At 38.2% G+C, this 72,089-nt stretch overlaps 3 protein-coding genes and 1 pseudogene across 3 annotated transcripts; 2 read left to right on the top strand and 2 right to left on the bottom strand.

Annotated features, from left to right (window-relative positions):
* Positions 1 to 4,344: 4,344 nt before the first annotated feature.
* Positions 4,345 to 9,874, bottom strand: LOC107812502 (poly(ADP-ribose) glycohydrolase 1-like; annotated as a pseudogene).
* A 2,569-nt stretch (positions 9,875 to 12,443) lies between these two features.
* Positions 12,444 to 19,827, top strand: LOC107812499 (6,7-dimethyl-8-ribityllumazine synthase, chloroplastic). The gene is made up of 8 exons (XM_016637624.2): positions 12,444 to 12,638; positions 12,724 to 12,836; positions 13,855 to 13,950; positions 15,090 to 15,185; positions 15,951 to 16,029; positions 16,919 to 16,965; positions 18,408 to 18,467; positions 19,289 to 19,827. Exons 1-8 carry the CDS (start codon positions 12,485 to 12,487, stop codon positions 19,328 to 19,330), a joined length of 687 nt encoding a protein of 228 aa, XP_016493110.1. The 5' UTR covers positions 12,444 to 12,484; the 3' UTR covers positions 19,331 to 19,827.
* A 511-nt stretch (positions 19,828 to 20,338) lies between these two features.
* On the bottom strand, positions 20,339 to 26,580 carry LOC107812500 (potassium transporter 4-like). Its single transcript, XM_075247116.1, has 10 exons — positions 26,302 to 26,580; positions 25,100 to 25,255; positions 24,529 to 24,769; positions 24,196 to 24,441; positions 23,905 to 23,955; positions 23,540 to 23,800; positions 23,344 to 23,396; positions 22,634 to 22,748; positions 22,293 to 22,544; positions 20,339 to 21,628 (listed from the first exon to the last, which is right to left on the bottom strand). Exons 2-10 carry the CDS (start codon positions 25,253 to 25,255, stop codon positions 20,544 to 20,546), a joined length of 2,460 nt encoding a protein of 819 aa, XP_075103217.1. The 5' UTR covers positions 26,302 to 26,580; the 3' UTR covers positions 20,339 to 20,543.
* Positions 26,581 to 49,645: 23,065 nt separating this feature from the next.
* Positions 49,646 to 50,284, top strand: LOC107773171 (uncharacterized; the record flags this gene model as incomplete). The annotated part of the gene is made up of 1 exon (XM_016592625.2): positions 49,646 to 50,284. A coding segment is annotated over one exon (426 nt), but the record flags the coding sequence as incomplete, so codon positions are not given.
* Between the last annotated feature and the right edge of the window lie 21,805 nt (positions 50,285 to 72,089).

The following is a 72,089-nucleotide window of genomic DNA, read 5'->3' on the forward strand; positions in this document are numbered from 1 at the left end:
ATTCTAAAAATATGCACCAATCTTTTCCATTAAACAAAGTTTCTATCTTGCATAAGATATAAGATTTGAAGATTTGCACATGATATTTTTTCCATTAGACAAATTTCAAAAACTATTTAGATAAAAAATTTAACCGTTAAGCTCTTAGACTTTCTTCAAGGGAAAGCTATTGGATACCTTTCTGCTGAAAATTTGAGCACGAATCTTCGCCAATTCAAGCGTTATATCGCTAGTAAGAGAATAAAATCTATGAAACAAGCTACAATTATAAAGTTCTTCCATCAATTTTGAATTTTTTTTAGGTAGCTTTAAAATGTTTGTCTTAGAGTTTAAATCTTTATGCTTTTAGATATGAATTTATAATAATGTATTAGTTTTATTCAATATTTAACTAGTGAAATTTGCATATCTTTTGAGATTTTAAATTTGAATAATTGTCTTATTTTTTATATGTAACATTAAAAAAGGAAAAATAATTGATTTCTACGTGATTTTTATAAAATATTAACCTCAAATGCTATTATATATGTATAATAGTCATTTATTATAAAAACCAAAAAATATCGAAACAAAAGATGTTATTACAGAAATGTTGACTGTACGTTGCAAAGCTGCCGAAGGTATTTTAAATCTCAAGCTAAAATGACGTTAGCTACGGAATTTTGTAAATTAACTACGACTGTTGTCCCTACCTAAACTCATCTGTTGTAAATATAATACTTACTGGTTACTAGCACTGGCACTCAGAGGAGGATGTAGCGGTAATGGTTAGGACTCAATTGGACTCATAATTTTTGATACGGAGTAAAAATTTATGTGCAAAAATTCATTAAAATTACAAAAATAATATATATGAACCTATAACTTTAAAAATATAATGGGTTTAATGTTAAAAATCTTAAAATTGAATACATAAAATTTAAATCCTGGATCCGCCTATGCAAGCACTATATAACATATTCAGGCAAAGGTTATCAAACCAGCATATGCACTAGTGGCGGAGCCACCTTGTAGGAACGGGTGTCAAACGGTACCCATTCATAGGAAAAATACATTGTGTAAATAAGTAAAAAGAAAATTATATATATATATATACTATGTATTGACTCCCCTTAATTTTTTGATATGTTTACTTTTATATATTTTAACACCCCTTAATGAAAATTCGGGCTCCGCCAACTTATGCACTACGTGAAACAATGAAGATTCCAATCCTTTGGCGACAAACCTAAGACAAGGACTACATAAAATAATTTCGATATATTCCAAAGTTCCAACCGAGGACTTTGATCACAGAAAAAGTAGCACATTCGGTATTGAATCACGATCTATACCTCTATTCCTCTCTGTATATAGCACTCTACTACTTGTAGTTTTCAAGCAAAAACATTCTTCAATGGCTTCTCTTCCTCTACCCAAAGTTTGTTTCTTTCTTTTACTCATAACCTTATCTTTCTACACTTCTCCTTGGATTGGATTTGATCGAAACACATTGGTCTCTGCGTGCTGTGGAGGTGGCGGAAAATACAATGCTAATTTAACAGCTTGGGAAATTCGAGTGTACTATCTAGTTATTGAGTTTTAAGATTTTTCTTTGTTTGTTACTTTACTTAGATGTTTTTTTTTTCATTGGTATTTGGGTGTTTTGACTATGATGAGATGTGTGTTTTCTTCTCTTCGTCAATTGGTGGAAAAGAAAATAAATACGGTTGTTGCAAATAATGGTTAAACTCTATCCACTATAAGGTTAAAGTCATAGAACTAATCTTTATCACAATAAAACAGTTGAACTTAATCCACTTTTAACAGTAAATCACAAATATTAGTTGGCAAAACCACTTATCAAATATGAGTTGCATCTGCTGTTCAAAATGTTCACAATAGTTTATTAAGGTTGACTGGTGTGTTTTATTCCCTAGTGGACGGAGGAGCATAACAACAACAACATCCCGGGTCTGAGGAGGGTAGTGTGTACTACTCTAGAATAGAGAGGCTGTTTCCGATAAACCATCGGCTCCCTCCCTCCAAGAACTCTCAATCTTGGATTTTTCCTTGTGATTTTTCCCTCCAATGCAAGTATGGAAAAGTATTCTTGGTTTACCTCGAATTTACATGCAACTGGAAAATAATCTTTACCTTCCAACAAAATGTTGATTACTAAAACTTGTTATTAGGTTGATGCAGTTGCATTTTAAATATACCTATTGCTTAAAATGGTATCATGCCAAGTTGGTTTTAATTATTTAAAAAAAAACACTAGCTAGAAACGAGTTGAAGTTTTCGTGTAGAAGCAGATCCAAAATTAAGAAGATGAGAATTGTAGATGATGGAGTCAAAATGTAGTAGATCTGTTAACATCACTGTTTTAACACTAAATCTATTCATTTCTAGTTAGTGGGTCTCAAAAAGATACCGAAAATGATGAACTTTATCCATATTAACTTTCTCCTAAAAAGAATATATTTCAAATTCCTTACAGAGCATTGAGCTAAGATTGTTTATGGCATGAGAAATTTGGCTGAACTAAATAATCTTTGTTGAAGAGAAGAAAATTAGGAAGTAAAAGAACAGCAGCTTTACTCCTAGTCCTACTTGGTATTAAGATTACAGGGGCCTTAAATGAAACTGCAACTATTTTATTAGAAGAACCACTACCTTTTTACTGAGATATAAGACATAAAATTGGAAAAGAATAATAAGATATAGTATAAAAGAGAAGCTTAAAAGCAGACATAAAATATAGGATTAGGATATAAGTGAAAAGGCTTTTTATAATAAATATCCAGCACTAATTGTAATGAACCAGATAATCAAGGCATTAATGTGAAGTGATGAAGATGTTTGTTGATGTTCATCTAACCATAGGATAATGGGTGCAAAAACTATGCAGAATGATGAATAGATGACCATCAACAAACAAATTCATAACTACAGAAGTTCAGAATATGTCTATACAATGCCTTGAATAATATTGTAAGAAAAACTTAAGAAAATAGAAAGGCAGTTTACAAGGATATTTGTAAGTTGTAAGGCTGATATAATATATTCTCAGAATATCCTATATGCCTTGGGAATATACCTTACTTGTCGTCTATAAATTTTGGTGGGTGTGAATTTTGAGATTTGTTTTCATATTCACATTTTCAATGATGAAAACGAAAGGGAGGAAGATAAATTTTGAACCTGAAGCAGCCCTAAGGTACGGAGTCATCCTATACATACTATGGTAACAAATATTCAATAGAATATCGAGTTATGCGAAAACTGACCCAAACATCACCCGTTATAAAAATTTCAAACTTGTAATTTCCAACCAAATAAAATTACCGTATGCTTCTTGGGAACTTGGAAGCACAGTTTGGGTACTCTAGGCTCAGTGAAATTGCATCCCAACAAGAAGAACTTGTATGTAGCTAAGATAGGGATCCTTAGGCCTAAATATAAATCAATTTATAATAATTTCTCCAACTTTATTGCTTCTCACCAAACCAAAACAAAAGCCAATTGGGTAAATCAGAATGTTTCTCATATCGTAGGAAGTACGGATATGCTCTTCTATTCTCCTCCAACAAGATTTGAACATCTGACACATGCTGTATTCTTATCAATAAATCAAAACCGTATTCCATGAAAGCTATTATATTATTCAAAGTAGCACATTTTCGAATAGCTTCATTGATATGAGACAGAAAGAGAGAAGGCAGCTATTCTGCTAGGACCGAATTCCAAGATAATATGTGGAATTACTCCTGCCTTCCTTTATACAGATTCATTCATTCCAACCAATCCAATACTAATAGCCTGTTTGTTAAGCTTCTTTGAGAAGTGCTTTTAAATCGATTTGTGTTTGGCTAATTAATTTGAAAAGCACTTTTGAGTAATAATTAGTATTTGACCTAATTTTTAAAAACTGCTTCTAAGTGTATTTTTCTCAAAAGTACTTCTCAGAAAAGTGCTTTTGGATAGAAGCTACATTTTTCTACTTCTCAAAATATGCTTCTGCTTCTCCTCGAAAGCACTTTTTTTTCTTTCTAAAAGTCGGGCCAAACACCTTAATTTTTGGCCCAAAGCACTTTTGGCCCAAACAATGTTGGCCAAACAGGCTATAAATCATTTTTCTGTAGGGATTCTCTGAATCTCACTTGTTACAATACTAATATAAACTTGACTATAAGTAACAATAAGTAAAACTTCATTTAACCAACAAGTGAGCTTCGCATGGCCATCCCCAAGTTCGAATAAAGCAGGAAATTTGCAGCAGTAGGTTGACAGCCAGCACAAAGATATAACCATGATGACACCTCTCACCCTCTAATACAATACAAAGAAGTGGCTAATACAAGGACCGTGTTACATTATTTAACATAAAATGCCCGGAAAAGTTGAATCATCATAGGAATTGTTGAGGATGGCATCACGAGAACACAATGATGGAAGGATCCAATTGAAGAAGCCTACTCTAGTTTCTCCCCTCGATCTCTGAGATGAATATTCCACCAACACATTCCAAAGCTCCCCCACAGTCCACTGATGTGAAACAATCCATTGAGTCACCTAGACCAGGTTTTCGACGAAAGAAATGTCACACGGATATAAGCTTCCAAGACTTGCAGGTTTGAGTTGTATGTTTTGGATAAATGCAAATGCATTCTATGCATGAACAGGAGATGTTTCTGCTCTGTAATAATAAACTAGTGTCCTGAAGCCAGGGTAAGATAGCTTTTCATGAAAACTAAACTGAAGTTAATGGTAAATTTTAACAACAAAATCCATGCATTTACCAATTCCATTCAACAGGGTGAATTTTTACCCTTCAGAAATGTCGGTAATACCAAAATTTCCCCTCACAACCAAAAATGCTTAGGAAAAGGTCAGGAGGGAAAGGTGAATGCATGATATACATGAGTTGATCAAGAAACACTAGGAGAAATTAAAAAAGTACCCAAGTAAATGTAGCAACGAAAAGAGGCACCCTCTTTTCTCTTTTCCCTTTTAGTAATTCATGTCAGCAAGCTTTCAGATTTCTTAGATAATAAACATTTTGCTTTAATCCTCAAGAGCAAACCAAATACATTTACTTTCAGACACTATAACAAAGATAAGGATCTTGCAGAATAATTAACAGATGACAGTACCTGGTCCAGCATCTGCAATGCCTCCAGACCAAATGTGTAATACAAGATGAAAGGTCTCAATGCCTGTAAGAGATGCAAGGAGACAATTGATTTCTTTTTACGAGAAAGGAAGATAAGACAGAAAAGAAGATGCTCAAAGTGAAAAGAACAAGGGAAAGCAGTTTTAAAGGGAAAAGTTGCATATCGTATCCAAAAGAAGACTATTTGAATTTTAACATCTTAGCACTTCCGAAAGCAATAAAACATAGACCATTACAAGTATCAAGAATCCAAAGATTATTCAACTCTAGTTAAAAACTACAATGCATACTAAAAGGGGGAGAGAAAGAGAATGCACCCAGACATTGAAAAGAAAGCACCAGATACGTTCATCCCCATGAGCCAATAATTCCCATGTAAAAATGCAGACAAATGCCGAAGGAGAAAGAACAACCTGAGATGCAGCAATCCATTGAAGCATAGCTTTAAGTTGAGGATCTCCCCCAAAAGCACCACAACCCCAATTTCCAGTCACAACCCCAATTTCCTGCTGATTGTCTAAATGTTGATGACTGTGTCCCTCTCTGATTAACTGGTTTTCCGATGTTTCCTCAGTTTCTTGAGATGAAGTTGAAGTATGACCAAGCGACTATTGGAGACAAGATCACGAAGAAACAAAAGAGCACGTCAAATAAGAAAAGCTAATTGAGATACCTATAGAGATATAGGAAAAGGTAGAAAAGGAAATAATAGGAGGGAGATTTAAGAACTTGACAAACTGGATATCCCACCAGAAGATTAACAATGGACCTTCCACCGGAGTCTTTAACATTTTGATCATGTTGAAGTCCCAGGAGGCCATCATCTTTGAGAAACTGTTGATACTGATGACACTTGAACTGATCCATGAAGCCACAAAATGCTTTGTTAATCTCCCTGTACAATACATTCAACTTATCATCATTCAAGCATACAACAACTAAATACTAATCCTTTGTAGCTGGACAAGAATCCATTTTAATGCATTCAACTTCTAGTCACCAGAAACTTAAAACCATAACTCAGTCAACTCATTCCCCAGTAATTAGCAGATATTCTTACAAAGTCACTCTATGGCTCCAAAATTGAGTATATCTTGCGGCAAATAAGGAGCATCCGACATGTACACTCCAACTTAAGAGGGAGCATTAAGAATTAGTAAAGGGAAAAGAAAATCAATTCCTTGTAAATATGGGAAAGGTTTAGAATCTCTTTAATTAGGAGTAGGAATTGCCTTCTTTTTCTTTTTGGATAGCTTGTAAACCCTATTTAAATCCTATTTAAACCCCAACATGCTTGGGGAATAATCAAGCTATTCTATTCCCAAAGTATCTGATTTTACTTCTTCTCTTTCTATACACTTCCTGAATGTCCACATTGCTATAATCAGCCAATGTACATCAACTCCGAACATAAGCTCATCGACTTTTGTTTCGCTCTCCTATTTGATCATGCCAGACCTCTAAACAAATTCCTTAACAGACAAAATAGAACCTAATTGTACCTAAAGGATAATCTAATACTTACAGGGTTCCGTGTCATATGTTTAAGGACCCAACAGACCTCATGAAAGAATTATACTCCATTTAAGCATCTCCAAAGAATAAGAAAAACTTCTGTACCTTAGAAGGCATTCAAGTCTGTACTGGCTCTTTCCCGGGCTGCACAGTGCATCTATTGCAACTATCCTAGTCTTACGCCTTCCAAGAACGTCCATATCCTTTTTGTCCACATAGTCACCATTAAATCGGAATGAAGAGGCATATCTTCACCAATTGAAAGACGTGAAATAGTGGAATTACAGTTAAAGGTCCAAAATGACAGCAAAAGATTGCCAGGTATAACTTGAAAACCTTCCAAGTACGCAATTGATTGTCAATCTAAACTTACCCGGTATAACTTGAAAATCTTTCCATACCAACAATTTCTACTGCTTCATTGTCTGCCATGCACGGCAGGAAAAGCATGCCAGCGATCAACTCTGGATTGATCATAAACCGAATTTCTTCCTAAACAGAAAACTACCTATTAGATATGGTAAGTTCACCTATAGGAATTATTCAAAAATCTCCAACTTAAAAAGTATGATGCACTGTGACAAATGAGGGACAAAAGCAACTCGTTTAATAAATTACTTTTGGCAAATTATTAATATTGGATAATATTTGGTTTACTGCTAGATTCAGAAATATGAAAAAGAAAATAATGTCCAGGAAAGAACCTGCACACAGCCCCTAACGAGAGCGCCACCTCCTAAATACATGTTAGCAAAATCAACTTCAATAGCTTCACGTGATTGATCTTCAATTAAGCCTGAAACGGTAATCTAGAAAGAAACAGAATATCAAAGTGTTAAAAATGAAACTTATAATCACCGGATGAGAATACGGTTTCACTTCTTACCTCAATATGGCAAAGGGAAATGTTGGACTGGCTCCAAACTTTTTCTTTTGGATAGGGAATACAAGATGGAGTACATTCTAGAGAAAGAACTTTGCGCTCAAAAGACACATAGCCCAGGGGCATAGATGAACATATCCTCCCAAAATAGTGAACAATGCACTTCAATTTATTTTCAACTTCTTCATAATGATCATGTAGACACCTGAAAAACATGTACGCCAACACATGAACTCCGTAAATTCGAAAAGAGAATCTGAGATATTTAAAGAAGATAGTGCAACTATGAAAGAGCACAAAATAATAGATCTCGGCGTACTACATCCATTAGAAGTGAAGGATTGATTAGACCTTAGTTGGAGAAGTGATTCAATTTTCAGATTACAACTCCTCATATTGAGAAATTTGGAAGCTGAGAGTAGATTGTTTCAGCTAAAACTATTGTCTACAAGATATTTAGACTTTAACATCAGAGGGAATTGTAGATAAAATAAGAAACAATTCATAAAGATGACCAAAGAAAATAACAAAATGGAGGAGTTCATGATAATTAATCTAGCGCGGAGCACCTACAACTTTTCATTACACTGTTTCCAATCAACCATTGTTTTAATCATTTAAAATACAACTGAGCATAGATGCAATAATAATAAGAGACAGTTGATGAAACATACGCAAATAAGTGATCAAAGTTGATCATTGGGAGACGTTTGGCACCTCTATTGCTGGTAGGAAATAGACAAAACAACGCGCATGCAAGGAGAGCGGCAATTAATTCCTGGAAAATAGATTCAAAATCATGATCATCCATGCTACATATACTTGTCACAGCATTGAATAATCAAATTCTGCTACAGAAATGACTACCTGACTAAGGAAGATAATGCCACTGTTGTGATTCCAACAACCGAAGACTGGTTTTCACTCCTCTCAAAACTCCACCATCTGCACTCTCATAGTGAGTTTCTAATAAAGAAGGCAATTTCAAAAGCAAATTAGCCAAGTACGGAACCACCTCTCCGAACCATTTTGCAGCTTCAGCCCTCGGAAGCAACTGCATAAACAATCCAGCATTTTGAAGACAACTAAATCAGTTACAATAACATCGGATAATTCTCCAATATATTTTTCCCGGGATAACAACACTTTTGGTCCCTCAATTATTGGTAAATTTTATCTTTTGCCATTGTGATAATATGACTAAGCACATTTAACCTTCAATTAATTAAAATATGCATTTTTTATCCCTTTATATAAGAAATATGTTATATAGAGATTATTTTTAGAACTACATTATCCTCAAATATGGAGTAACAATACAAACTTAACATAATACATGAGTAATTTTCCTTTTTTAAAATCATGAACTATATTATCCTCAAATATGGAGTAACAATATAAACTTGACATAATACGTGAGTAATTTTCTTTTTTAAAAATCATGGTGTCCAGGCCAGCTTGCGTGCACCTCGACTACACCAGGTACGTGCTACCTCACCAGTTCAGGTATCAGATAACTCTGTCTACCAAGGCTTGGACAGATGGGAAGAAATCAACTAGTATTTTCCCCTCTAGGATTTGAACCTAGACCTCATGGTTGTCAACTTACTCCATTGACCACTAGGACACATCCATAGTCACAAATGCATGGGTAGTTAATAGTATGTAATTCATTAAATTTGTTAAGATTATCAAAATTGTTCATTTCAAATTAAAGTTAAATGTGTTTATCCAAATATTACAAGAACCAAATTTTAAAATTTGTCAATTTTTAAGAGACTAAAAATGCAGATTTCTCCTCTTTCATTAAAGACGCTAATTTTAAGTTATATGCACTGTTGGTTCTAAATTCTTATGAATATCGACTACAACAAAGCCTCCTTAAGAATGTGAGAACTGTAATCTTGAATATAAGACTACAACAGGTAAAAGTATAAAAATTGGTACTCATACTAATTTATATATGTGAATGGACAAGAGAAGTTTACATCGTCAAAGAAGAGGGCAAAACCGTGAGAAGCAGAGTAAGCAATGGAAGAATTAGGGAGGGAAGAGAGCTTCGAATATCGGATATGGCGATGAAAAGGATTTCGCCTGAGTCAACGTTGCTGTGAAGAGGGCCTTGTGAGAGGGAATTGAGGGCTTCAACTACTGGAGGTGGCCAAAAAAGCGAAGATGATCGGAGTTTAACTGGCAAAAAGGGAAGGATTGACTTCAACTCTTCTCTCTTCTCCATTAGAAGAAGAGCTTTTTTCTCTGCTCCTCCTACACAGTTCGCTGAATGCATACACCCCATTTGCTTTCATTTCCCTTTTCCCTTTGCTTAAAAACTCATTGAATTATTGGAAATTATTTTTATCAAAATATAAATTCTCTTTCTTTTGTATCAAAAGGTCCGGAAAATAATATATTCACACAAGGACGAAACCGACAAAATGCACTAAATCAATAATCCGAGTCAAATCGAAGAAAAAAAACCGACTATAGTTTGATTTGATTTGATTTGGTATTACAAAAAAAAAATGACCATAATTAGTTTGGTTTGGTTTTAACTAAAAAATGTCAAATCGAAATCAAACCAACCCGACATTATATGTATACAAATTTTAAAAATATTTTATGTATAAAAATAATTATTGTAGTGTAATTTATAAATATTTCTTAAATTTTTTTATAGTTTTCTTTTTTAATATATTATTTCAAGCCTTGACTTAGTATTTTTGGATGGTCAAATATATTTTATAGCCCATAAAAGTTAATAGCTCAAATAAAGCACAAAGCTAATTCATATCAATACTAATGCTAACAAAAGAAATTCAATTCAATATTAGGAATGACAATTACGTTGGATATCTATTTTTTTAGTTGTGCATTGTTTTAGATACTGAAAATGCAAAATTTATTTTTTTATTATTAGTCGTGTAATTAAAACTTAGTACTTATTATTAGTCGTACTTATTTTAGCATAATTTAGTATTTTTATATTATGGCTTATTAATTAACAATATTTTTTATGCGATTTGTTGAGTATTTTAATATAATATCATGATTCATCTCACATTATTCTGTATTATTTTCTTGAATAACATCTTATATAGTTTTATCCTACTATGACCAAAAAAATATTAGAGTTCAAGTTATATATTTTATGCTATGAATATTTTACCCGAAAAATCAGAGAAAAAACGAGATTAAAAAATTCAACTTTATTGATTTGGTTTGGTTTATAGATTTAAAAATTTGAGATAATTAATTTGGTTTGGTAATTGAAAAACTCAAACCAACCCTCCCTATGTACACCTCAGACATCCTTTTAATTTAATATGCTTTAACCAAAACCCTCCTATACGATCCAATGACTGCATCGTATTATATTGTTTAATGAATACAATGTTTGGATAGTTGGTGTTCGTTGTTTCATAACATGTTACTTATATGTTGTATTATAATATATTATTATGTGAATATAATATTTGAATAGATTGTATTGTTCGATATAATTTAATAATATTTTTTATTATATGGTACAATTGTATCATATTGTACATGCAATAACTAATAAGTTTAAATACCTTTCAGCTTGTTTGGATTGTTGTTACATGTCGTTTTATAATGCATCGTATTATATTGTTTAATGAATACAATGTTTGGATAGTTGGTGTTCGTTGTTTCATAACATGTTACTTATATGTTGTATTATAATATATTATTATGTGAATATAATATTTGAATAGATTGTATTGTTCGATATAATTTAATAATATTTTTTATTATATGGTACAATTGTATCATATTGTACATGCAATAACTAATAAGTTTAAATACCCTTCAGCTTTTTTGGGTTGTTGTTACATGTCGTTTTATAATGTATTATATTACATTGTTTAATGAATACAATGTTTTGATAGATTGTATCGTCTGTCGTCATGATCTCACGCACTAACAATATGAAGAATAAACTTGCAACATCTAAGAAAAAATAGGATACATAGTAGAATTATTATATCAAAAGTAGGGTAAATGTTAAAATATGATTATTTAATAATAAGGAAGGGCAAAATGAAAGAAAAAAATAAGGAAAGAGCGCCATCACACCAAATTTGTCATTCCATAAAGTGTCACTTTTCGTTGTTACGTAACGATGGATTTAATGATACGATACAATAAAATTTAAGTAACAATCAAACCTAAATATTGTATTTAAAGTAACAATACGATATGATACAATAGGTAACGACCATCCAAACACGTTGTATTGTTGTAAACATTTGATTTATCAATAACTACTAGAAAAATAATTTATTTCCTAATTTGTCACCAATAAATGCCTTCTAAATAGTCTAAGCTATTATACTAATGTAGCTCCAAGTGAAATTGATTAAAACCAAAATCAACAAAAGAAGTCCTAGCATAAAAATAAAAATAGAACGTAGATGGAGACCGATAAAAGGGATAGAAAGATAAAAATAGCGGCAAACTAACAACAAATTTGAAATGGAGATGTCCAATAGGGTGAAGTTAAGTGGACAAATAAGATAAAAGAGAAAAATAAGATTTTGAAATAATATATTCACACAAAATAACTGTACCATACTAAATTGGTTGTTACACAAGATGACTTTTTTCATTCTTATATTATAATAAATTTAATAATACAGTATAATAAAATTTAAATAATAATTAAAATAAATATTTTATTTTAAGTAATATTATGCTAAATAAATATGCTTAGTTTTATAACATATGCAAAAAAAAAATAAAAATTTGAATATCGTAAAGGCATGGGACGGGCCGAGCAATTTTGGCGTGAATATTGCTCTTAGCCCAAACGGCCGTTCCAAGCCCAACTAATTTTTATTTTATATAAATATAAAGAAAGAAAATCAAAGTAATCAAATTCACATTTATCCCTAGTCCTAAGAGAGTAAATAATGGCGACTTCCGCTTTCGGACAGTGCAATCTTCTACCTCGTACAACAACTGTAAATCCCACACAACTGCACTCTCCTCTTTACTCTTTGTCTTTGCCTTTCCACAGACAAAGCATAACCTCTTCACCTGCACTATCATTCACCCAATCTCAAGGTCAAACGCTAATCTTCACCTATTTATTTAAAAAATTAATTTAATGTTCTTTGGTTTTTATTTAAGATTCTTTGAATTTAATTAGGTTTAGGGTCTGCAATTGAGAGACATTGCGACCGGTCGGATCTGTTTCAAACATGTGCTGTTCGTCAGTTGACTGGTTCTGTTACCTCTGCCAAAGGCCATCGCTTTGCTGTTGTCAGTGTTTCTCCTGTTTTACCCTTTCCTCTGCATTTCATTTTATGTGGTATTGCTTGGTTAGACGCTTAATTTAAGCTATGGCTGGCCTTAAATTATACTCCCTCCTTCCCGATTTATCTGGTGTTTGACTGGGCAAGTAGTTTAAGAATAAAAAATGACTTTGAAATTTGTGGTTTAAAACAAGCGAGAGCAATTTTTGTGGCTATAATTCATCTCATTAAGGGTAAAATGAGAATACGTGTCATTCTTTTTGCGATTGAAGGAGTATACACTAATAGTGTAAACAGTAAAAGAAAATACTCCATCTGTCCTATTTTAAATGGAAGTCTTTCTTTTTAGTCTGTCTAAACAGATTGATACCTTTGGTTTCTAGAGGTTGCCTAATCTTTAACATCTCGAATTTTCCATGGTCTTATGACATGACTTGTTTGAACCTCACTTAATATAAAAGCTAGTTTTTTTAATACAGGAGAGAAAGATGAAGGAACATGTGATAGTTTTACTCTCTCTTGTATAATTATTAGTCTCATTTAATTATTAGCAGTAAGGAAAGTTTTGGTATATATATAAGGTCTTTCGTTGTTTTTAAACTTTATGTCTAGTCAAATATTGTCACATAAAATGGGACGGAGGAAATGAAACATAAAAGTAACTTAGTATTTGCTGATCTTCATGCTATGTTAATCATTAAGGGCAAATTGAAATGTTAAAGAAAAAAAAAAGAGTATTCAAAAGTAGAAGTATGTCAATCATATTGGAATAGATTAAAAAAGGAAAGAGTGCCATGTAAAATGGAAAAGAGGGAATAGTAGTTTAAAGTAATGATTTTTCAATTGCAAGAATTAACGGTTTCATTTGAAAAAATAGTGAAAGTCAATTGATACAATTTGGGTTTGGTTTATAGTTTCGTTATGATTTTGGTTTTACTTGAAGTCATGTAGCAGTTGTCATTTTCATCAGCAATTTCCCTTATTGTGTGCTATTGGAAATGACTGGTCATCCGTTGGTTTTAAAGGTGGTTGCACGTTTCAATGATCTTATCACCAAGAAGCTTTTGGAGGGAGCTTTGGACACTTTCAAAAATTACTCTGTTAGAGAGGAAGATATTGATGTACGTTTTCGACATCTAATCCTCCCCTCCCCAAACCGCTTTTATTTCCTTAACTTCTTTTGTCAACTGCTACTTATCAAATAGAAAACAACCTTAGTTATTCCAAATTTGAAATACATTGGCTCCTAATAACATAGATTTGAATAGTAATATGGTGCAAACTTGGCTGATATTTTATGCACTTCTACTGTGCTTGGTAACACAGGATTTAAAATATTCAATGGTTATGCGGCTAGCTCCCCACTTGAGGGATTATATTGGGTATGTTGTTGTTCTAATAGTTATGCGGCTAGCAGACTAGACGTCCAACTTAATGTATTATGTCTATTTACTAAATAAGTTTTGTTGTTTTACAAGAACGTGGTATTTATTCTCCAAATGGTTTCATCCTAGTGTGGAGTCGATGAATACTAAGTGTACTCCCATTCTCCTCTTTCTCTCAATATATTTCCATATCCGACTGCTGCGTCATCGCTCAACAGAAGCATTCCCTAATGTTTTTTTCTTCAAGTATTGACTTGATGAGTAGCTGATGGATATGACAACCAGGCTGGCCTTCTGTGTTCCAGTGAAGCACTTTTAAATAGTTTAGATATAAATCCATCAATTAGAAAGATTTTTTTTTCTTTTTGGATCTATTTCTCTAAATGATTAAGATACGTGCCAACGAGGTGGATGCAGATCCCCTTCAGTGTGAATATACAGGGAGAAGATGATTGGCTCACATTCGAGATAAATGAGACGATCACAATCAGAAGTAGGTTAAATCCAAATGAATGGGAATTAAAAATAATGGTCACATGATTATGCTGCTCAGTTGGGTGCATTTATATAAGCACCACTTTAGTTAAAATAAATGAAGAAGTAAAGCAAGACAAGTTTGCATGGCTCCAAGAACTTGCTGTAATTTCCAGAAAGGGTCCGCTTTGCATGATAAATCTGAATGAGAGATTGATTGCTCCATAAAACCCCTCTATGGCATGCTATACTAGAGCTTAACGATTTACTTTGGGTTAATGGCACTTTTATGTTTTGGAAGATGTTGTATCAGAAGATCGAAAACAGAATAAGGCATGGTAAAAAGTTGTCTCTTCCATTTCATGGCATCATCTAGTTTTGAATTTGACCTCATAATGCAGGTCGTGTGGGTTCCTGGCTGTTTTGAAATCGGTGTGGTTGCGCAACAGCTTGGAAAGTCGCAGAAATATCAAGCAATACTCTGTATTGGGGCTGTGGTAAGGTCGCTTCAGAAGTTCAGGTCACCTTGTTTTTTTTCCTCCTATGTTACTTGCTTACTCCGAGTCTGTTTCATTTGATGGTCTTTTTGTAGATTGTTTATGGAAATATGGATGATTAAAGTTAGATGTTTTAGTTACCCTTTCGGTTTATTATGCTTTGGCTGTGTGTTATATGTTCATCGATTTTTCTTTGGTTCGCATCATTGTATAAGTGAGCTGATCTTTAGAGTTCCAAAAGGGGAAGCAGCTTAGAGTTTGATGAGAATAAGGTTAGCAGAGAGATTGAAAAGGCTCTTTTGACAAATCGACAAAATTATTAGATGCAGAAAGCTATTGAGCTTTAGATTCCGGACTGAAGATATGCTTGAATTCATTAAATGGGGCAATATTTTTAATCATTTTCGTAGATGTGAGGGAAGGAAAATCTTAGGATTCAGGTCAGTGTCTTCTAAATTTTTCTTTGTTGGATTTGTAATCTTTCTGATCAAAAGCTTAGATGTTTTAATTGAAAATAGTTGGGGAGGCATCTGTGAATTCAGTGCCTTATGCTGAAGTAAACTCATCCCAACATACTCATAAGCGTCTGCCAGACAAGAGACAAGAGATTGAAGCGCCTTCTGTTTCACTACTTATTTCTGTAAATCAAATGGGCATCTTTCTGCTTTTCTCGTTTGTCCGAATCATCATCTGGTCTTTCCTCTTTTCTTGCTTGCAATGTGAATCATTGTCTTTAATTTTTCTTTTGTGTTTTGTGGCTAGTAGATTAGAGGTGATACGTCTCACTATGATGCCGTCGTTAATGCTGCCACATCCGGAGTACTTTCAGCAGGTCTAAATTCTGGTGAGATAACATACTCCATTGTAGTCCACATGAGCAATAATCATTCTGCTAATGTTTAATCTTTCTGCAACTCTTCCGAAGTACAATTGATAATAAGATTTTGGAACATAGTTTGAGCTTCCAATGTAATATCTGGAATTAAATATGATGGTTGAATTAGAGGAGTGTCACATGAGTATTGTCCGACAAAGTGAAAGGCAAGCTCTATAGAACGGTTGTGAGATTAACAATGTTATATGGGATTGTTGGGCTTCTAATGTGCAACATATCCACAAGATGAATGTGTTAATGTGGATATTCAGACATACAAGATTGATAAGATTAGAAAAGATAATCGGCAAAGGTGTAAGTACACATGAAAGTAGGCTGTCTTTGGTCCTCAAAGGGATGACTGAGTGGTTGAGGCATAGTAGAACAACTTGAAAATCCTATGTTTGAATCCTAGTTAAGAACTATGTGTGAGTTCATTTGCTCTACTCTTGGTGTCATATTTACTCGGTAGTTGTGCTTCTGAGCGGTATAATAGGCTGCCCGATGAATTAATCGAGGTGCAAGGTGGTTTGGATACCTCCATTATTTATTTTAAAAAGGTACAAAAATGGTTGACATAAACCTCCATATATACCCGTTCATAGATGTGACAGTATAATGATAAAGGTGATAAACCTGAAATAACATGGAGTAAGATAAAATTGGTTCTTGGTTGAGAATTATATATGCTGGAGCCTTTTGGAAAAAGTAGTATATATGCTGGAGCAAAATCTACATCTTCCGTCAATTTTCCCAATAACTTTAGTTCTTTAGAATTTATATACCCTTCAACTATTGCAATTTTCATTTTTTCGTTTGGCTGATCAAACTAAAATCTCCCTTATGTAATGAGTTGCAGGTACTCCTTGCATATTTGGTGTTTTGACATGTGATACCTTGGAGCAGGTAAGCAATCGTCGTTATACACGAGCATATTAATACTGGTGTATTGGTCAGACACTTGAAGTGTCGTTTTTTTTACTTTGGATCCATCTTAGTGTCATCTCTTATCAAATAGCAGCCTGGAAATGAGGTTTTCTATGAATTGTATGCTTCCAAAGTAAGTTCTAACTATTTTTAGAGGTCAATTATCATTATTGTCCTAAATAAGTCTTTTCTCTGCTTTGTGGAGGGCAATCCTGAATCTTTTTGGTGTTCAATGGGTGATGCCAAGCACTGTAAAGGAAATGTTACATAGCTGGGGCGGTTTTCGTAGAAGAAGAAAGCAGAAGGCGTGGAAGTTCGCCCCGTTAGCTCTCATGTGGGTAGTATGGGGGGAGAGAAATAGGAGAGCTTTTGAGGAGATTGAGTCTCCTTTTTCACATCTTAAGAATAGTCTTTTATCTTTGATCGCTTTTTGGTGCACTCATTTAGCCCCTACTTGTATAGAAGATTGGGCGTTTTTTGTAGAGAATCATGTTCTGATGTAAATTCTCTACGTCTTTGGTATACTTCGTGTATACGGGAGTTCTCTCCCTTTTGATTAATACAATTTACCTTATCAAAAAAAATGTTAATAAACTGCCCCTGTTCTTCAAGATATCTCTAATGCTATATATATTAGTAATGAACAATGTCCAAGCGCCATCTTAAAATATGGCATCAGACTACTCAGTTCTGGCAGCGAGATTGTTTTTTCTTTAACAGGCCAACTGCAGTTCCTAATACTGCAGGAGAACTTCTAGAAAAGAAATTGGAAACACTATTCAATGAGGTGTTTTAGCTTCTTTGTCCATTGTATAAACTGTGGTTGGAGTAAGGAATTCACTAACAGAATGATCTAGCTGAGAGGTTATAGCTTGTAGCCTTGTACAGCGAGATAAAGGAGTTCGAATTTGGAGAGCTCATTGTTGTTCCCTTTACTTTATTAGAGAGAGAGCGTACAACTACCAATATTGGATGTGATGCTTTAATAGCTTTACTATACTTTAGTTTTGGTCCCAAACACTTCTTTATACAATTTTCTACCTTCACTTGTACAAAGAAATACTAGTATAAGCCTTAAGGTTCTTTTGCTTTACTTCATTTTTGGTGTTCTTTGCTATTCTGAGTACCTTGCTAGTTTGCTTGTTTCAGCTATAATTTATTCTTGTTTATCAAATATGCTAGGAAAAAATAAAAGTTCTTCAAAGTAGGATAAACCCAAAGTTATGCTCCTATATTCAACATTTTTTTATGTCATAGTTAGATTTGATAGTGGCTGTTCATTTTTAAGGATTTGTATTAACATATACTCCATGTAGTATACTCTCCATGGAACTAAATCTACAAATATTCTTCTTGGCTGTGTGAATCTATCTTTCTCATGTTGCGTCATGTATTCAGAGAAACCCTGTAATTAAATGCAGGCTTTCAATCGTGTCGGTGGGAAGGCTGGGAATAAAGGTGCCGAAACAGCGTTGACAGCTGTAAGTTGCCTGTGATTGTGTGATGATTATATTTTATCTTCAAAACTAGTTAAACCATGTCTGATTCTGCTCAAATTTGCCTGCCTTATTATGTGATAAAAGGTTCTAGACCAATAAAATTTATGCAAAAGGGAACTTATTGTCATTAATTATTGAAACTTAAACATCACTTTTGATACTTTCGAAGTTAAAGAAAGAACAGTCTTCGAATTTAAGACATGTTAAAATTTTGGTCCAAAGTTCAAGAACCTTAGATGTTCCAACTATGTTGCTTGGATCCTCCAAAAGTGCGGCTATATCGGTGTCGGATCCGACTGGTTCGGCTGGCATTGTTGGAGGATCCAAGCAAACATGGTGTTTCGAAAAATCTAAATGTAAGACACCTTATTAAGAAATTTTATGGGGGATTTTGTTAGAGGGAGGAAATTGATTTATCAGATGGATTCAATATAAAAAAAATATTTGTTACCCTCAAGTGACTGGTTAAAGGCCAGAAATTCAGGGAGAAGGGGAGGAGGTAAGACTTTTACCCTCTTAGTGAACTTTTGGACTGTAATACACTTGCATATGCAAAGTTAAATCTTCAAGATCTTTGAAACTGTGACAATATTTGGTTCGAAATGAAGAGTGAGCTCAGTTTCAGCCATGTACCACTCCTTAGTTTGAAGTGGAAGTCAGATTAAGGTGGGTAAAGAAAGTGAAGAAAATAGAGTTAAAATTGTGGTTGACATTCAAAACTGTTTGGTTCATCTAGGAGTCTAGGTTCTATTTGCACTTAATGACTGATATTGGATACTTATGTTGCGCGCTTTATGTTCCAGATTGAGATGGCGTCTTTGTTTGAACACCACTTAAAGGCTTAAGAGGTGGAGAAGGCCCTTCTTACGAGTTCACTGTTTCACCGCAAGAATGTTGTTGTGATTCTTACCTTTAAAAAGAAACTTGTTCCCGTCACCATTTGAAGTAGCTGCTCAGACTAATAAGGTCAGACATCTGGTTTGATTGAACCAAGCTATTTTGCAGAAAAATAAAGAAAAAGAAGATTCCTCCTCTACTTCTCTGCTTCCTTCCTCGCCTACTCTTTGCCGCTGGCTGTAATCCCTCTAAAAGTTTGTGGAGAAAACAATCTTGGACAAAGCTGCACTTGTTTCAAATTTTGTATTTTTGAACAATAGTACCATTTCTTTGTGCTGAATTTATAGACGTCAAATTGGTTCTGTGTGAATTGGAACTTCCGAATTGATTTGATCTCTCCCACCTCCTACGCAGAAATAGGAGAAAAAAAAGGTAATGAACAAAATGGGACAGTGGACATGTTTTTCCGTTTTGTTATTATTAAAATTTCGATATCTTTTTATGGTATGCTACTATACTGTTGTATGTTGATTATGACGATCTTCCTGTAGCGTATAGTAAAACTTAATTAGTTGTAAAAGATTTTCTAAACGGACAGTAAAAATCAGCTCATCCTCTGAATGAAGTAGGAACAAAGTGCATTGAAATAAGAATTTTGACATTTTTCTCGTAGAAGTTAACTCACCCTTTGATTCATTTCTCCACTGTTGGTTTATTCGTATGAATCACTGCTGCTCCTGTAAATGCCAATCCTTAGAGGGAACGAACGGTTCAAAATTGAAAATTTGCATATCGGATTAGTATTATTTATGACAATTAGTTTTCTTTGCAATCACGAACCAAGTTACTCATAATTCAAAAAATGTAAATATCCATTGCATTTGGAAACTTGAGGTGTAAATTATAATTTGCCTGGTCCTAATCATTGTGCCCGTTAATGATAGTAAATAAACTGAAAGCATGGAAAAAGAAAGATGCAAAATCTTTGGCAATAAAAGGTTAGATAGCAATTCCAATGATAAACCTTAAATCATGAATGAATACTATAATTCCTTCCTTCCTTTTTTTTTCTTCTGTTGGTGTATATTGAAAAAAATTCGATGAGACATTATTGATAGTCCATAAATTCAGATGTATAAGGTGTGACAAAAATTTTGCAGGCAACTCCACAAAGGGGTGACAGTGACACAAGACAATTGTCCCAAGCAGACCAACTTCGCTCTAGACATAGTATATCATGCCAACTTCAATAAGACTAATGTGAGGAATGTTAAGTGCCACAGCAGTACCCCTGCAGTTCTTGCGCAGAAATGTGTATCCAACGTCAACAGCAAGTTTCTTCCAGAAAGAGGACGATCTCCTTGCCTTCACATACGAGTGCCCCATTATATATGCAACCCCTGCCTCCTTTGCTTGAACCAAATCTAGAAGCTCATCCCTAACTTCAGGATCCATGCCAGGATTCTCTGCCAAGTTAAACCTGACTCGTCGTCTCCTGACTTCTGGGTTCTCATCTTCATAGGAAGATCTTAGACTCTGAAGTGTCTGCGACTTGCTGCTTTGAATGGAGCTACACGTAACAAAATCCTCGTCTGAGATGATTAATGGTGAGCTTGACTGTAGAGTTCTCGTGCTTATAACTGCCATCCTCCCATCAAGAGATGGACTCTCGGAGCTCGACAATTGTGGTTCCACAGCTTCCATTTGGATGAACTCTGCTAGACTTTGGATGAGAAGGTCCTCAAAGTTCCCATCATCTTGCTGTGCATCCTTGTAACCATATCGAACAATGCAACGATACATATGATATGCTCTTGGACCAACGCGACCAATGAGGAAGCGTTCATCAGATGAGACATGGGGTACAGGAACAGATTTGACACACACAAACACCAGCACATTGTGAAATGCAGGGAGATTTGTTACAAAGTGAGAGAAGATAGGTGGAACTCCTGTTACCAATTCAGAGTATATTAGCCCTATCCCAGGGACACGGACAATACCAAGGCTGGGACCCAAGCCAAGGAGCCATTTCAATGGAACTTTGTTGTGCAGGTCATACTTGTACTTCTTCCGAGTTCCATAGTGCCAGACAAGCATGACAGCTAAGAGGACAAGAGAGAACAAAAGGGAGACCCATCCTCCCTGTGGAGCCTTAATGACTGCAGAAGACAGATAGAAACCTTCGATGAACCAGAAGAAGAGGAGAAAGGAAGTGGCAAATACTATGTTTCTTTGCCAGACAAAGATTATGACAAGCGTCATGAGGAATGTCGTGATAAACATAACTGTCATGCAAGCTAGCCCTGAAAGGAAAAAAAAAGTTATAAGAAAATCTAAATTAAGAGTTATAGGAAGGCTTGAATTTAAAAAAAATTAATTTGACTATAAAAGGCAAGCTGGACTTCTTTCCACAAGGGGATACCCTCTATACTGTGTCTGAGGAAAATAGATTTTTCTTCTCCATGTCATCAAATTAGAGATTCCTCCTTGTTCACCATTTATCCTTTCAGTTCAATCGTTCTTTTCTCTTTGCAAGAAAACTTCTTCCCTGGATGTATGTAAATCCTCCAGCATAGGGTTTAAAGAAAGATGGGTAGGCGCTAGGGAAAAGGAGCATAATTTGGAAGGACAGAATTATGTAAACCAATCTGGTTCTATAGAGAAAAATTGGTAGAGAGAGTTGCTTGATAATTTCAGATCCAGCACAATGAAGGGCTGAAACAATGAATTGTCCATGGTATTCTTTTTAACAGGGGATTCCAAGCATACTACTTTAAAGGTTAATGATGGACATGAAAGATTCAGCTGCTTTAGTAGGCAAATAGTTGAGGAGAAGACATTAAGGAGATTGTAGCTCTATTTTCTATCTGAATGAAATGTTTTTCTTCTAGGACAAAAAAAAACTAAAAGTCTCATATAGGGATATTTAGAGCAAATAAGACATCTTTAGCACACAAGAAGGTTTACCATATGCATTTCCAATTAAAGTTGTATCTTGGAACCCAATAGCCACAACTAAAGTAAGAATCATCAGGATCCAATTTATTTCTGGTACATAGATCTGCCCTTTATGCTTTGAGGTATGGACAATCTTGACCCGTGGGAAGCAACCTAGTGCATTACATTGCTTGACAATTGAGAATGTGGCTGTGATGATAGATTGGCTGCCAACAATGGCTGCAAGGGTTGCAATAACAAAAACGGGCCAGTATACTTTATCTGCATGGATAGAATAGGCCAGCAGTTAGGATTGATTTGATTTCACCAATAATCCTGGAACATTAAGCTTTAAAAAGAAAAGAACTAACCAGGTATTGAACTATAGAAGCTGTTTGGAAGGGAATCTATGTTTTTGGACAGAAAAGCAGCTTGACCCATGTACTGTATCACCAAGCATGGATACACGACAAATGCAAATGTAATCTGTGCAGGACCGGAAAAAATTCAGATAGACATGGTGTAAGTTCCAGGAATCCCCAACCAGTTTACTAGTCTGTTCAACAATATGATGCAGAAAAAATGAAAACCATGGGTAATATAGTCTGCCACCCACCAGGAAGCTCAGGTTATAGACACATTCCATTAAATAAGAACTTTTGGGCTGCATTTGCGTATGCTGTTTCCTAAGACTTTGCTAAATACAAGTTTAAACTCTTACACTAGAAGTTACCTCCAGTGGATTTCAAACTCAATTCAGATGTGTTATTTGAATCACCTCCTGTGATTAAGAAGATGAAATAAAACAAAAATGTTACCCTTGATCCCTGTAAAAACTGTTTGTTTCAGACTGGAGTTTCAAAATTTGAAGTTGCAAATTGTTGTGGGGACGTACAATCCATTAAATGCAACCTAGAGCACATTCTCACCCCACTACTTCCCCCATACAACTCGTTCAAATCCAGGTACTCAGGATTTTCCAGGAAAGGCATATATGGTGGCCTAAATAGAGAGTAAGAGCATAAAGTTTCCATGAACCACAGCTTAATCTAGTGCCGCTGCAGAAAACAGTTTGACTTACCCTCATGGAGAAGGCAGAGAAATGACCAAGATCTGCATACATTGCTTCAGTACCTGATGATTGAAAATGATTAGAATCAGATCCAAGTTCTAGTACTAGATTTTTATCTCAGCCTCATTCAGCAAAAAATGTCTTCACAAACAACTTTTTCTTGTATAAAGAATTACTGAGTTAACAGATAATACATTACATATACCTGCAACAGAGAGGAGGACACCTCCGAGAGAAATCCAACCATCTTTTCCCGTCTCCCTGAAAAACTTGATGATATAATAGGGTGAAAGAGCAGCCACAACTTTGGGGTTCCAAACAACGGTGTTGTACAACCCAATGATCATAATTGATATCAACCAGATGAGCACTATTGGTGCAAACAAAAACCCAACCCTGTGGGTTCCAGAATGCTGTAAAGCAAACAGGCCAACCAATATAATGCAAGAAAGAAACAGCACTCCATCTACAATAAGAGATAGTTTGATAGTCAATGCCATTGCTGAAGTCTCATGTTGACTGATTGAAGTCATCAAAAATTAACAAATGGGTAAATCACGACAAAGTTACCATGAGATAGGTGTTCTGCAGCAGCCTTTATTCCTGACATTGATGATATAACTGCCACATTGAAAAAGTACCCTAATTAAAAAATATACTTAAATCGGCTGGACGTTACAGGACTTCAAGCATCTAATTGGCCACATCAACACTGACACCATATTCATAATTTGTTATCTATAATTGTCCCATTGAGCAAGAAATCAACTCATTGAGAAAAAATTATAGCTTGTAAATAATATAGTCACACAAGCTAATACCACATAAAATGATACTAGTAGCTACAATTAAAATTTCTACCTGACATTGCAGGTGTCAGAACACCGTCACCTATGACCATACACGCCCCCAATAGTACGATAATAAGCAGTACTGTACGTGACTTTTTATGCTTCTCAAGAAATCTCTTCAACTGTAAACATGATGTCGACTGCCCGGAGTAGCCATATCTGTAAGCAGATAGCTCCTCATCAGCTGCTTGTTGGTTGGGAAGGAGACTAAACTTTGCATGTCTACAGAGCAGAGAGTAAAGAGCAAATGAACCACCTGGATGTATGTAAGTGTATTTGTTATAGACAATCAGTTATACGAGTTCTTCCGTAAGCATTGACTTAGAGTCTATTTTTAACATACCTTCACCATTATCATCTGCACTCAATACGAAAAATACATATTTAAGCAAAGGAATGAGTGTTATTGTCCAGAAGATCAATGAAAATGCACCAAATATTGCTTCCGGAGTCTGATAATCTTGCAACTTCCCGTCAAATATGCTCCTATAGACATAAAGTGGTGAAGTGCTCAAATCTCCATATACCACCCCAAGACTTTGGTATGCCAATACTAGATTCCTGGAAATATTCAGCAAAGGATACTGCAAGGCAGAATATAAGACGTGAGCTAGTTACACAATCAGTAGTCAACTAGCCACACAAATTTGAGTTAGTTAATGCTTCTCTCCCATATGTTCTTTCCTACTCATTGTTCCCGCACCACTCCTATTTGTTAATCTTCATTTTAATAACTATCTTGAAGCCCAAGTCACTTCAATCCTTGATTGACAAAAAAATAGCACATAACCCACCATTGAAGTCAATGACACAAACAAACTCAGTATTAAAGACTGTTAAGATAAAAGCCTCAGAAAGTTATTTTTTTTAATTAAAAAAAGAGATTTTCCACGGAAAAAGGAGAGACTATCCACCTTTGACGGCAACTTCCTTTTTCTCCTTTCCTGTAGAGTTTGTCCACTTTGCCCCTCTTTTCCAACCGTATCAGTTGATTCCTGGCGCCCACCTGCAGCAGACGAAGGCGGATGCTCCAAACTATCTTCCTCATGATTGATACCAACTTGATACATCTATTACAACAAACTTTGTCAAACTCTTTTGTTTTGCAAATAGAGAAAAGAAACAAGACAACTTGGTTGTTACAAAAATAAAGTGCAAAAAACGCAAAGAACCAGAGGAGTAGGTCAGCATCTGACAGAATTAGGATGTAAACGCTTTGAGTTAAAGAAAAAACATATTTAATCATATTACATACACTTGTTTTCTTAATACATATCTAGAGTTCAAGTAGAAACCCATGCGTTCAATCAGCTAGTGGTCAGAACCAGGAAAAGATATTATATCTAGGATGTCAATAATTTGTAAGTTTAGTAATTACAATTAAATACGAGAGACAACGGGATTTGATGAAAGATTAAGCTATTAGCAAAGCGCATTGACTGAAGGATTTGTCCAGAAGCTCAGATACAATGCAATTTTGATTGAAAGCCTCTACAACAACAACAATAACAACAACAAACCCAGTATAATACCACAAGTGGGGTCTATGGAGGGTAGTGTGTACGCATACCTTACCCCTACCTTGTAAAGGTAGAGAGGCTATTTCCGATAGACCCTCGACTCAAGGAACGATTGAAAGCCTCTAATGGCAACAAAATTAACAAACTTTTATCAAGTGCAACAAGCATATTTTGTCTTCTCTTTTATAACACGTATTTAGCAAGACACGGAGTTTACCTTAGTGGAATAATCTAGGTGGGCGCAAGCTCGCCCGATACCACCGTCATAAAAAATAAATTATGTATAAGGTATCATGAGAAGTTGTTTAACAATGAAAACATCATACTATAAAAATTAAAAAGTTGATCAAATTTTACAAGTTTGAATTCTGGAAAGCTGAAAATTGTATAGAAATGAAACAATGTGGATTCTTTTTGGAACGCCTAAATGTTAAACAATGTCTATAAACAGAAACAAAGATATTAATAACGAAAAAACAATCAGCAATTGATAAAAGAACAACATTACAAAATAAAGTAACAAAATTCAAACTCAATTAAAAAAATCAAGATTTAAGTAAAAGCGCGCAAGGTGTGAGATAGGAGGAAAAACGAACTTTTGGCGGATGACGACGACGGAGAAGGACTCGGTGTGGAGGAGAACAGCGGCGTTGGCGGTGATGTTTACCTCTGTATTTTTACGTTTCCTATTGGATATTATATTATATATGTATATATAGGAAACGTGATAAATGAAAATGATGTGAGGAAGAAGAAAGGAGAAGGAGAAGATTGCAGAAATCTTCTGCCCAAGCGGATCTTCTTCTTCCTCTTTCATCTGGAATTTCCTTCAGCCAAATTACATTATATTATATTACTCTATGTAGAAATGACTCGAACCATTTGTTCTTCCGACGTTTTTTGGAAAAAATTGTGCAAAAAAATAAAATGTGTTTAACATAACCTGTTAATTTACCATAATGTAATAAAATAATGGGAGAAATTAAAAAATAGCCACATTTATAAGTGGTAATTGAAAAATAGCCATAGTTTCTAAAATAATCGAAATTTAGCCATTTTTCATGTGAAGATAAATCTGAACGAAAACACTGTTCAAATCCGAAAAATATTCCAGCATATTATACTGGAGTTCTAGTATAATATACCGGTCCAACATAATATGTTGGAAGTTCATACACAGGTACTCTCCAGTGCAATATGTTGAAAGTTCATACACAAGTGCTCCAATCTCCAGCATATTATGCTAGAACTTTCCGCGTGTTGGAGTTCCAGCATAATATGCTGGAAGTTCATATATAGGAGCACCAATCTCCAGTATATTATGCTGGACCGGTCCGTGTTGCAGCAAAATAATGGCTATTTTTTAATGACTTTGCAAACGCTGGCTATTTTTGAATTACCAATCCGAAAACTGGTTAGCCAGTGCTATTTTTACTAAAATAATCAACCATAAGAAACACAATATAATATGTTTTGTTTTATATTAAGTGACATTATTGTTTTTTTAGTCGATTTAATAATATACATCTATATATATAAAATTCTCATGTCCAATCAAGTACCAGAAATATAAAATAGTAACACAAATGAAGTAATTAATTATAATTAAGTAATTAATATTATCCAGAAAACACATATCATTGACATTGTTGTCTTGGTATATGCATTTGAAACAATAATGTGTGCACTTTATGATACTTTGTACTCTTCTAAATTTAAGGTTAATTAAATAGACAAGTGATGTATGGCTATAATTCCATAGTTTCGTACATTATGTGCCTTACATTTTACATGCTTTAATGATAAATTATACTTTATTTGTGCATAATGGAGTATATTTTATGTGTAGGTGAATTGGAGATGAAAGTAAAGCAAAAGGGGTACTTAAACGTTGAAAGTGTGCTCGAGAACAGTGAAAAGGAGAGACCAGGCTTTAGCCTGGCGAGGCCAGCCTAAGGCCAGGCTGGACCAGGCTTTAGCCTGGCAAGGCCAGCCTAATGCTAGGTCCAATCCGAGTTTTTGAAGACTTAATTCATTTCGGGTTTTGACTAGGACTCGGCCCACACGTTTAGGGTTTCTTCTACACATATAAATAGACCTAAAATACCACTTGGAAGGCGTTGGTTTCAGCAACCAAAAGGGTGCTATCAACAACCACGTTTTTGGGGTTTTTGGAGCAGCCAAAGGTTTTGTGGGCAGCTAGAGGCAAGAAGAGCTGGTGGAATCACCCCTTGGAGTTAGAATCATTATTTCTACATCTTTTCATCTTTACTCTCTATTTTAATTATGCAAAATATTTGGGATATTGTTAGTATGAGTATGAGTAACTAACTTTCTAATCTAGGGTTTTGATGGAACCTATTGAAAGATGATTTTCTTGTTATGTTAATATAGATTTGCCGTAGTATTTTCTCTATTTGTTCAACTATATTATTCTTGTAGTTGATTGAAGGGCTCTCAATTAGTTGTGCCTATTTAGTATGTATTACTCGGGAGAGAGTGCATATTTAGGTAGTTGTTGAACAACATCACTCCTAAACATATATGAGGGATCAATACGGAGGTTTAAAGGTGGGTTTAGGGATAACGAAACCTTGGTGCGATCTGAGTGAGCTGTACTTAATGCCAGCTAGCGTAATTCGGGAGAATATATCTAGTAAATTGTGATATTTACTCGGGAGAGAGTTACGACAGTTAGAGTGCTCTTGGTCGAAAGAGAAGACTTAGGCAAATTTGTAGAAAGCGTAGCGGAAAAGATTCCGACAATTGGGAAAATCATAACTCTAGACCTCCTTAGTCTTGTCTATAATTTCATCCATGTTAATTGATAGTTTTAGTGCTTTCTAGTATTTGTTAGTTAATTAGATAAAAATAAATATTATAATCTTTATAATTAGGAAATTGTTTGGACCTGTGTTTCTTAGCGATATTAAACAATTGTAGTTAAGCCTTAGTTCTCTGTGGGATTCGACTCCGGCCTTGTAAATCAGATTATATTTACAACGACCGCTTAGTCCTTTTTATAAGACATAGTTGGGCGTGATCAAATTTTGGCGCCGTTGTCGGGGAGCTAACGGTTTAGTTATAGGTGTTTATATTGCAAAGAAATACATTGTTAGTTTGATAAAGAAACATTTATAGGCGTAGGTGTACATATTGCTAGGTTGCAAGTTTGAACTTTTATTTTATTTTCTTGTATTTGATTTTTTTATTTTTGTTTTACTTGTTAATTTTAGAAGCATGGCATCTTGGAATTATGACAGTTTTGATGTTGGTAATTCTACTTTTGATCCTCCTTATGCATATTGTGGAGGAAACCACCCATGGCAAAATTATCAAAATATTCCTGAGAGCGAGTTATGTGCACCAACTCAATCTTATGTGTGGAATGTGTGTGATATGTGTGGTGGTCAATATGGTCACTTTTATGGTTATGCTTATATATCTTATCCTCCCCTAACCCCTTACTTTGATGGTTCTTCTTTTTCTTGTGAAGTTAATAGGAACAAAGAACTCAGGGATGATGACATGAAAGAGATCAGTAATATGCAAAAGTGCCTTGATATGTTAAAGTGCCTTGTGGAATAAAATAATAAAAGACAGTTGCAGATAGAAAGGCAAGAAGAAACTATTCACAACTTGAAAGTTCAAATGAGTCAACTGGTTGAAGATTTTAATGCTCAACAAGCCAATATTGTGAATAGTATCCAAGAAGAGCGTGAATTAAATGCAGAAATTGAGGTAACAATAGAAGGGTCCATAGTAGAACACCAACAATCAATCAAACTAGAATTTAAGGATGCCGATGTTGTAGAAGAGATACTAGATTCAAGCAAGGACATTGATGATACATATTTAGCTGACTCTAGTGTCATTAGTGTTGAAGATGTAGACAGTCTCAATGCTCATATAGTTGAACGCATTGGTCCACACTCCAAGCATTTTTCCACATTGTGTTTGGATGATGATATAGAAATAGAGTCATCCGAGCCACTTGAGGAGTCGAGGAATGAGGAACAAGGCGCCTACATTCTGAAATGCTTCTTGCCAGAAAGTCGGGAATACACATCTCATCTAAAGGCCAAGAAGTGCAGAATACTACATTATTTTATTGGGCCAGTCAGATTCATTCCACCACCCCAGGAGCATGATCATAGAGCAGAATAAAAACTTGGGGTCCAATTCATAAGTTCAAAGTGGAGGCAGAAAATGATTCGTGTCGTGCCGCGACGTTAAATCAAGCGCTTGTTGGGAGGAAACCCAGCTTTACTGCTTTATTTTATTTTTTTATTTTTATTTATTATTTTTGTAGTGTTGATTTTTGCTTTTCTAGGAGCATGGAAAGCAAAGCTATTGGAAGGATGCAACAGCAAACCAGATGGTTGGAACTAAGTGTGAGGCACCCGCACGAAGGACCAAGCCTGGGAGAAGTCTGAGTATCCCATGAGTTGCTAGTGCTTCAGCCTTTGACCTACCAGGGAGTCTCTTTTACCCTCTTATTAGTTATGGTGTACATTGGGGACAATGCACAATTTTAAGTGTAGGGTGGGGAGATTGTCTAGGTGACTTTCTATGCTATTTTAATTGTGTAGTTTAATTGAATATTTTTTTTAGAGAACAAAAATAGAAAATATTGGACTTTTTCCGACGATAGATCTATTAGACAATTTTCTTAAGGGATTTAAGTCGAAAGGAAAAAGACAAAAAGATTTTCTTTTGTTAGGTAGTGTAGCAATTCCCCCTTGATTTTTCTTTGTGCCGCGGTTCTTTTTCAAGGGTTTTGTTTGAACCGGGTGTAGTTAGTTTTATTTGTTTTTAGGAATAGGAACCATTGTGCCATTAATTGAATTGAAGCAATATCTCTTAGATTTGTTATGCCTTGAAAATAGTTAGTACTATGGTTGTGACGCTTAGGCTCGGGTTTTGACTCTCGCATAAGTACCTTAAATCGTAGATTCCTAATTTGCTTAACCGCTTTGACTGGAATGTCGCGATGAAACCAATCCTGAGTGAGTTATGTGACATGTATGTGTGAAATTTTGTATGTATTCTATGCATTGCATTTGATGTCTAGAACTTGCCCCGTGTGTTTGTAAAGCGAAATAGTAGTATTGTTCAGTCTAGGAAGTGATATAGGTATTTCTTTGTTAAGCCATATATATAAAGTTTACCCACCTAAATATTATGTACCGTAGTTAACCCCGTTTAGCCGATAATCTTATTTCTTTAGTAACCACATTACAAGTCGTACCCCTTTGTTTTAATTGACCATATATTTGAACCTTTTCACCTCTCATGAGCACTTGAATTGTTATAAACTTTGTAAAAGTTAAAGTGTGGGGTGGTTGATTCGGCTATGGCGTGGAACTAATGAAATAAGGAGAAAAGTGCACTGTTTTGAAAAAGTAAGAGCCACTTGAATTGAAAAAGAAAGAAAAGAAAAATCAGCTATATTGCTGTGAAAAATATTCCTTGATAGTGGTGACTCTTGATGTAATTGTGCTTAAAAAAAGTATGGAGTTAATATAAATTGAAGTGAAGGTGGAATGTTTGGTTTGGCATAAGTATGGGATGTGTGTTAAAGTATATGTATTGAAGTGCTTAAGGGAGGTGTAGTCACTCATATCCAAATATATCCTACCCGACCCGCAGCCTACATTACAACCAATGAAAGTCCTACTTGATCTTAGACTGAATGAACTCGATTAGTAGAGTATTACACTACGGGCAAGCCTATGGTGCATCTTTTGTAGCATATGAATGTTATTTCTGAGAGCGAGTGAATTCTTCCTATATAGAGTTCCTACGGTCTTAAAATTCATTGTGTGTGGAACTAATCTCTTTGATTGGGTGAGGGCACATGATTCATAAAGAAAAGGTAATGTTGTTGACATCCATGTTAGAGTAAGTAAGTGAATTGTGAATAAGGCATGGTATTTGTGAGTCGAATCTTGAGGCGAGGATGTCACACTTGTGTGCTTAAACTATTTTAAAAATTCTTAATGTAATGAGTTAGGAGAATTGCATAAAAAAGCCGTATCTATAAGTGTAGTTTGAATGCTCGAGGACGAGCAATGTTTAAGTGTGGGGTATTGATGTGTGGCTATAATTCCATAGTTTCGTACATTATGTGCCTTGCATTTTACATGCTTTAATGATAAATTATACTTTATTTGTGCATAATGGAGTATATTTTATGTGTAGGTGAATTGGAGATGAAAGTAGAGCAAAAGGGGTACTTAAACGTTGAAAGTGTGCTCGAGAACAGTGAAAATGAGAGACCAGGCTTTAGCCTGGCGAGGCCAGCCTAAGGCCAGGCTGGACCAGGCTTTAGCCTGGCGACGCCAGCCTAACGCCAGGTCCAATCCGAGTTTTTGAAGACTTAATTCATTTCGGATTTTGACTAGGACCCGGCCCACACATTTAGGATTTCTTCTACACATATAAATAGACCTAAAATACCACTTGGAAGGCGTTGGTTTCAGCAACCAAAAGGGTGCTATCAGCAGCCACGTTTTTTGGGGGTTTTGGAGCAGCCAAAAGTTTTGTGGGCAGCTAGAGGCAAGAAGAGCTGGTGGAATCACCCCTTGGAGTTAGAATCATTATTTCTATATCTTTTCATCTTTACTCTCTATTTTAATTATGCAAAATATTTGGGATATTGTTAGTATGAGTATGAGTAGCTAACTTTCTAATCTAGGGTTTTGATGGAACCTATTGAAGGATGATTTTCTTGTTATGTTAATATAGATTTGCCGTAGTATTTTCTCTATTTGTTTAACTATATTATTCTTGTGGTTGATTGAAGGGCTCTCAATTAGCTGTGCCTATTTAGTATGTATTACTCGGGAGAGAGTGCATATTTAGGTAGTTGTTAAACAACATCACTCCTAAACGTATATGGGGGATCAATACGGAGGTTTGAAGGTGGGTTTAGGGATAACGAAACCTTGGTGCGATCTGAGTGAGCTGTGCTTAATGCCAACTAGTGTAATTCGGGAGAATATGTCTAGTAAATTGTGGTAATTACTCGGGAGAGAGGTACGACAGTTATAGTGCTCATGGTCGATAGAGAAGATTTAGGCAAATTTATAGAAAGCGTAGCGGAAAGATTCCGACAATTGGGGAAATCATAACTCTAGATCTCCTTAGTCTTGTCTATAATTTCATCCATGTTAATTGATAGTTTTAGTGCTTTCTAGTATTTGTTAGTTAGTTAGATAAAAATAAACATTATAATCTTTATAATTAGGAAATTGTTTGGACTTGTGTTTCTTAGCGATATTAAACAACTGTAGTTAAGCCTTAGTTCTCTGTGGGATTCGACTCCGGACTTGTAAATCGGATTATATTTGCAATGACCGCTTAGTCCTTTTTATAAGGCATAGTTGGGCGTGATCAACAAGATATATCTAATGAACTTATTCATCTACTACTAAAAGTTGACCAGTATTATAAATCATGATTGTCTAAATTACAAATCTCTAACGATAATGAAAGGATTTATAGAAAATTTATTTTAACTCCTGGATAATATTAGTGTGGTAAGTATGTTGTTTAACCCATTCATGCAAAGGATCGAGTTGTTGTTGAGTCCCATATCGGCCGTGAGAAGGAAAATTGGACTATTTATAACGTCTTAGGCAATTGATTTATGCCAATTATTTATCTCTTTATCAGTATGGATATTGATTAATTATGTGACTCTAAGAAATTATTATTATATATTGATGTGGATGCTCGTTGATCTCTTGCCTCGTCTTTCCTTTATGTTCGGCCTCAATTTTTCTTTTTGGAATAATAATTGCAATTTCAATTTTTGCAACGATGATTATAATAACTTTCAGAAGCACATCCAATTTTTTTAAAGATGATAACAAATGTAAGTTCACGAGGAACTTAGAAGAATCAAAGGAAGTAACTCATTCATTCTTTGGTTCGAGTCCCTAGGTATGGAGTCGTCTTTGTTAGGGATCGTTTTATCTCTAATGTGGAACTTCCCGGCAATCCGAATTTAATCGGACTCCAATATGTATACCGAACATCGGGTGTGAAACCAAAAAAAGAGAAAGCGGTCAGATGCAGAGTAGATGTGAATTATCTAAATGGAAAGAAAAAAAGCATGTGCAAGCCAAGAATATCAATTCAAATATTCAAATGGTTAGTTATATGCAGTCTAAATTTGGTTCATGAACAAATGCGAATTCCATATCACGTTCAAGTGCATATTCATTCCCAAATTAAGTACCTTTTATTCGTTTGACTACTAATGCTTGTTTTCAAAGGTTGCCTAACATACTTTAAGAGTGTTTTACGTATGACTAACATTTTCCATTAAAAAATTTGTTTTCCTGCAAATTTGTATATGTATTTCGTGACAAATATGAAGAGTAAAAAGTTTAATCAATATTTCGATAAAGGTTTTAATGTTTTTAATATATATATATATATATATATATATATATATATATATATATATATATATATATGTATGTATATATATATATATATGTATGTATGTATGTTGAGGATTAATAATAATATTAACAAATTGAAGAGTTTCTTGAGTAATAAATATTAATGATAATGTGTAAACTGTTGGTTGAAGCATTTAACGTGATATTGAAAATCAAGATAATAATTAATTAAAAAAAACAAGATAATTAAGATAGATGTAATTAGAAAAATGACTTCGATCCATAAATGAAGGAAATAGTTTAATAGCTATACAAAAAAGGAAATCATGATAATCAAATGTCAGAAAATATTTTCATGATAATCAAATGTCAGAAAATAACGTTCTTGTGGAAAATAACCTCCTAAAAAATAACTTCGATCGTATCAAACATACTCTAATAGATCTACATAGTTTTTTTTTAAAATAAATAAACATGTGTACTAGCTCAATGAGCGTTTCAAACTTTCGGCACCGTGCAAATTCCGAAGCTTGGTTTTTTTCATGTTATAACTCGATCTACTAGCCTTATTTTGAAGAAAACCCAAAAGGATGAAAAAACTTCTAACTAATATCAGTTCTCTAAGTTTGAACTCAGAAAAACAATTCAGAAGCGTCTAAAATGAAAATATTTCCAAATGGATAGGGTTCTTTTTCATTTCATTATTAGCTACATGAAGTGGACATGCCCTAACTTAAGGAAATTTATCTCTAATATTTAATTGAAGAGGCTAAATTTATATTTTCCCTTTTGTGTAAAATGACAAGGGAGAAGACATCATTGTTAGCTACAAGCATCTCAACTAGATTTTCTTTCTTGGTTGCTTTCTGTCTTCGATATTAAGAAGAAAAAAAAGGAAAACATTTTTGGATTGTGACGAGGAGCATAATTAGCATTTTCTACGAGTAAAGGCGGAGCTAGGATTATAATTTTATGAGTTTTGAATTTTAGAACGATAATTTTAAATATTAATAATTGTGTTCTAAATTTAATATTTGTATATATTTAATAAATAGTTTGGAGCAAAAACGGTTGGGTTCGGTCGAACCTGCATCCAGACTTAATTCTAGCTTAGCGTAGGAGAAGAATATAGTTCTGCTATGCAATCAAGTGTTAGTAATTGAGCACTAAATTTAATTTTTGTATGTATTTAATAAATTTATAAGTACAATATTTGTATTATACGTGTGATCGTTTAGTCAATATAAAAGTTGTAAAAGACATACTATATGGCTGGGAAATTGCAACATCGAAAATTCATTTCCTTATAGATGAAGGTTCAGAAGCTATAAAATGCATGCGTATGTCACGCTTACTAACCTTTGTCTTTTCAAAGTTACAGTTGTATCATGTATGGTTGTAGGAGGAGCTAGCTTATTAAGTTCGTATTTGTCGAACTTATTCATTTTTGTTTAAATAATATATTTATACTAGAAAATTTATTAAATATCTATAAATATTTAATTAAAAATTCAGTAACTATGTGTTTACCCTAAAAACGGATAACAATTAAATTTATATGTGATTTTAAGGACACGTGATTTTACTTGGCATAAACTGAAAAAATATGCAAACTGATATTGAAATTGACTTTAAAGAAAAATAAAAGCAAACCAAATGAGATATGTAGCTTGGGCCCTCGAACCAAGTGAAACAACAAAGAAAATATAAGCAAAGTAATATAGTATTGAGAACCTTGAGAAAAGAGTAGTATATTATTTTTTTTATTGTCGGAGACTCCCTTTACAAATGATCAGACCCCCTTTATATAGTAGGGGAGTCCTACTCTTGATTCAATTCTAAATACAGTAAGGACTCTCATGATAGGCTAATTAATCGGCCTCTTCTTGATACGTGTCGTGATTTCCGCCGAGATTCTCCCCCTAATTGCGACTGTAACGACTTTTTGTTTCTTGGATCGATCTTGATCCTGGCCGATCTCGATCTTGATCGGTCTCTGGGTCTTCGAGCTCGATCTTGACCGACCTCGATCTTGATCGGTCTCTGGGTCTCGAGCTCGACAACATATTCTTCGCACCATGGCTCGATATTACAATGATGAACCTTGAACCATCATGTTCCAATCTCGATTAATCATATGAAGGGCAAAACTGGGTTTTGACAGTATACAGATAGTTCCCTCGTTTCTCGGAAAGAAGATGATGAGAAACGATATTAATTTCCAGACTCCGACTTGGTGGATGATGATGTCAGCGACGAGCCCGATTATGACGTATGTAACAAACGTCCCGTCGGTCCAGTTACCAAGGCATTAAATGCATGTCAGTCCTTGGTCGGCCACTACCGGTTCTGAACCGTCATCACCATGCTATAAATATTCACACTTTCATCCTCATCCAAACTTTTCACTCAAAAGCTTTTTCTCTACTCTTGAATCTTCTTCAAAAAATCCTTTTGCTTCATACATTTTACATCGCATACAACCCAACTTCTGGTTCTCTTTGTTCATCAATGGTGAAAACCTCCAAAATGGTGCCGCAAAAAGAGTCTGCTTCTTCATCACGACCCGCCGGCGGAGCCTCACCCTGAGGAATTCGTTCCGGTAGGGTGCTCAACTATCATCGATTTTAAGGTTGAAAAACCTTCTTCGGAACCGGGCCGATGTGAGCCGATTTCGAGGTACCAGTGTTCAATCACCAAAAAAATTCTCGACAAAGTAAAATAGGAATGCAACTGGGGCGACAAGCACGTGGTAGTCCCATCGCCTGAAGAATCAATTACTACCCACGTGGAAAGGTTCTTAAGTGTTTATACTTATCCTTTCACGTTGGGTTCATTAGACCCTGTCATCGTCGCCTTTTTTAAGACATACGACGTGACCCTTGGCCAAATTCACCCTTCTTTTTGGATAATAGTGATTCTTCTTCGATTCTTCTCAAGAAAAATCGAGGGATGTCCTTTCACCCTCGATCACCTCATGCGCCTTTATAGTCCCTGACTCTATTGAGGAGGGTTAATCATGCTTGCTCGTCGAGCCATCAAAGTGTAATTCTCGAGTATAGACGAGACTCGTGATCGGGGCTGGATGGGCCAATTTGTTTGAGTTAAAACCTCGGACATGATCCTTGCCGATGATATGCCATTTCCTGAGAAATGGAATATGAACCATGAGTACCCATTTCCCTTCGAGCGCTTTAATTTGTGACTGCCTTTCATTTTCTTGATCCTCTTTTTCTTTCTTGTTACAGCTGCGACTCGGATGCTGGAACCGATTCCGGGTCTTTTACAATGGGTTGAAGGTTTGATGCTGCAGAGACCACACTCCGAGGATGCTTGGGTGGAACTATCAAAGGGTCGATGGGAGGCCCGCAGTCATGGTAAGTCTCTTTCTTAGTTTGTTTGTCATTTGTTCTTCGCTTGCTTACCCTTTTTTTTTTCCTTTGTAGGACTTAGGAAGGATGTTGCCATGAGGCCCATATCTGGTGATGAAGAGGTCCCTGCCCCAAAGCAGGTTAAAGAGAATAAGAGAAAAGATGAACCGAGTTCCCCGGTCTTGGAAAAGAAAAAACCGGCGAAGAAATCTTGCAAGCCCAAGGGGGGCTCTGGTATCATGCCTCCGGATTTGATCCGCCGATTAAGGGATGGGCCTGAGGAAGGAGAAGAGGAAATATCCTGTGTGCGGGCTAATGTTGTGATACAATAATCCTCCGAATCGGCGGAGGTAGATAAGGGAAACCTAGCCATAATTCCTGAACAAGGAAAAACCGAGATTATCTCATCTCGAGTTGAGATTTTTGAAGGTGAGACCGAGGGCAAGATTCTTCGGGCAGCAACAGAAGATATCTAGAGGGACGAGCTCGGGGTAATTGACATTAGCGGATCCCCTCAGATTTTGGATGCTATGATTCGTGAGGCTAACATGTTAGAAGGTCGATCTTACGAGGGTATTCAGGAGTCGACCGACATCCACGATTTTCTGGACGGGCTCGAGTAGTTGCCTCGGAGGAGATTATCGGGTTCGGAGGATTATCGGTGCCGAAGAAAGCACCATGGTTGGGCTCTATCGGGTCTTCATCGGTTCCAAAGGTGGTGAACTGATTCCCGGCCCCGAGTTTTAATCCCGATCGCAAGCGGAAAATAGTGCCCTCCATCCCGGAGGATGCCCGAATTATCTCTCCCCCTGTGGGGATTACTAGTTACCTTCGGTCCTTGGTGACCGAAGAGGATCAAACCGTGATGAATGCGGTAGGACCTTCTTGCCATTTCAACGAGGCTCAACATGCTCTAAATCGGGTAATTTCGATGATATCTCTGCCGTTTCTTTTACACTTAGAGTTGTAGATAATTCTAACATATTTTTCCATGTTTATAGGCCTTGGTGTTGCATCACGAGGCTTTCCTCCAAATCCGGGAGGGGCATGAGGCTGAAGTTCGGAACCTCACTAAGAAGAGTGACTCCTACAAACTTCTTAGTGAGAAGCTTCGGACAGATTTGGCAACGGCTCGAGATGAGCACGAGGAAATGGCTGAGAAGGTATTCCGAATTCTTCATGATAGTGAAGATGAATTGGATATAACCACTAATGATCCAATTCTGCAGGTTTGATAGAGGCTCGAACAGGTTGGACGGCTCAATTCGCAGGTAGATGAGCTACTGGCCGAGGCGGAAAAATTCAAAGAAAATATGGACGTGCTTGCTTCGGAAAAGGAGGCCGTCCAAGCGCAATTGGAGTTGATTGAGACCCAGCTTCTGTCTGCAGAAGAAAATGCCTCGGTGCAGATGGAGAAGATTAAGGAGCTTCAGCATCGATTGGATTTGGCCACTTCTGATAAGGTAGGCTTGGCCGATGAACTCGAATTGGCCATATTCGAGGTGGCTGAGGGCAATAAAAGAGCTGATGCTAAAGTGGCCCAGTCAGGATCGATGTTGAGGTCAATCAGGCCAAGGCCAAGAGCATGGTCGAACATGCTAAATGGCAGGCTCGGAGGGAAGCTCTCGAGGAGGTCAGTGCTCAGGGCTTCGATGTTGCAGTTGAAATTGAAAATACCAAGGTGGAGGAAACAAGAGCCCGAAGGCTGGCCTTCCCTGAGGAAGACTCCGAGAGCTCGAGCGAATCTGAGGATGGAGAAAATCCCGAGGACGCAGCCTCCGATGAAGACCAAGACACTTAGGATATTAGTTTTCTTGTTTTTCTTTTGTATCTTTTCTGGGGCCGATTCAGCCTTTTGAAAAAAACTTTTGAATATATATATAAGGCTTTTCTTGATTTTTTTATTCTTGTGTTTTTCCTTCGCTTTTCTGTATTTTACGAAGGTCGAAAATGCCTTAGCATAAAATTATGTCCGAAGTTTAGACAATTTGATTGGAACCGAACTAGTACAGTCCTTAGGTTTTTTGATCGAGTGAGTGCTTGCTTGAACTCGAAGTAATCTAGTCTTTAGGCTTTTGTAAGAAAGGTTGTTTATGGCTTTCTCCCATTTTCGGCTTGAAAAAGTTTTTTTTTCATCTGTATTTGCAAAAAACTCATAATGCCTTGGCTCGAAATAAGGAATCGTTCAAGAGTTCGAATAATTTTATACTCATTAGAGTTTTCGAGACTTGATTTTATCGAAACCTTTTATGATTTTGCCTGGGGCAGCCTTTTTAACCGATTTATGAAAGAATTCGAAGGCCTGCTTTGTTACGAAATTTGGATGTCTCCAATCCGTGTTAATTCGACTGTAGCCTCTTTAGTTCGGGATTTGCCCCTTGGGCTTATTTTCCCTGAAGAGTTAGTCTCCGAGTGAATTGGCTGTGGCCTATAAAGATTGATGGTTGCCTAAAAGGTCTTATGATCTCGGAGTTTTAATAATTCGATCTCGTTTATTTTTCGGACGGTAGTCCCCGGGCGTGGGGGTAATTATCCGAACTCTGGTTATAGTCGGCACTTAAGCCTATTTACATAATTGGTCGAGAGTATGGAATTGTAAAGAAAAATACTTCTCTTTATAAAATGATTATACATGCGTACATGTTTTGTGCCGGGACTCGAGCAAACTATGCGGGCACGGTTCGTTTGACCATTTGGCCCTTACAAATTTTTCCTATCGAGACCCTGCTGCCATGAAGTAACTTCCTCGTATCAAAGTTGACATTCGAGGGAAATGCCCCAGTGTTCAAGGTTGATTGTAAAGAAACCTCGGATACTGTTGAATTGTTCTAAGTTAGCACGATCAATGGTTGCCTCATTAAAAACCTCGCCGGAAAATCCATTTGGAACAAAACCGTTCTAAGGGAAAAAGAGTGCAACGCGTGCTTTCAGACCTAAAGGCTACGTGTCGAAGAATCCCTCATTGTTCCTGGTCGACCACCTGCAATGGTTAGTTTTAAAATATAAATGAAAACGGAAATGGTCGTACCTTAGTAGTAGTATCATTTTAGGTGTGATACATTTCAATTGTTCGGCAGTTGTTCGCCATTTATCGTGACGAGCTTGTAGGATCCTTTTTCGATGATTTCCAGAACTTGGTACGATCCTTCCCAGTTCGGACCTAGTTTCCCTTCATTCGGATTTCGAGTGTTGAGGGTGACTTTTCTTAGCACCAAGTCCCCGATGTTAAAATGTCGAAGATTGGCTCTTTGATTGTAGTATCTTTCGATCCGCTGTTTTTGGGCGGCCAATCGGACGAGAGCAGCTTCGCGTCTTTCGTCCAACAATTCTAAGCTCGTATGCATGGACTCGTTATTTGACTCCTATGTTGAATATCGAAACATGAAGCTAGGTTCTTCGACCTCGATCGGGATCAGAGCTTCAACGCCGTAGACTAACGAGAACGGTGTTGCTCCGGTACTAGATTTCGATGTTGTGCGGTATACCCATAGAACCTTGGGTAGTATTTCTCTCAATTTTCCTTTGGCGTCGGCCAATCTCTTCTTTAGATTTTGGATGATGGTTTTGTTGGTCGATTTGGCTTGTCCATTCCAGCTGGGATGATAAGGTGTTGATAGGATCCTTTTGATCTTGTGATCCTCGAAAAATTTAGTTACTTTGCTGCCGATGAATTGTTTTCCATTATCACATACAATCTTAGAGAGCATCTCGAATTGACATATGATGTGGTCCCAAATGAAGTCTATGACTTTTTTTTCTCTGACTTTCTCAAAAGCCTATGCTTCAACCCATTTAGAGAAACAATCAGTCATAAATAAAATAAACTGAACTTTACCTACGGTCGACGGGAGAGGGCCAACGATGTCCATTCCCCATTTCATGAAGGGCCATGGGGAGAGGATCGAGTGGAGTAGTTCCCCGGGTTGATGAATCATGGGCGCATGCCTTTGGCATTTATCGCATTTTCGAACGAACTCCCTTGCATCCTTCTCCATATCGGTCCAATAGTACCCTGGTCTGATTACTTTGTGGACCGGCAATTCGGCACCAGAATGATTTCCAGAACTGCCCTCGTGAACTTCTCGTAGGATGTAGTCGGTATCTCCTGGTCCTAATCATATTGCTAACAGTCCGACGAACGTCCTTCTAAACAACGTTCCGTCTTTGAACAAAGTGAACCGTGTTGCCTTTGTGCACAGAGTTCTTGACTCCTTTGGATCCGATGAAAGCTTCCCGTTCTTTAAGTACTCTATGTACTTGTTTCTCCAATTCCAGGTTAAACTCGTGGAGTTTATCTCGGCGTGACCTTCTTCGATTACCGATCTCATGAGTTGTACGACTGTCCCCGAGTTGAGTTCGTCGTCCTTGACCGACGAACCTAAGTTTGCAAGAGTGTCGGCCTCTCTGTTCTGTTCTCGAGGTACATGTTGCAAGGTCCATTTCCTTAAATTGATGTAGAGTCACCTGTAGTTTATCCAAGTACCTCTGCATTCAGTCTTCTCGGACTTCAAAAGTCCCGTTAACTTGGTTTACCACGAGGAGGGAATCACACTTAGCTTCTATGACCTCCGTTCCTAAGCTTTTAGCTAGTTCGAGACCTGCAATCATGGCCTTATACTCGGCCTCATTGTTAGTCAATTTTGTAGTTCTGATAGACTGTCTTACTACATTACCTATGGGTGATTTTAGCACGATGCCTAGTCCATACCCCTTTGTGTTTGAGCCACCGTCCGTAAAGAGGGTCCACACTCCCGAAAATGTACCCTATTTTATCAGTAGTTCTTTTTCAACCTCGGGTACGAGGGCCAGCGTATAGTCAACTACGAAGTCTGCCAAGATTTGAGACTTGATGGTGGTTCGGGGTCGATACTCAATATCGTACCCGCTGATTTCTATGTCCCATTTGGACAATCGACCCGAAATCTCGGGTTTATGCAAAACATTTCAAAGAGGATAAGTTGTTATAACACATATTGGATGACATTGGAAATACGATTTTAGTTTTCTAGAGGCGCTTATTAAAGCAAGCGCTAATTTTTTTAATGTGGGTATCTAGTTTCGACCTTACCCATGGTTCGACTAACATAATAGACAGGGAATTGCTTACCTTGTTCTTCTCGGAATAGGACTTTACTTACCGCTATCTCCGAGACTGCCAAGTATATGTAAAGTTGTTCATCCACTTTTGGGGTGTGAAGCAGCGGTAGGCTCGATAAATACCGCTTTAGTTCCTCTAAGGCCTGCTGGCATTCCGGAGTCCATGCAAAATTGCTCTTCTTCTTAAGCAACGAGAAGAATCGGTGGCTCCTATCTGAGGATCTCGAAATGAATCATCCTAGGGCGGTTATCCGCCCCATCAGCCTCTGCACAACCTTTATATTATCCACTATCGTGATATCATCAATAGCTTTAAATTTATCGGGGTTGATCTCCATTCCCCGGTTGGACACCATGAAATCAAGAAACTTGCCCGAGCCAACTCTGAATGCACACTTTTCGGGGTTGGGCTTCATATTGTACTTCCTTAATATATTTAAAGTTTCCTACAAATGCTTTAAATGGTCCTATGCTCGCAGGGACTTAATTAACATGTCATCAATATAAACTTCCATTGATTTTCCTATTTGTTCTTCGAACATTTGGTTTACTAGGTGTTGATAAGTTGCACCAGTATTTTTTAGACCGAATGGCATTACATTATAACAGTAGGTACCATACTTAGTGATAAACGAGGTCTTTTCCTGATCCTCCAGGTTCATCTGTATCTGGTTGTACCCAGAGTAGGCATCGAGAAAACTGAGAGTCTCGTGGCTTGCCGTGGCATCGATCATACGATCAATATTTGGCAAAGGAAAAGAATCCTTGGGGCATGCTTTATTCAGGTCTTTATAATCTATACACATTCTAAGTTTGTTTCCCTTTTTAGGGACTACCACTATGTTTGCTAACCATTCGGGGTACTTTACTTCCCGAATGGATCCTATTTTGAGAAGTTTGGTTACCTCGTTCTTGATGAAGGCATGTTTGATCTCGGACTGGGGCCTTCTCTTTTGCTTTACCGGGTAGAATTTAGGGTCCATGCTTAGTTTGTGAGTGGTAATTTCTGGTGGAATCCATGTCATATCGAGATGGGACCAGGCAAAGCAATCCATGTTAGCTTTAAGGAAATGAATAAGTTTTTTCCTGAGCTCGGGGGTTAGCCCCGTGCCCAGGTATACCTTTCATTCGGGTTGATGCTTGGCCAGTGTGATTTATTCCAGCTCTTCGACCTTTGACTTGGTGGCATCGGAGTCATAGGGAACTATGAAGGCTCGAGGGATCCAGTAGTCGTCATCTTCGTTGATCCCTTTCTCCTACAATTGGGTCGAGGCCGGTATATGTGGTTGTTATTTGGCCTTCTGTTTTCCCTTCGATCCCTTCGTTGATGAGAGTGTCGATACTGGTATCACTTCATCTACTGAAAACATTTCCTTGGCAGTGGGTTGCTCCCCGTACACTGTTTTGACTCCCTCCGATGTCGGGAACTTCAGAACTTGGTGAAGGGTCGAGGGCACTGCCCTCATGTTATGGATCCAAGGCCTTCCGAGTAGGGTGTTATACCTCATGTCACCATCGATCACATGGAACTCTGTTTCTTGGATGGTCCCGTCCACGTTCATTGGCAAAGTAATTTCACCCTTGGTGGTTTCGCTTGCCATGTTGAAGCCGTTAAGTACTCGGACTGCAGGCACGATTTGATCTTGTAGGCCGAGCTGTTCTATGACCCTCAATCGAATAATGTTGGCCGAGCTACATGGATCAATCAAAACACGTTTAACTTGAATTTTATTCATAAGAATAGATATTACCAGTGCGTCATTGTAGGGTTGTAAGATCCCCTCTGCATCCCCATCACTGAAAGATAAGGTCCCCTCCGGTATGTAGTCTCGAGTCTGCTTTTCCCTCGTGATCGACACCTTGGTGCGTTTGAATACAGGATCATGAAGAATATCGACCCCTCCAATAATCATGTGGATCACGTGTTGTGGCTCTTCTTGCTCATTCTGTATGTTTGAATCTCTGTTCTTGAAATGATTTTTAGCCCGATCGCTTAAGAATTCTTGAAGATGCCCTTCGTTGAACAAACATGTTACCTCCTCCCTCAGTTGTCTGTAATCTTCCGTTCTATGACCATGGGTGCCATGATATTTGCACATTTGATTAGGATTTCTCTGGGTTAGATCAGTCTATAGAGGGCGGGGCCACCTGGTGTCTTTGATGCGCCCAATGGCCGATACAATAGCTAATGTATCAATGTTGAAGTTGTATTCCGATAGTCGTGGTGCTTCTTTGGGTTCGACATTTCTGTCGAAACCACTCTTACTCATGAGCCCTCGAGAGCTCTATCCTCGATCATTTCTTCTATCAGGCCCGCTGTTTCTCCGATCTCCATCGTATGGCTGATATCGATCTATGTTTGACTGTGGTTCCCAGTCAATATCCCTTTTAACTCTGTTGATGGTCCTGTTTGGATAAACGGACTCGGAAGGAGTCCCCTACTGGTCATCCTCGACCCTAATCTTTGACTGGTACCGATTATGCATGTCGGCCCAGGTTACAGCTGGATATTCAATCAAGTTCTGCTTCAACTATTGTGAGGCTACCGAACTTCGTATGTTTAGGCCTTGAGTGAAAGCCTGAATGGCCTAATCGTCGGCGATTGGGGGCAGATCCATGTGCTCCATTTGGAACCGAGATACGTACTCTCTAAGCATCTCATTTTCTTTTTGTTTTACTTTGAAGAGGTCTGACTTTCTAGTCTCGACCTTTATCGCTCTGGCGTGCGCTTTGACGAAGGAATCTGCGAGCATGGTAAAATAATCAATGTAGTTAGGTGATAAATTATGGTACCATATCATCGCCCCATTTGATAAAGTTTTTCCGAATATCTTTAGCAGTACGGACTCAATCTCATCGTCCTCTAAGTCGTTCCCCTTTATTGCGCATGTGTAAGAAGTGACATGCTCGTTGGGTCGGTAGTTCCATTATACTTGGGAATTTCTGGCATGCAGAATTTTTTCGAAATGGGCTTAGGAGCTGCGCTCGGGGGAGAGGGGGGGGGAAGGTCTTTTGTACGAACTTCTTTGAATCCAAACCCTTCAACATCGATGGTGCTCCCAAAATTTGATCAACTCGGGAGTCATATGTTTTCACTATTTTGTCATTCGCTTCAATCTTCTTCTTCCCCGATTCAATTCGCTTTGTCAGCTCCTCGAACATTTTCAAGATAGAGGGGTCGGTTCCTGACTCACTCCCATTTGACCTCCCCAGCATTGGTTCGGCCTTGTGAATAATTTTCTATGATGGCTCGGGTTCGACCCTACTCGGTGTGTGGTTCTGATTTTGAAGTTGTGCTATTGCAGCTTGTTGGGCTTGCAACATTTCGAATATTATTCGAAGGCTGATTCCGCCTTATTTGCCACCCTGTGAGTTCTGACCGGCTGATCGAACGCTTCTGCGGATGCTATTTTCGGAGTCGACGCCCAGATTTGCATTCAGGGCAACATGGGAACTGACGTCGATGGGGTCTGCAACTGGTACTCCCTCGAGGTCAACTGGAAACACTTCATTTCCTGGGGAGGCTACATTGTCGTTTTCGCCATGAAAACCAAGGCCGTTGTCGATGTGTGTAGGTACTGCTTGAGAGTTCGACATGCTAATCGTGGAATAAAAATTCAAAAATGCTTTCAAGAACAAGTGTAAAGCAGTGTGCGTTATGAAAATTAGCACCAGGCAATCACTATTGTCCTTAGCCCCACGGTGGGCGCCAAACTGTTTACCCTAAAAACGGATAACAATTGAATTTATATGTGGTTTTAAGGACACATGATTTTACTTAGCACAAACTGATAAAATATGCAAACTGATATTGAAATTGACTGTAAAGAAAAATAAAAGCAAACCAAATGAGATATATAGCTTGGGCCCTCGAACCAAATGAAACAACAAAGGAAATATAAGCAAAGTAACACAGTATCGAGAACATTGAAAAAAGAGTAGTATATTGCTTTTTTACTGTCTGAGACCCCCTTTACAAATGGTTATACCCCTTTATATAGTAGGGGAGTCTTACTCTTTATACAATTCTAAATATAGTAAGGACTCTCATGATAGGCTAATTAATCGTCCTCTTCTTGATACGTGCCATGATTTCCGCCGAGATTCTCCCCCTAATTGCGGTTGTAACGACTTTTTGTTTCTTGGCTCGATCTTGATCCTGGCCGATCTCGATCTTGACCGACCTCGATCTTGATCGGTCTCTGGGTCTCGAGCTCGACAATATATTCTTCGCACTATCGCTCGATATTACAATGATGAGCCTTGAACCATCATGTTCCAATCTCGATTAATCATACGACGGGCAAAACTCGGTTTTGATCGTATACACTATGAATTTCGTATCAAAATATTCATAATCTATAAACTTTAAATCCTGACCCATTTTTGCTTGTATGTATATAAGAGAAACAAAAGGGGTGAAATTTAAAAATAGCCAGATTTACAAGTGGTAATTGAAAAATAGCCACAGTTTCAAAAGTAATCGAAATTTAGCCACTTTTCATGTAAAGATAATCTGAACGAAAATATTGTTCAAAATCCGAAAAATATTCTAGTATAATATACTCGAGTTCAAATTTTTTACATGTGAACTTCCAGCATAATATACTGGAGTTCCAGCATAATATACTGGAGTTCCAGCATGATATGCCGGTCCAACATAATATGCTGGAAGTTCATACTTCATACACAGGTGCTCCAATCTCCAGTATATTATGCTGGAACTTTCCATGTGCTGGAGTTTCAGTATAATATGTTGGAAGTTCATACACAAGTGCACCAATCTCCAGTATATTTTGCTGGAACTTTCCGTGTTGCAGCAAAATAGTGACTACTTTTCAAACACTTTGCAAACGCTGATTATTTTTTAATTACCAGTTTGAAAACTGACTAGTCCGTTATATTTATACAAATAAAAGAGAGCTCCAAATTAATGCAAGAAGGTCGGTGTTGTACGAGGAACAAGCTAAGAATCTCAATTGCTTCAAAGGTGGTTTTGAATGAAATTAAGTTCATTGAATCAAAAGGTCGGTCACATCACTCACGACTCATCCATCCTGCCCACTTTTCACCATATGTGCACATAAATTTTATTTTAATTTAATTTAGTACATGAATTTTCATTTATAAATTCTTTTTTCTTTTCTAATAACTTAAGAACACTTTATTGTTATTTCTTTTCTTTATATAAATTTCATTTATTTATGAATTGAAAACTCTTTTTAATGTAGTATCATGCATATGTTATAATATAATACTAATGTATTATGTCAACGTGGGCCAAGACTCTGTACTTTTCCTTTATCTCTCACTTGCAGCTATGACCTCAATAGGAATTTTAAAGGATGAAGACCAACATGTAATATAAGAAAGATTGTGTTGTTTGTACTCCTAATTCTAGTCTTAATATAATATTCCTTGTTTCCAAATCAAAGGACCAATTATCTTTGATTGCTTAGCTGCTGTTCTACTTCCGAACCAAATATTACCCTGTAATCCCACTTATCTTTTTCAAGTACAATTCTTTGATTTTTATTAATTTCTTTCTAGAAAAGTATATCAATATCTATTGTAGCAAACAATGAAGATAATAAATAAACGGATTTATAAAGTGGGTACTAGGAGCAAATCCCCAATTTTTTTAATAATTTGCACATTTTGTATTGAAATTTGTTTTTTAATGAGAAAATGTTTGTAATTTCTGTTATATAAAAGTAGAGGTTTAAATATATTCTAGCTATAATTACAAAGATACTCCAGTGCAATACAACATTTTTCCCTCTATTGAATTCTTCATTAGCCAATGGGTTTTTAGGTTGAAATGATTAGAAATTATGTTGGAGACTTTTAGGACCCGTTTGTCCATAAATAATTTTATTTTTTTTGAATTCTTTTTCCAAAGATGTGTTTGTTCATGAACTTTTGTAAGTTTTTAAAAAAATTTCGAAATCCACTCACAAAGCTGCAAGATTTTTTCTAGTGAAATGCAATGACCAAATATAATTTCAAATTCCAAATATTATTTTTCAACTTAACTCCAAATACTAAATTTTTTCAAAACTTACAATTTTTATGTCCAAACACCTACTTAAGTTGGAAAGAAACCTGCAGTTTAAGTGGGCGTTTGGACTTAAGAATTGTAAAATTCCAAAAAAAAAGTGAAAATTTTTCAAGTGAAAATGATATTTGAAAATTAGAGTTGTGTTTAGACAAGAATATAATTTTGGGTTGTTTTTGAAGTTTTGTGAGTGAAAATTTTAAAAAATCGCTTTTTGGACTTTTTTATATTTTTGAAAAATTCAAAAATTCATTTTCAAGTGAAAATTAGAAATTTTATGGCTAAACACTGATTTCGAAAAAAAATAAAAATTTCAAAAAAATAAAAAAATTCTTATCTCCAAACGGGCTCTAAATCTATCAATTTGAAGTAAATATTGAATAAAAATAAGTATTTTTTGGTTGGTGGAAAAGACAAGGAGACAAGAAGAAGGGTGGAGGAAGGGGGTAAAGGACTTGGTGATATAGTCCAGGGGTGAAGAACCTTGGACAAAGAGACATCCCCCTATTACCACAAACCTCAACACCTTGTCCCCACTTTATTAAGTAATTCACTGAATCCAACCCCACTTTCTCTACCTCTTCTCTCTAATCTAACATAATTAGACATATAATACCTCATTAGTATCAAACAACCAAAATTTTAAATCAAGAAAACAAATATCCACAACTCATTTCCTTTCATTCTTTTCAATACTGCTACATTTCTTTTTTCACCCTTTCCTCATTCCTCTCCCCTATACCAAATCTTGTGCTTAATTTCCTTGTGTTTCTTTCCTTTCCACCATATCCTTCAGTATACAATTTAACATATAGCTGGTTGAAGAGAAACTACTTGCTGATATAACTCATCAATATATTTACTGGAGGTTTACATTTCTCTGCCCCTTCAAAGAAAGACAAGATTTTGAGGAAATCACAAGATCCAAAATCAAATTTGAAGAGATTGGTTCAAGTCAAAGAAGTACAAGCATCAAACACAAAATTGTATAGATTAATCCGAATTCGCAGCCTTGGAATCTAGCTTGCACATGGAATCATCTGAAGCTAAATTGAGGTCCAACAACGGCTTTATTAATTTGGAACATAAGTATTTCAGCAACATTATGGATTTGAAAAGAGTAAACAACTCTGCTGCTGTCCAAAGAAAGATCAATGTACAAGGAAAGAAGACGGACTATAGCAGTTCATTCAAACAAGAGAATAGCAAAAGAATGTTATCAATGAGTTATTTCAGCTTAGAGTCAGTGCTTCTGCTCCTTTGTCTCACAGCATCTTTGCTACTTCTGCCATTGATTCTTCCACCATTGCCCCCACCACCTTTCTTGTTGCTGCTTCTCCCCATTTTCATACTGCTTCTTCTCATGATCTTAGCATTCATGCCTAATTCTAATGTTCGAAATGTGACACATTCATATTTGTAATGTTGCTTAGAAGAAATCATCACATCACATAGCTCTCTTGCTTTCTTATAGTGATAATACATTTTTTTCATCTCCTTACAAGTAATTTAGACTAGTTTAATTACTCTAGTTTGTAGTTCCTCAATAGTGTGAGGTTTGTGGCACCGTAAAAGAAATATGTAGTAGTGTGATGACCCAATATGTTATCTTTAATTTTAAACATTCATTTCTATATTTTGAGACCTCGAATAGCGCCTTTCAGCATTCCTCGACTTGCGTGTGCAGTATATAAAATTTTATGGAAAGTTTTTATTTGAAAAATTGATTTAAATGTGAAATGGACCTTTAAAACTCATTTGAGTTGACTTTGGTCAACGTTTTGAGCAAACAGACCCAGATTAATATTTTGACAATTCTGGTAGGTATGTATCGCGATTTGGGACTTGGGCGTATGCTTGGAATCAAATTCGGAAGTTCCTAACTCGAATTATCGTCATTTAACGAAAACTAGAAACTTAAAGGCTAAAGATTTTCAAAGTTTGACCGCGGATTTGACTTTATTGATAGCGGGTTCGAAACCCGATTTTGAAAATTGAAATAGCTCTGTTATGTCATTTATGACTTGTGCGCCAAATTTGAAGTCATTCCGGATTAGTTTAACACGTTTCGGTGCGAGTTTTATAAAGTGAAAAGTTTGAAAATCATAAGTCCAAATCGAGGTGTGAATTATAATTTCGATATTATTTGACGTAATTTGAGACCCCGAGTAAGTCCACGTTATGTTACGGGACTTGTTGGTATATTCAGATGGGGGTCCCGATTATCCCGAGTGTGATTCGGATCGAAATCGGATCAAATTTTGGACTTAAGCAAATTCTGAAATTTGCTGCTTCTAGTGTGTTCGCTTCTGCGAAGCCTTGGCCGCAGAAGCGGCTCCGCAAAAGCATGAAGTCCGTCACAGAAGCGAAAAGAGAGGAGCTGGTCAAGAAGCCGCAGAAGCGGAAAACTGGACGCTTCTGCGAGTCCGCAAAAGCAGACATTGCGTTCGCAGAAGCGGAAGGCAGGGCAGATGCGCATTTGGCATCGCAGAAGCGAAAATGCCTCCGCAGATGCGAGGCTTCAGCTAGCCAGTGCTTCTTCGCAAAAGCAACATTTTCAGTCGCAAAAGCAACACTGCAGATGCGGCCATTTCGTCCCAGAAGCGAAAATTGACGCAAACATAAGGGATCGAAAATCAGTCATTTTGCCATTTTTGTTTGAGTTTTAAAACCTCGGGTTTTGGGCGATTTGAAGGAGTTTTTTACGACTTCGGACTGGGTAAGTGTTCCTTATCATATATTGATGATATTTCATAAGCCCATATCTATATTCATCATTTATTTCGGATTTAGATGGAAGAAATTAAAATTTTTGTAAACCTTTCCAAAAACGAAAATTTAGGATTTGAAGGTCCATTTGACATCGATATTTGATAAGTTTTATATGGTTGGACTCGTCCAGGACGCCACGGGGGGCGTCCAAGGGGTCATGGGTTGCTATGTGAATTTCATGTGTAACGACGTATAGGCGAGGTGACGAGTGCCTATACGTCGTCAAATTGATTGTTTGCATATTTATCTGAAAATCATAAATTATTTTAAATCATGAATTAATTATTATATTAATTATTTCTCTCATACTTCTTGTCCAATACTCTGTCTTGGATTCATGCTATAATTGTCACATGCTTATTTGAATTATGTGTCTTAATTGCTACTTGACATTTAGTATATTAAATATTAAATTGCCTATTTCTCCCTGATTTCTATAATTAATTGCTACTTGTCATTACTTATTTTTTAAATAAATCATAATTATTGTATGCTTTGTTGCCTAATAATTTCTTATTATATGTGGTATTTATTGGAGTATTTTTACATTTAAGAGTTGTTTAATTATATTGATGGAGCGAGTTGCACGCCGCAACGGATTTATTTTAAGTTAATATTGTTGGAGTGGGTTGCACGCTGCAACAGATTTATTGAAAGTATATATTGTGGGAGCAGGTTGCACGCCGCAATGGAATTAAATTGAAAAATTATATTGTTGGATCGGGTTGTACGCCGCAACAGAATTATTCTAAGTTTATATTGTTGGAGCGGGTTGCACGCCGCAACAGAAATTAATTGAAGGTTTATGACTATTGGATTGACTTCAATTATTGATATGATTTACCGGTCTTACTTCTATTCCTGTTATTATCATTATTATTGCGTACGTGTTAATGTAAGCAATTTGCCTTAGCCTCGTCACTTACAGAGTATATGGGGTCGGTTGTACTTATACTACACTCTGAACTTCTTGTGTAGATACCAGAGTTGGTCCCAGTGGCGTATTGTAGATTTGCTCGGATTCGGCTATCAAAGGAGACTTGAGGTATAGCTGCACAACGTTCGCAGCTCTGAAGTCCCCTTCTACTTTATCTTAATTGTGTGCTTCCTTTTAGACAACTTTATTTTATTTAGACCCTTGTTTGTATTATTCTAGAAGCCCGTGCACTTGTGACTCCAGTTCTGGGATGGTATTTAGATATCGTATTATTTTTTGGTTGCACATTTAAATTCAGATATTATTTCGATTATTGGTTTCTATACTATTTAATTAAGGTGAATTGTTAAAAATAGTTTAAATTATTCTAACGTTGGCTTGCCTAGCAAGTGAAATGTTAGACGTCATCACGGTCCTGAAGGTGAGAATTTCGGATCGTGATAAGTTGGTATCAGAGCACTAGGTTATTTAGGTCTCACCAGTCACGAACAAGCTTAGTAGAGTCTGAAAGATTGGTACAGAGACGTCTGTACTTATCTCTTGGAGGCTATGAAGTTTAGGAACAATATCACTTCTTTCTTATTTTGTCGTGCGATTTTATTCTATCATCGATGATTGAACCTTTCTATTTTTATTTTCTCGCAGATGGAGAGAACACGTAATACATCTACCGACGGACATGGGTCAGATCCCCCGGTGGCAACTATGGCCAGTGGTAGAGGCCGAGGCTGAGGTCGTGCCAGAGGTCGAGGTAGAGGTAGAGGTAGAGCTCAGTCTAGAGCTCAAGCAGCAGCACCTGGTTTGGGGCCTCAGGTGGATTTTGAAGCAGAGGTTCCAGCTCAGACTGTACATGTTGGACCAGTTCAGGTCCCGGAAGGATTCATAGCTACTCCAGTACTTCAGGACGCTCTAGTCCGTTTGATGAGCCTAATGGAGGGTGTGGCCCATAATGGTATATTTCCAGTGGCACCAGCCGTCTCACAGGATGGGGGAGGAGCACAAACTCCCACTACTCCCACTCCAGAGCAGATGGATCCCCAGTATCAGACTCCAGCAGTCCTGCCAGTTAGGATAGTTCAACCAGTTATTGCGGCACAGGTCGGTGATAGACTCGCCATGTCTTCTGAGGCCTTATTGAGATTGGACAAGTTTACTAAGCTCTTTCCAGTTCACTTCAGTGGTACACCTTCTGAGGACCCACATGATTATCTTGACCGCTGCCATTAGGTGCTGCAGAACATGGGAATAGTTGAAAGCAACAGAGTCGATTTTGCTGTGTTTCAGATGACTGGTTCCGCCAAGAGGTGGTGGAGAGATTATGTACTTGCTAGACCAGCGGATTCGCCTGCACTTACTTAGGACCAGTTCTCACAGCTATTTCTGGAGAAGTTTTTTCCTATTACATTGAGAAAGGAATACCGTAGGCGGTTTGAGCGTCTCCAGCAGGGTAGTATGACCGTTACCCAGTATGAGACCCGATTTGTGGACTTAGCACATCATGCCATCGTCTTGCTTCCTACTAAAAAGGAGAGGGTGAAAAGATTCATTGATGGACTCACTTATACTATCAGACTTCAGATGGCCAATGAGAAAAGGAGTGATATTTCCTTCCAGACAACTGTGAATATTGCTAGGCGGATCGAGTTAGTTCATACTTAGGAGAGAGGGCCAGTGTCAGATAAGAGGCCCCGTCATTCCGGTAATTTCAGAGGTGCCTCATCTGGAGGCAGGGATACTTATGGTAGGGATCATCCTTCCAGGCCATTTTATTCAGCACTTCAGGCATCTCACGGTGCTTCAGAGAGTCATGGTCCTATTATGCCTTACTCTGGGCAGCCAACATTTAGTGCACATTCAGCTCCTATCAGTGCACCACAGCTCCAGAGTCATTGCAGCGGTTATCCGGCCCGTTCGGGTCAGCTTCAGCTTTAGCAACCACCACAACAGGATGGGTGTTATGAGTGTGGGAACATTGGTCATATCAGGAGGTATTTCCCTAGGTTGTCGAGCAACAGATCTCAGTAGGATTCTCGTGCCATCATACCGGCACCAGTTGCTCCACCGCCTATCCGGCCAGCTAGGAGCAGGGGTCAGACAGTTAGAGGTGGAGGTCAGGTTGTTAGAGGTGGAGGCCAGCCAGTTAGAGGCCGTCCCAGAGATACAGCTTCGAGTGGTGGGGACCAACCTTTTATGCTTTTTCAGCTAGGCCTGAGGCCGAGTCATCAGATGCCATAATCACATGTATTGTTCCAGTTTTCCATAGAGATGCTTCAGTTTAATTTGATCCAGGATCTACTTATTCATATGTGTCCTTCTACTTTGCTTCATATTTGGTTGTGCCTTATGATTCTCTGAGTGCTTCTGTGTGTGTGTCCACACCGGTGGGAGATTCTATTGTGGTAGATCATGTCTATCGTTCATGTGTGGTTGCTATTGGGAGTCTTGAGACTAGCGTGGATCTTCTACTTCTTGATATGGTAGATTTTGATGTTATCTTAGGAATGGATAGGCTGTCACCTTATCATGCTGTACTGGACTGTCATGCCAAAATGGTGACCTTAGCCATGCCGGGGTTACCTCGAATAGAGTGGAAAAGGATTCCTGGCCATTCCACCAGCAAGGTTATCTCTTATGTGAAAGCTCGTCGTATGGTCGAGAAGGGGTGTCTAGCTTATTTGGCTTATATTCGCGATCCTAGTGTAAATGTTCCTTCTATGGATTCAGTCCCAATTGTCCGTGAGTTTCCAGATGTATTTCCTGCAGATTTGCCGGGGATGCCACCCGATAGAGATATTGAATTCTGTATTGATTAGGCTCCGGGAACCCAGCCCATTTCTATTCCACCATATCGTATGGCCCTGCCAGAACTAAAAGAATTGAAGGAGCAGTTACAAGACTTGCTTGACCAGGGATTCGTTAGACCCAGCGTCTCCCCTTGGGTTGCAACAGAGTTATTTGTAAAGAAGAAAGATGGTTCAATGAGGATGCGTATAGATTATCGGCAGTTAAACAAGGCTACTATCAAGAACAAGTATCCGTTGCCAAGAGTTGATGACTTATTCGATCAACTTCATGCCAAGGTGTTTTCAAAGATCGATTTGAGGTCCGAATACCATCAGTTGAAGATTAGGGCATCCGATGTCCCTAAGACAGCTTTTCGGACTCGGTATGGCATTACGAATTCCCAGTGATGTCATTTGGGTTGACAAATGCCCCAACAACATTTATGGATTTGATGAATCGGGTATTCAAGCCCTATTTGGATTCTTTCGTAGTTGTATTAATTGATGATATCTTGATTTACTCCAGCAGTCAAGAGGAGCATGAGAAGAATCTTTGGATTGTGCTTCAGACTTTGAAGAATAATCAATTATATGCCAAATTTTCAAAATGTGAATTTTGGTTAGACTCAGTTGCCTTTTTGGGGCATGTTGTATCGGCAGAAGGCATAAAAGTAGATCCTAAGAAGATTGAGGCAGTTAAGAATTGGCCTAGACCTATTTCAGCTACACAGATCCAGAGTTTTCTGGGTTTGACAGGTTATTATCGCCGGTTTATGGAGAGGTTTTCATCTATAGCATTCCCACTGACCAAATTGACCCAGAAGGGTGCCCCATTCAGATGGTCAGACGAGTGTGAGTTGAGCTTTCGGAAGCTCAAGACTGCTTTGACTACAACGCAGTGTTGGTAGTGCCCACAAGTTCAGGATCTTATACGGTGTATTGTGATGCATCTCGCATTGGGCTTGGTGCAGTATTAATGCAAGATGGAAGGGTGATTGCATATGCGTCGCGGCAATTGAAAGTTCATGAGAATAACTATCCTGTTCATGACCTAGAATTGGCAGCCATTGTTCATGCGCTGAAGATTTGGAGGCATTACCTTTATGGTGTCTCGTGTGAGGTATTTACTGATCATCATAGCATATACTATCTGTTCAAACAAAAAGATCTCAATTTGAGGCAGAGAAGATTGTTGGAGCTATTGAAAGACTATGATATCACCATTTTGTATCACCCCGAAAAAGCCAATGTGGTAGTTGATGCTTTGAGTAGAAAGGTTGTGAGTATGGGCAGCCTTGCGTATATTCCGATTGGTGAGAGGCCGTTAGCTGCAGATGTTTAGATTTTGGCCAATCAGTTCGTGAGGTTAGATGTTTCAGAGTCCAGTCGGATTCTAGCTTGCATAGTCGCTCAGTCTTCCTTGTATGAGCTCATCAGATAGCGATACTATGATGATCCCCATTTGCTTGTCCTTAAGGACACGGTGCGGCATGGTGGTGCTAAGCAGGCTGCTGTGGGAGATGATGGAGTTTTGCGGATCCATGGTCATATCTGTGTGTCTAATATAGATGGGCTTCGTGAGTTAATTCTTGAAGAGGCCCACAGTTCCCGGTATTTTATTCATCCGGGTGTCGCCAAAATGTATCAAGATTTACGACAACATTATTGGTGGAGGAGAATGAAAAAGGATATAGTTGCATATGTAGCTCGGTGTCTGAATTGTCAGCAAGTCAAGTACGAGTATCAGAGACTTGGTGGTCTGCTTCAGAAGTTAGAAATTCCTGAGTGAAAGTGCGAGCGTATCACTATGGACTTTGTTGTTGGGCTCCCACGAACTCAGAGAAAGTTTGATGCAGTATGGGTCATTGTGGACAGGTTAACCAAGTCAGCACATTTCATTCCAGTAGCAGTTACCTATTCTTTAGAGTGATTAGCTGAGATTTATAAGTGCGAGATTGTCCGCCTTCACGGTGTGCCCATGTCTATCATTTTTTATCGAGGTACGCAGTTCACCTCACACTTCTGGAGGGTTGTACAACGTGAGTTAGGCACGTAGGTTGAGTTGAGTACATCATTTATCCACAGACAAACGGACAATCAGAGTGCACTATTCAGATACAGGAAGATATGCTTCGCGCTTGTGTTATAGACTTTGGAGGTTCTTGGGATCAGTTCTTACCACTTGCGGAGTTTGCCTATAATAACAGCTACCAGTCGAGCATTCAGATGTCTATGTATGAAGCATTATACGGGAGGCGATGTCGTTCGCCATTTGGCTGGTTTGAACCAGGAGAGGCTCGGTTGTTGGGTACCGATTTGGTACAGGATGCCTTGGATAAGGTCAAGATTATTCAGGATCGACTTCACACTGCTCAGTCTAGGAAAAAGAGTTATGCCGACCGTAAAGTTCGTGACGTTGCATTCATGGCAGGAGAAAGAGTATTGCTCCGGGTTTCACCTATGAAAGGTGCAATGAAATTCAGAAAGAAGGGAAAGTTGAGCCTTAGGTATATCGGACCCTTTAAAATTCTTGAAAGGGTGGGTAAAGTAGCCTACAGGCTTGCACTACCACCTAGTTTATCAGTACTTCATCCGGTGTTCCATGTTTCTATGCTCCAAAAACACCATGGTGATTCGTCTCATGTATTAGATTTCAAGTCAGTCCAATTGGACAAAGATTTGACTTATGAAGAGGAGTCGGTAGCTATTCTAGCCCGGCAAGTCCGACAGTTGAGGTCTTGGAGTTATCCTTTAGTTCGGGTGCAATGGAGAGGTCAGTCGATTGAGGCAACTACCTGGGAGTCCGAGTCGGACATGCGCAGTAAATATACACACCTTTTCACCAGCTCAGGTAGTTTTCTAATTCCGTTCGAGGACGAACGTTTGTTTTCGAGGTGGAGAATGTGATGACCCAATATATCATCTTTAATTTTAAACATTTATTTATATGTTCTAAGACCTCGAATAGCACCTTTCAGCATTCCTCGACTTACGGGTGCAGTCCGTAAATGTTTATGTGAAAAATTGATTTAAATGTAAAATAGAGCTTCAAAACTCATTTGAGTTGACTTTGGTCAATGTTTTGAGCAAACGGATCCGGATCAGTATTTTGACAGTTCCTGTAGGTCCGTATCGCGATTTGGGACTTGGGCATATCTCTAGAATCGAATTCGGAGGTCCCTAGCTCGAATTATCACCATTTAACGAAAACTAAAAATTTAAAGGCTAAAGATTTTCAAAGTTTGACCGCGGATTTGACTTTATTGATATCGGGGTCGGAACCCGATTCTAAAAATTAAAATAGCTTTGTTATGTCATTTATGACTTGTGCGCCAAATTTGAAGTCATTCTGGATCCGTTTAACACGTTTCGGCGCGGGTTTTGTAAAGTGAAAAGTTTGAAACTTATAAGTCCAAATCGAGGTGTGAATTGTAATTTCGATGTTATTTGACGTGATTTGAGACCCCGAGTAAGTCTGCGTTATGTTACGGGACTTGTTGGTATATTCGGATGAGGTCCCGAGTACCCCGAGTGTGATTCAGATCGAAATCAGATCAAATTTTGGATTTAAGCAAATTGTCGAATTTGCTGCTTCTCGTGTGTTCGCTTCTGCAAAGCCTTGGCCGCAGAAGCGCGAAGTCCATCACAGAAGCGAAAGCAAAGGAACTGGGCAAGAAGCCACAGAAGCGAAAAACTAGACGCTTTTGCGAGTCCGCAGAAGCGGACATTGCGTTTCTCAGAAGCGGAAGGCAGCACAAATGCGCATTTGGCATCGCAGAAGCGAAAATGCCTCCGCAGATGTGAGGCTTCAGCTGGCCAGTGCTTCTTCACAGAAGAGTAATTTTCAGTCGTAAAAGTGATGCCGCAGATGCGTCCATTTCGTCGCAGAAGCAAAAATTGACTCAAACATAAGGGATCGAAAATCAGTCATTTCGCCATTACTGCATGAGTGTTTGAAGGAGTGTTTGAAGGAGTTTTTGAAGGCGTTTTTCACGGCTTTGGACTGGGTAAGTGTTCCTTATCATATATTGATGATATTTTATAAGTCCATGTCTATATTCATTATTTATTTCTGATTTAGATGGAAGAAATTAAAAATTTTGTAAAACTTTTCAAAAATAAAAATTTAGGATTTGAAGGTCCATTTGACATCGGAATTTGATAATTTTTGTATGGTTGGACTCGTCTTGAAACAGGTGTTCAGATTTCGTGAGTTTTTCCAAGATTCGATATATGGGCCCTACTGTTGATTTTTTTTCAAAAGAATTTTAGATTTTAATTCGAAAAATTAGTAATTTAATATGGAATTAATTCCTACGATTCGTGTTGAGTATATTGAATTATTTGTGACTAGATTTAAAACTTTCGGACACCAATTCGCGAGGCAAAGGTTTATTTAAATCTTGAATTTGGTTGCGAAGCAAGGTAAGTGTCGTGGTTAATCTTGACTTGAGGGAATAGAACCCTTGAATTATTTGTTAAGTGAATTTCCATGACCCCTTGGACGCGCTCCGTGGCATCCTGGCCAGCCTCCCAACGCCTGTCACCACGGTCGGCCCTGTGGTCTCGGCAGCTCCAAGTGACAAGCGCGCATGTGCCTCTGTCGCCCCACCGATAGCCATCGCCAGCGCCCATCCACAGGCAGATGCCAACAGCGCCGCGCACATAGACAATGCCGCGCGCGCAGACCCTGATGCTAAAGACAAAGTTGCTGCCAACGGACTTGTTGCTGCTTTGTAGAAGACTAAGTCCTTTTCATTGTAAATATAGAGTATTTTTGTTGCATTTTCTTTAAGTGTGATTTTTCAGCTTTCATAGATCTAGTCATGTAACTTTGGTTTATTTTTTTTTAAGCATTATTAAGGGGGACCAAGCAATCAAAACTTTCAAGCAAGCAAACAATTCTCTGTACTGGTGTCTCTCCCCTCCGACACCGTCTTGTTTTCTGTAATAGCTTTCATTCAATGCAATCAAGCTTTCTTTCATTCTCAATTCTCTTTTCTGCTCTCTTTCAATTGCTCATGACATTTGGTTTTCCCGTACGGCACTGACAATCTAGTCTAGCGTATGGAGGGGACCTCAGTTGGCGGACAGCAACCGTACTGACATCGGTTGCTTAGCCTTACGTCGCCCTTCCAAGGAACCTCAGGAAGGCGCCGCGTAACAGTTGGTATCAAAGCTTAGGCTCGACATCAGACGAGGGATTACATTGCAATTACCACCATTTCTGACCATGGTGAATTATGGGGATCGCATCGCGACCCTTGAGGGAACAGTTGATGCATTACGGCCCATCGTGGAAATGGTGCCCGATCTAAAGACCAGCCTAGTGCAAAGGTTGGATGACCTGGACCGCAGACTCATCCAGGCCGAAGTTGACATAGAAAACATCAGTCGCGACTCTGAAGGAGACCGGCAAACAGCAGCCACAGAGGCAGCTAAAATTTTTGGTAAATTTGAGGTCCTCCAGCAGGAGCGTGCCGAGGATTTAGCCAACAGGGAACAAGAGGCAGACAGGGTGACTGCCATGCAACAAACTATAGACAACTTGACAGGCCAGCTCAATGTTGTCAATGCTGCTTTACAAGGCCTACTTCGTGGTGGCGGAAACCAATTTGGGGGTAGTGTGAACCTCGCCCCTATGGCCCAAAAGCTGAAAATTCCTGAGCCAAAGCCATACAGTGGAGCTCGGAATACCAAAGAAGTGGAAAATTTTATTTTCGACATCGAGCAATACTTTGATGTCGTGGGAGGCCTAGAAGAAGCTAAGAAGGTAGCAACTGCTGCCATGTATCTTTAGGGTGATGCCAAACTCTGGTGGTGGGTGAAGTACGAAGCCATCAAGGCTGGTAAAGATGCCCTCGAGACATGGGCGGAACTGAAGGCAGCCATACGCCTACAGTTCTTCCCCGAATATATTGAGTACAATGCCAGGAGAAAGTTGCGGGAGCTCCGCCAGACCAAATCAGTGCGAGATTACGTGCGAGAATTCTCCGCGCTCATGCTGAAAATCCGTGACATGGGGGACAAAGACAAACTCTTCACCTTCCTGGAAGGGTTGAAACCTTATGCCCGGATGGAGTTGCAGAGACAAAGGGTAGATACGTTGCCTAAGGCAATCCAAGCAGCAGAGTGCCTTGGGGATTACCAAGTGGAAGCCCGGAAGGATAGGCCTCAACAGCTTGTCCGAGGAGGATACAAAGGGGGCCAACCAAACACTGGTGGCCCTAGCAGAAGTTGAGGAGACCGGAGTGCACCCAAATCCAAGGCTCCCTCTTCCGGCAGTACTAGTGCTGTATCTAACAACAATGATCGGGGGAGGAAGCCCTCCTCAGGATGTCATCATTGCGGCGGACCGCATTGGAATAATGAATGCCCACATGCACAGATGAACGCCCATCAAGCTTTTGAGGATGGGACGGATGACGACGCCGATGATGCGGACCAGACCGAGCCAGTAGGTGCATTCAATGCAATTGTTGGCTCCATTTCTGAGTCCTTAGCAGGAACCAGTGCCGGTATCCGCAAGAAGAAGGACCCCTGTCCAATTGTTAGGAAAGGAAATAAGAAGACGAATTTGAGGACTCCTCCTCATCAAGAGAGGACCTTAATGTTCGTTGACATGAAGGTAAATGGCAGGCCCATTCGGGCAATGATAGACACGGGTGCCACCCACAACTACTTAGCCTCGACTCAGGTGGAGCGTCTTGGACTAGTTGTAGGAAAGGGCAAAGGTCGTGTGAAGGCTATCAACTCACCACCTCAACCAGTAGGTGGAATAGCCAAAGAAGTACCAGTGAAGCTTGGCCCTTATGAAGGAAAGTTCAACCGGCACGTAGTGATCATAGATGACTTTGAGTTAATAGTGGGGTTGGAATTCCTGAGACAGACCAATACCATGCCCGCACCGTATACAGACATGCTACTGATGATGGGGGCAAATGGGGCCAAGCCCTGCATTATTCCGTGCATTCCCATGAAGATGGCAGCCGAGAACATCTCGGCCTTGCAGTTGAAAAAGGGGTAAAAAGACATGAACCCACGTTCCTGGCCACCCTCTGCATGGAAGATATAGAACGCTCCTCGGGTCCCATTCCTGCACCCGTGAAGGAGTTGCTTCTGGAATTTGAAGACATCATGCCACAAGACATGCCAAAGCGCCTTCCGCCTAGGCGAACTGTGGACCATGAGATTGAGTTGGTGCCGGGTGCGAAGCCATCTGCCCGGGCGCCGTACAGAATGTCACAACCCGAACTCTCCAAGCTTCGGAGACAATTGATGGAAATACTAGACACAGGGATCATTATTCCCTCCAATTCCCCATACGGGTCCCCTATGCTATTCCAAAAGAAACATGATGGTAGTTTACGACTCTGTGTGGATTACCGGGCTCTAAACAAAATCACCGTGAAAAACAAGTATCCTATTCCGTTAATGGCAGACTTGTTTGATAGACTGGGTGGTGCGATGGTATTCACCAAAATAGACCTGAGGATAGGTTATTAGCAAGTTTGGATTGCAGATGGTGATGAGCACAAGACGACCTGTGTGACAAGATATGGGTCGTACGACTTCCTGGTTATGCCCTTTGGCTTGACTAATGCGCCAGCCACATTTTGCACCCTGATGAACCAAGTATTCCGAGAATACATTGATGAATTCGTCGTGGTTTATTTGGATGACATTATGGTATATAGCCAGACACTGGAAGAACACCTGGAGCATTTGCGGAAGGTCCTAACCTGATTGCGGGAGCACGAATTATATGCGAAGCTTTCCAAGTGCTCCTTTGCTCAAAAACAAATTGACTTCCTCGGACATGTCATCGAGGAAGGGAGGATCAAGATGGACCAGCAAAAGATTCAGGCCATTACAGAATGGCCGCCTCCTAAGGATATACATGTCTTGAGGTCGTTCCTTGGTCTATGCAACTTCTATCGGCGTTTTGTGAAAAGTTACTCCCTCATTGCAGTGCCGCTAACAGAACTTCTCAAGAAGGCCACCCCGTGGGATTGGGGCCCCAAGCGGGCAGAGGCCTTCGACGCATTGAAGATGGCTATGTCTAGTAGCCCAGTCTTGGCCCTCCTTGACTTGGCCAAGCCATTCGAAGTGCAAACGGATGCCTCCGACTATGCACTTGGTTGAGTATTGCTACAAGAAGGGCATCTCGTAGCGTACGAGAGCCGGAAACTGAAGGATGCAGAGCGGCGCTATGCCGCTCATGAGAAAGAATTATTGGCTGTCGTTCATTGCTTACGCCTTTGGAGGCATTATCTACTGGGAGCCCCATTCGTGGTCAAGACAGACAACACAGCCGTTAGCCATTTCATGACCCAGCCAAAGCTGAATGGTCGACAGGCTAGGTGGCAGGAACTCCTAGCGGAATTTCACTTCAACCTGGAGTACCGAAGTGGAAAGACCAATCATGTTGCTGATGCACTCAGTCGGAGGGCTGATCTAGCATCGATGTGTGTACTCGCCGCCCTAAAGGGAAGAGAAGTCACCACCACCATAAAAGACCGGATACAGGATCTACTCATCAAGGATCCTACTGCACAGTATTTGGTTGATTTGGTAGGACAGGGCAAGACTCGCCAGTTCTACACCGAAGATAGTTTCCTGAAGGTGAAAGGGAACCGACTTTATGTTCCTAAAGGAGGAGATCTGCGACGGGCTCTTCTTGCAGAATGCCACGATACTTTGTGGGCCGGTCATCCCGGCGAGGAATGCACCATGGCATTACTTCGCCGTGCATATTATTGGCCCTAAATGGTCGATGACATCGCTCAGTATGTGAAGACTTGTCTAGTATGCCAGAAAGACAAGTCAGACCGCTTGACGCAGGCAGGGCTCTTGGAACCACTAGCTGTCCCAAAAAGACCTTGGGAAAGCGTTTCCCTGGACTTCATCACCGGATTGCCCAAGGTCAGAGATCTCACAACTATCTTGGTTGTGGTGGATCGATTTTCCAAGTATGCTACCTTTATAGCAGCCCCACAATATATATCAGCAGAAGATATAGCTCGACTATTCTTCTCTCATGTCGTCAAATATTGGGGCTTACCTAAAGACATTGTTAGTGATCGCGACTCACGCTTCACTAGCAATTTTTGGACCCAACTCTTTAAGTGCCTCGGGTCAAAATTGAGTCATAGCTCAAGTTTTCATCCGCAATCTGATGGCCAGACGGAGCGATTCAATGGCATGCTAGAGGAATATCTCCGGCACTTTGTGACCGGATCGCAGAAGAATTGGGTGAAGCTTCTGGATACTGCTCAACTGTGTTTCAATTCACAAAAGAGCTCAAGTACCAACAAAAGCGCTTTTGAAATTGTTATCGGACAGCAACCGCTACTCCCACACACAGTGAACGCACCAAATATGTCAAAATCTCCTCGGGCTGCTAGCTTCTCAAAAGAATGGAAGCAAAATTTGGAGATAGTGCGGAGCTATCTTGTCAAAGCCCAAAAGCGGATGAAGAGGCAGGCTGATCAGAATCGCCGCTTTGTTGAATACCAGGTGGGAGACAAAGTGATGGTCAAAATCCCAAAGCGGTACTTGTTTGCAGGGGTCCATGACCCTCGCCTATTGCAAAAATATATTGGACCCTTGTCCATTGAAAGGCGCATTGGGAAAGTTGCATACCGGGTGGATACCCCAGCTTGATGGAAAATCCATGCTGTTTTCCATATCAGTCTCCTGAAACCTTTTTGGGAAGATATGGAGGATCCTTCACGAAGCCAACTCACAATACTAAGTATTCGAGGCCCCAATTCAACCGGGAAAAGGCGTGCTGAAGTTATTCTTGATGATCGAGTGATTCACGCCTCAAGAAAAGATCACCAGGAGTTCTTGGTGAAATGGCAGGGATGTGATGCAGAGGAGAATACTTGGGAGAGGGGAACAAACCTCAAAGCCTACAAGAGCCTGATTGATGATTACCTTGCAAGGAAGGCGCCGAGGACGTCGCCAACTCAGGTGGGGGAGAATGTCATTGGCGGCTTTCCAACCATGCCCCATGACCCCTTGGACGCACCCCGTGGCGTCCTGGCCAGCCTCCCAACGCCCGTCGCCACGGTCGGCCCCGTGGTCTCGGCAGCTCCAAGTGACAAGCGCGCATGTGCCTCTGTCGCCCCACCGATAGCCATCGCCAGTGCCCAGCCACAGGCAGAAGCCAACAGCGCCGCGCGCGTAGACAATGCCGTGCGCGCAGACCCTGATGCTAAAGACAAAGTTGCTGCCAACGGACTTGTTGCTGCTTTGTAGAAGACTAAGTCCTTTTCATTGTAAATATAGAGTAGTTTTGCTGCATTTTCTTTAAGTGTGATTTTTCAGCTTTCATAGATCTAGTCATGTAACTTTGGTTTATTTTTTTTAAGCATTATTAAGGGGGACCAAGCAATCAAAACTTTCAAGCAAGCAAACAATTCTCTGTACTGGTGTCTCTCCCCCCGACACCGTCTTGTTTTCTGTAATAGCTTTCATTCAATGCAATCAAGCTTTCTTTCATTCTCAATTCTCTTTTCTGCTCTCTTTCAATTGCTCATGACATTGGTTTTCCCGTACGGCACTGATAATCTAGTCTAGCGTACGGAGGGGACCTCAGTTGGCGGACAGCAACCGTACTGACATCGGTTGCTTAGCCTTACGTCGCCCTTCCAAGGAACTTCAGGAAGGTGCCGCGTAACAGTAATGACGTATAGACGAGGTGACGAGTGCCTATACATTGTCAAATTGATTGTTTGCATATTTATCTAAAAATCATAAATTATTTTAAATTATGAATTAATTATTATATTTATTATTTCTCTCATATTCCTTGTCCAATATTATGTCTTGGATTCATGCTATAATTGTCACATGCTTATTTGAATTATGTGTCTTAATTGATATTTGATATTTAGCATATTAAATATTAAATTGCCTATTTCTCCCTGATTTCTACAATTAATTGCTACTTGTCATTACTTGTTTCCTAAATAAATCGTAATTATTGTATGCTTTATTTCCTAATAATTTCTTATTACATGTGGTATTTATTGAAGTATTTTTACATTTAAGAGTTGTTTAATTATATTGATGGAGCGGGTTGCACGCCGCAACAAATTTATTTTAAGTTGTGCAACGGATTTATTGAAACTTTATATTGTTGGAGCGGGTTGCACGCCGTAACGGAATTAAATTAAAAGATTATATTATTGGATCGGGTTGCACGCCGCAACGGAATTATTCTAAGTTTATATTGTTGGAGCAAGTTGCACGCCGCAACAGAAATTAATTGAAGATTTATGACTGCTGGATTGACTTCAATTATTGATATGATTTACTTGTCTTATTTCTATTCTTGATATTATCATTATTATTAGGTACAGGTTAATGCAAGCAACTTGCCTTAGCCTCGTCACTACTTTGTCGAGGTTAGGCTCGGCACTTACAGAGTACATGGGGTCAGTTGTACTCATACTACACTCTGCACTTCTTATGCAGATACCGGAATTAGTCCCAACGGCGTATTGTAGATTTGCTCGGATTCAGCTATCAAAGAAAACCTGAGGTATAGCTGCACAGCGTTCGCAGCTCTGAAGTCCCCTTCTACTTTATCTTAGTTGTGTGCTTCCTTTCAGACAACTTTATTTTATTCAAACCCTTGTTTGTATTATTCTAGAAGCTCATGTACTTGTGACTCTAGTTCTGGGATGGTATTTAGATATCGTATTATTTTTGGGTTGCACATTTAAATTCAGATATTATTCCGATTGTTGGTTTCTATACTATTTAATTAAGGTGAGTTGTTAAAAATAGTTTAAACTTTTCTAACGTTGGCTTACCTAGCAAGTGAATGTTAGGCGCCATCACATTCCTGAAGGTGGGAATTTCGGGTCGTGACAATTAGAAAATCGTCAAGTTCTCAAACGATGGAACAAGAGTATTTCTTCAATTTTCTACATTTCTCCCTTTGCTCAACTCTCTTTTAAGGCCATGTTCAAGATGGTGAAATATTCTTGATTCAAGAGTTTGTATATGGGCATAATACCTCAACTCAGGAGCTCTGACTTTGACATTATTTATTCTGTGTACACCAAAATTATTTTTGGTCCTAATTATTCTGAATATAGTATTTTTAGTCCTAATTATCCTGAAATTTTCAGTTTGATAGCTTTAACCCACTAAATACTCTTGAGCTTTTTGGGATCATCCACTGAATTTGAATATCTTTAACGTTCGAAGAACAAAAAAGTAAAATTCTAAGAAGTAATGTTCATACCTTCAAATTTCAATGATGCATAGCTATATAAGCAGAGATTCCCAAGTACGAGCTGTGCTAGACAATGCCTCAATGAGTCACATTCTAACAAACTTAACAAACTAAAGACACCTTCGCAAGTATAGATGTCACACAAATATTTTTTGCTGGAATAATTACCATACGGTAAGTAACTTCTTCAGGAAATACTTCAAAGGACTCCCATTGTAGCAGCTTGTAATTACTAGCATCTAGTGGATGCATTTATTAATGAAATTTCAATTTATCTGATTAAAATACAAAAAAATGAAATAAACAAATAAAAAGCAGTGCTAATGTGGACTAATTAGAACTTGTATCCTAAACTCGATAGGATTCGAGTGTAACACGGTCAAACTTATATTTAATCAAACTTCAGCTGACCGAGGATATGATCCTTGATAGGAAGGTATAGAGGTCGATGATTAGGGTGGTAGATGATGACGTCCAATCCTACTTTCTATATGAAAGTAGCACGGTCATTAGCAATAATAAATCCAACAAAGGTTGGGGTCGAATCTCACAAGGAGTAGGTGTATGTTAGAGTATCCAAATGTGTGCAAACTTGATGATTCTTAATGTAATCTTCAAACAAAGAGTGATTGTTCAATTATGTCTACAATTACTACTAAAGTTTAACTAAGGAATTCTATCAAATACGTAGAGTACAATTAAGATGTAGTTATAACAAAATAAGAGAAAAGCGCTAGGATTGCTTCCCCCTCGTGTAGGCTATGCTTTGGGTATACAAATAGTCAATTCTAGTTAATTAAGTATGTGTTATGACCTCAATTTCTATTCTACCAACTTAATGTCTTCCAACACTTAGAGGTTTCTACTCCAAGTTGCTCTTCCAAGACAACTAAGGCTCAATAATAAGCAATTGATTAGCCCAAGTAGAAATCACACTATTCCTAGCTAGATTTCGTTAATCAAATAGTTAACCTACTTAATTTCTTACTAATTACTTTATACCTAAGCTAAGTTCTACTCTTCCAAGCTAGAACAAGCAAAATAGGTATGGATTTAGTGTTTGCAACCACAAAATCAATCAATAAATCATCAAGTAATTGGATAACACAATTTGGTTGTCCTCAACCAAATCAAGACTCAAACTTAGGCATCAATTCATTGAAGCTATTAAACAATTAAACTCACAAGCTAAAGCTAGCATCACAACCAAGCTAAGAAGCAGTCAAGCACAAAAAACCATGACTTCGGTTGGTATCACAACTATCCTCAAATGCATGACCCCTCAACAACTTCCAAAGACTTTAAATTTCAAAACCACATGAGTACTCAACAAAGTCAAGAAAATCTTTCAAACTATGATTCCAAAACTTCTAAAGTTATCTTTAAGTCACAAGGCCACTTTCTTTTATTCATGTGTCCCAATTGAGAAAAGAAACATTAATTACATCCGAGTTTTCATGTGCCCTCGCAAATCAAGAGAGATTCCCACACACACGTTATGATATTTTCAAAGCAAAATTGGGATATGAATAAAAAGAAGTAAGCACTCCCTCTTACAAAAGAAGTTCAAATGTACAAAAGTAGTACCATAGGCTTGCCCCTCGCGTAAATCTCCACTAATGTATGTGTGCCTAGTTCAAAATCATTTAGGACTTGTGAGAAAGTATTGTAGGTTTTTGATTGGAGGTAGGGCATCAATATGGGTAAAGTGTAATTACGGCCTTTCTAAGCACTGCAATCTTGACAATTCAAAACACAATTTCTTTCAAAATTCCACCCTTTTTCAACTAGGCAAAATGATTTAATTATACCATTAAAGCTCCTTAGTTCGCAAGGCTTTCCTTTTGTGATCATCACCTTTGTCATGAGTCTTTAGTCTTCCCTTTTTATTTCAACTCTTCTTTTTTTTCTTTTTCTTTTTGGTTGCTTCACCTTCAAGTAGCTTCCACATCATACTTTTTTTTACCTCCTCCCCCAAACTTAGGTTTTTGGCCTAGATTGTAATTTCAAGTACTTAAAAAAATCGAGGCATAAAAAGAGGTTAGCATAAAAAGGGAAAAAGGCTTATAATGTGGTTGACAATAAAAGGCTAAATGCTTAAAAGGGTTGACTAGGATAATCTTATCAAGGGTAAGTAATTAAAGGCACAAACGGTCCAAAGAAAGTCTAAATTTATTTTCTAAACCAAGCACAACCTAGAATTTCGCCTCGAAACATACTTGGGGCAAGTTCTAGACCACAATTGACACAAAAGAACTCAACAACAACCTCACCTCACATGGCTCATGTACACTCAAAGCAGATATATGTATTCAAAGCCCAATTGAAACACATGAACGCAAAAAGTTGCCATAGCCTAAAAGCTATATAGTGACATTAAGGCTAATAATGGAACATAAGGATCATGCCAAAAATAATCAACTCAACTACTTTTTAGAATTTTTAAAAACATGCATTTCATGGAAAGTTGTTTCAAGGAATACATCTAAGTAGTATTGGTACCAAACAAGTCAAAAGTTAACTTTGGGACATTAAAAATATTTTCCGGTTCAAGTTGTATCTTTGGGAAAGAACCATGGCAAATAAAACCCAAAGAGGTTTTATATATATCACAAAAAAAATGTCAAAGAAAATTGTCGAGCATACCAGAACTCATCAATACTCTTCCCCCATAAATAAAAATTTGCATTGCCCTCAATGCAATTAAAACAAGTATAAAGGTACGCTAAGGAAATACTCCCTCAATCCAAGCGGGGTGGCATCCGAACTAATTTGAGCTCCTTGACGCTAAGCTCTCCTGGATGTGGTGTCCCAATCATTCTCGTGGGGTAGTGAACGGGAGCAACTGTGTGCTCATTGGTAAGCGACTCACTCTCCACTCTGTCATTCTTGCACACTTAGTAAAATTGAGTCACTTCCTTCCCTCCAACACTCCACCTACACACAGTTAAACATCAAAATCATCAAAGCACAAGAACAAAACACACAAAATTACTCTAGATAAAATCAAAATACAAGAAAGAAAAAGAAAAAAAATAAAGAACTTGGGATTTTTTTTTTTGACTAAAAACTTGCAAACGATGGGTTGCCTCCCACCAAGCGCTGCATTTAACGTCGTGGCACAACACCATAGTGAACACAACTTAAGATGTTGTTGGGGGTTCCTCCAACTCAACTTCCGAGACCACTTTTCTTGTATTAATATGACCCAAATAATGTCGGATTCGTTGTCCATTCACTTTAAAAATACTTTTACCATCGCGGGACTCCAAATTCACGGCACAAAATGGGTAAACATGCACAACCTTAAATGGCCCGGACCATTTTGATTTCAACTTACCCGAGAACAACTTAAATCTAGAATTGTAAAGAATAACCAAGTCTCCGGGGTAGAATTCCCTTCTCATGATCTTCTTGTCGTGGAGTTACTTCATTCTTTGCTTGTATAATGAAGCACTCTTATATTCTTGGAACCGAAATTCATCCATCGCATTAAGTTGAGAGACTCTTACGTTCGCCGCATCGACCCATTCCAAGTTGAGTTTTTTCAGGGCCCATAAAGCTTTGTACTCCAACTTCACCGGCAAATGACAAGCCTTTCCAAACACCAACTTATATGGAGATATGCCGATTGGTGTCTTGTAGGCTGTTCTATACGTCCAAAGAGCATCATCAAGTTTTCTTGACCAATCCGTCCTATTGGCATTGACAGTTTTGGCCAAAATGCTCTTAATCTCACGATTTGAAACTTCAACTTACCCACTTGTTTGTGGGTGATACGGTGTGGCAACTTTGTGATTGATTCCATATTTCTCATGTAAAGTGGCAAACGATCGATTACAAAAATGAGAACCACCGTCACTTATAATAGCTCTCGGAGTGCCGAACCTTGTAAAAATATTCTTCTTGAGGAACGCGGTGACACTTCTTGCTTCATTCTTTGGTAGAGCTAGCGCTTTTACCCATTTTGACACATAGTCAACTGCCACAAGGATGTATTTATTGTTGTAGGAGCTCACAAACGGCCCCATGAAGTTAATTCCCCACACGTCAAACAACTCCACCTCCACAATCGGATTCAAAGGCATTTCATTCTTTCTTGAGATGTTGTATTGACGTTGGCATCGATCACAAGCTTTGGTTATAGTGTAGGCATCTTTGAACAAAGTGGGCCAATAGAATCTACACTCAAGAACTTTAGCCGCGGTCCTATTTCCTCCATGGTGTCCACCATAAGGAGATTCATGGCAAGCCCTCAAGATCGTCATCCCTTCCTCTTTTGGAACACATCTTCTTATAATATTGTCAACACATATCTTGAACAAATATGGTTCCTCCCAATAGTAGGAGTCACTATCCCTTAAAAACTTCTTTTTTTGGTATGAACGAAGATCTGGAGGTAGTAACCCACTCACCAAGAAATTAGCCATGTCGGCGTACCATGGCAACTCATCATCTACTATAATTGTGGCTGCAAGGACTTGTTCATCGGGAAAGGATTCATTTATCTCCTCGACCTCCAAAGGTCTCCCCCCAACTCAAGATGAGATAAGTGGTCCGCCACTTGATTTTCTGTGCCCTTTCTATCCTTGATTTCCAAGTCAAACTCTTACAAGAGTAATATCCATCTAAGCAACCTTGGTTTGGACTCATTCTTTGCCAAAAGGTATCGGATTGCTGCAGGGGCGGCCCA

This window comes from Nicotiana tabacum, chromosome 24, assembly GCF_000715075.1.
Source record: "Nicotiana tabacum cultivar K326 chromosome 24, ASM71507v2, whole genome shotgun sequence".
Lineage (NCBI taxonomy): Eukaryota > Viridiplantae > Streptophyta > Magnoliopsida > Solanales > Solanaceae > Nicotiana > Nicotiana tabacum.

What these genes read in the sequence shown, in the direction of transcription:
- LOC107812499 (XM_016637624.2), top strand. Translation starts at nt 12,485, where the DNA reads ATGGCGACTTCCGCTTTCGGACAGTGCAATCTTCTACCTCGTACAACA. An exon ending in TTAGAGAGGAAGATATTGAT is followed by an intron (nt 13,951 to 15,089) that starts GTACGTTTTCGA and finishes CTCATAATGCAG; the next exon opens with GTCGTGTGGGTTCCTGGCTG. An exon ending in CCGAAACAGCGTTGACAGCT is followed by an intron (nt 18,468 to 19,288) that starts GTAAGTTGCCTG and finishes TTTATGTTCCAG; the next exon opens with ATTGAGATGGCGTCTTTGTT.
- LOC107812500 (XM_075247116.1), bottom strand. Translation starts at nt 25,255, where the DNA reads ATGTATCAAGTTGGTATCAATCATGAGGAAGATAGTTTGGAGCATCCG. An exon ending in TGCAGATGATAATGGTGAAG is followed by an intron (nt 24,442 to 24,528) that starts GTATGTTAAAAA and finishes ACATACATCCAG; the next exon opens with GTGGTTCATTTGCTCTTTAC. An exon ending in TCTCTGCCTTCTCCATGAGG is followed by an intron (nt 22,749 to 23,343) that starts GTAAGTCAAACT and finishes GGTCCTGCACAG; the next exon opens with ATTACATTTGCATTTGTCGT.